A 72089-nucleotide genomic window follows, 5' to 3' on the forward strand; every position below is an offset into this window, starting at 1 on the left:
ATTGAATATTAGAAAATAACCCTCATTGGAAGTCAATCAATAAATGTTCACCTCTATTTTTTACCTGTATACAAAAGAGGGACAAAAGATACCAAAGGGACAGTCAAGCTATAATAACCATGTAACTTCAAGTTTCATAAATATTCGATACATCCACTACATGAAAAATTAATGGTACTTTGAAAACCCAAAGATATATTTCTTTGAACCAGATTTGTTTTACCTGCAATGAAATGTAGGATTAATTTCATACAACTGTCTCTATTTTCAATCAAATTTCGTATGCAACCGGATGCGACGTACTATGATTTGGTGGTATTACACCTAAATTGTTGTTGCTGTTGTCTTAACTATGGCTTTTTGTTTCCATGGTGATGACGGATTGGGCTGCTGCCAATGTGAACTGACTCGTTGGTTAGCATGGCTATGTTGTGTAGGTTGTTGATGGTTCCATGGTGCTTAGTCCAATTTTTGGTCTTTCGAATCCAATCTGGCATGGATTTGATTGATCAAATCTTTGATTTCTTGTAGCCTTTCATCCTAATGTTGAGTTGTAATAACGTTTTTATCTGTGTCTTGGTATCTGATGTCTCTGGTTCACTTTTGTTGCAATTGTCACTATCTATCTGCCTAAAAGCTACCCGTAGTCAATCAAAATATCCAATAGTATCATACATAATGTCCTGATAAGACCTTCAGATCTGGTTTCAATCCTGTCCAGGTCATTTCATGAAGCACGTTATCCACTGATAATATCCGAGACAAAATCAAAATTTATCAGACACGCAATCCTAAAAAGCTAAATATGCGCGTAAATCCGAGTTTAGCAACAATGACCAATATGTATATCACCAAAATATGATGATACTGGATCCCAGTCTAGTCTAATTTGTCCACTCAATACCAATGCTCTGTCGGTGATAGAATAACTAAAATATCAAAGATCAAATAGAAGCAAAGTTAACTCCAGCATACTAGCACTAACATGTTACTTAGTTGCTTATCATAAACAAGTAGGAAAATATCATAGAGTACTATACTGTAACCCAACTTATTTTCGCGGATACTTTATTTCGCGTTTTACCCTTTTTAGACCACTTCGCGGTAATTTAATTTTGCGATTTTCTGAAGTTCAATAAGGAACGATCCATGTATAACATATTCGCGAAGATTAATATTGGCGTTATTTTTTCTATTCGCGAAAGTCGCGAAAATAAATCGCTCGCGAAAATAAGTTGGTTTACAGTAATTGAAAATTTAAAACATTAATTTATACAGCTGTTTTAATTGTGTGTTTAGGCATGACATATCAGTCATCTGTTGTATACATTCACTTGAGTATGCAATCAAGAAGGCCAAACAAATTAACAAATAAATAAATAAATAAAACAGAAATAAAACAGAGGGGATATAAAGTAAGCAATGCATGATGTTTCGGTCACACTACCACTTCGGTCATGGTTGTTCTGGCTAGTCCTCATCATCATTCGTAAACTTCTACAATTATCTGTTCATCTGAAACTACTGGGACATTGACCAAACTTGGCCACCAACATCATTGGGGTTTATATCTTTTTTTCAAAGTCTGATTATCCCACCTACCAACCAACGAGATGCGAATGACTAAACTTCAGCAATATTGTGCAATTTCATTGCAGTCAAATTTTGTTGTGGATGAAGCCTGAGTGCCTGGAAAGAACAGACGCCTTTCGGTAGTAAAACTGACTATCCTATTCAATTAAGATTGGAGTCGAGGGCACATGTCATGTATAGGTTTCGAATTCACAACTTCAGTGTTGACAGGATAGTATTACATTAGTTCTACTACCTCGATCACTAAGCCACCAAGGTGGTCTTTAGAATGTTGAGATCTTCCTACTTCTGAATGAGAGTCAGAGTTCTGTAATTCTGTACTCAGCTAAATGTATTCATTTTTTAGGCAAACGAAATGTCAAGAGGGCTAAACAAAAGATCATTATATATGGCAATTATGAATAAATTGCTTCACTGAACACAGCTGGATACGACCGCAGAGGTCAAACACTGAACAGTCGAGGCAAAAATGGACACAATATTCTTGCTTGATACAGGTCTCAAGTTGGATTGTAATTAAATATTTCACAAAATAGGTTTCTGACACAGAATAAATGTAGCCAAAGACCTTAGAATTGATTATATGATTTGAATTTATATTTTCAATGTTTTTTCTTTTGTGCAATACACTATGCTGTTAACATATCATTGTACTAAAATAATTGTCCATTAACCAGGAAACTCTTGTGTTCCCCTTTGTTGCTTCTAATTCCTTAACAGTTTGAGCCATAACCCCCAAAAGCCAATCCTAACCAACCCTTTGTGGTATGGAAACTTATTGTTTAATTTCATAGAGATCCATAGTAAAGATTATAATGCAGGGTTAAAGAAAAGTATAATATAACTTAAATATAACAGGTTTTTAAAAAATATATATATTTACATCTTAAAATTGTGAATATATGAACAATATTTTTTACTATGGCAAGAGACATAAAATTGAATTATATATGTCTCTTCTTAGGTTAATGATGACTTTTCAATACTGTAACAGTTTATAATTTACTGAAGTATACAAATCAATTAACATGCTTTATAAAGTAAACCAAACTATCTTAACTTGTTAAATATTCATTAAATAAGAATAACAAAAAGGATCATTTATTGACCATAAACACAGTTCAAGATTTTTTTCCATTGTAATCAGAATGTAATCATAAAGTAATGAGGATTAGAGGGCATTTTAAAAAGTAATTGATTAAATTAAATTACATGTAATCAGATTTTTGGCTGATTAATGATTACAATGATTACTTGAAAAATTGTAATCAATTACAGCTGATTAACGATTACAATTACAATTACCCCAAGTCTGATCCATACAATGTTTTACAAGTTATTGTCTCAAAACTAGAAAAATGCTTATTTGGGGCCCCTTATTCCTTTTATGGTTAAATCCTTGTGTTTAAATTTCATAGATTTTTATTTACTTATACTAAAGTTATTGTCCGGAAACCAAATGTCTTCGGAGGACGACCACCACATGATACCAATATACGACGGCAAATTTGTTTGTGGTCGTATAAAAAAGTCCATTCATGGTATTTGGACACACTGCAAATAAATTTTTTAAGATTATCTAATCAGATGAAGATTTTACCCATTGCTGAAGTGCTTACAGTGACCTGTAGTTGTTTACATTCTTGTTCTTTGATAGTTGTCTCATCGACACTCATATCACATTTTTCTTATTTCTTATATTTTAGGACAAAATCTACCTTTCAATATGTTGTATTTGTCAATCTGTTAAAAAAAAATTTGAAATTTACTGAAGGATTAAGGACATGTAGGAGAGTTTATGATAAAATAAGCAGACAAACAGAACGAGGACGAGGTTTTTAAAACAACCTTGACTATCCTAAAGGGTCTTGCAAGGTCGTTGGGAACAAACAGAAGGGCAATAACATTCAAATATATACCCCTGCTATTGCTTACAGGGATATAATACAAAAGGAAATCATTAATGAAACAATTTTATCAAGATGATAAAAAAAATATTTCATATTACAGAATCTGTATAAATGTTAAAAACATCAATAATACAATAAATATCAACTGATTAACATTTCAAATAACATACAACTTTCATTTAAGCAAACAAATTTTTACTGGAAAATGAATTAACATTTTCAACTGTGTAATAAACAACAGGTGTTTAGAGTAACAAACTCAAAATTTGCCAACATTAAATTGTCTTGTATTTCCATATTTTTCTCTTTTTCAATTAAATGTCACAGTTAATAAATGTCAACAAACAATATGCTCTTCTTTGATTGTGCATCTTTTTATGGCGTTTCACCTTCCATAACTTCTTTATTCAATTAGACACATCTCTTTTGAAACTACAAAATGGGATTCAAATATTCAGTTTGACATTTGTTTGACACAAAACATACTTACTAATTTTGTAATTAGAATCTTTTATGTTGACAAAACTAAAAGTAAAATTACAAAAATACCAAACTCTGAGGAAAATTCTAAATACTATTTTTGCCAAAAGACAATTTGAAGTTTGACTTTTTAAAATATAATGTTTTCACATATGCAAAACTAACTTCCAGAATCATTAAATAATGTGACTAAAAGACAATGATATTTAACAAAATTGAGACTAGACAAACAGAATAAAAGTAATTGCACTTGACAAAAATTAGTAAACTTACTTATTTCAATACTACATGTACTTATCAGTAGACAAAGTATACAGTACAACTTTGGCCAAATTGATCTTAAATCCAAATGTATTTCATTCAATCTATCAACTATTTGCCAAGAACAGTTATTTCAAATTTTTAGAATCAGTTGAGAAGTATGAAAATAGCCAAAAAATAAGAGGATAGTAGTTCCAAGGAATTTAGTTATTTATTCTTACAAACTCCATGCCCAATTTGTTCCCCTATGGTGTGATTAACCTAATAAAACATTTTTTAAATACAGCTATGGCTGCATTCAGCCCACACAGGAATTTTTCTGTTTTTTGAAATTAGTGAAAAATCAGGAATTTGTCTTTGTCTGAAAGGGAATCTTGTTCTCATTAGATATCACTTTAAAAAGTTACATGTTTTTGATAAACATAAAGAAGGCTTTAATAATTTTATGAAAATGAATTTTCAGTAAGATAAATCCATCAAAAAGTAAAACAAAGTATTTTATTATTATTAAATGTCTAGTAAAATTCTAAAACAGTGAAATATTGTGGGTGTGAAAATATCATTTAAAATATTTCTGAGAAAGACATGAAAGAGACAGACAATATTTTAGTTCACCAACAACAAAGAGTAAAGTCATTCACATATGAGATACATCAGATTAAATGTCAAAATTTTCATTTGAAAGTGTATGATACATCAAATTATGGAAAATAAAGATATGTGTTAGCACATTTCATTTCTAGGTCCATAAATTATAACAGTAGAAATTATTTTACAGTCTGAGAATAAGTATTTGGGATGTATATTGAGAAATGTAGAGATTGCCTAGTAAATATTTTTAATGCATAGATTAAGAAAAATCAAGAGAGGTACCATAATATAAAGGGAAAGTTGAAACATAAACAGCAAATATTCTAATAGGCTTAAAATACAACAAAAAATAAACCTGTGTTTTTGGAAACATGCTGAATACATTTAATGTTGCTAGGTAGGAAATTAATAATATTCTTTTAATGAATTCACTGGTTTTAACATGGGGAAACAGTCTGACTAAAATAGTGGATGTAAAAAAAAATTATATTTAGAGCTTACACAAAACTTTCAGGTAAGTCAGCTGTATGGAAACACATGTATTTTTGTTCAGGCCTAAAATGAGCAGTAAATTTCAACAACCTACCTAAACAAATCAGCTACTCACATTCTATCATTTGAAACTGGCCAAATGTAATTGAAAATTTTTTAGAATCCAATCTATTACTCTTAACATTTAATTCCTCAAATAAGATAACAAAATTTGTAACACTTAAGTCCTCAAATCAATTAATTATAACATGAGATCTAAATATAAAATGATTTCAATCAACTCCTTTAAATAAACTATACTTTTATAGTTTTAAAGCACCATCTTTTCTACATCATAAATTTCTGTACGAAATGGAATCTGTATTTCAGACAAATCTTTGGTCATCTCACTACTACCAAGAACATTGTAGAATTTAGCAAGGGCCTCTTGTTTTTCTTCTGGAGATAAGCGGGATATCACACTGATTGAAGAAAAATGTCCAACAACAAAATCTTTATCACCCTGAAAATAAATAATGCTGTGTTATGTTTAAATCTTCAGTTGATTTTCAATTTATTTGATACAAATTTTTTCATGTTCAAAGTGAAAAATAAATATTGAATAATCTATTGTGGCATGATCATCAGCTTGCAAATGATTCCACACAAACCAGTCTTAGGGGTCATCTTAAACTTGCAGTAAGATGAGAATTTTTGCTCAGTGTTGAAGGCCACACTGTTTCTAGCTTGGAACAAGATTCCCTTTCAGATAAAGAAAAATTCCTGATTTTTCATTAATTTCAAAAACAGAAAAGTTCCTGTGTAGTCTGACTGCAGCAATAGCTGTTTTTTTTAAATGTTTTATAAGCTAAATCACACCATAGAGGAACAAATTGGGCATGGAGTTTGTTAGTCCAAATAATTATGACATCTTGAAAGGCTATTATATTTTTTTTCTTTGACGCCTTACATCGCAGGAAAGCGTCAAAGCAAAAAATTAAAATAGCCTTCAAACGTCATAATTATTTGGACTGGGAGTTTGTTAGGAAAAATAATGATATTCCTTGGAATAACTTTCATCTTATTTTTTCGCTATTTTCATATTTCCCAACTGATTCTGAAAATTTGAAATAATCACTACTTACTGTTCTATGGGAAATTTTTCCAATAGAATTATATTCAAGAATGTCACAATTAGGATAATTAAAATCATCGAAATTTAGCTTTGCATGCATATTGTTTAAAGGACAAAAAAATCAACTTTAAGAATACAAAAAAAATCTTCCTAAAGATGTTTTGTATCAAAATTGCAAAATGTTAGCTCCACAGAAATAAAATGCTTCACATATTTGTGCTGATAATGCCATGACAAAACAAAAAATTAGGAAAGAACAAACAAAAAACAAAATATTATGAAACTTAAGATTGACCAACAATTGCAAGAACCCCACAAAAAAGCGAGATGATCTAAGGTGCTTGGGAAGAGTAAGCTGGTCCAACTCCACATGTTGTGCTAACGTCACGGCACCCAATTGCACCGAGTACCCAAATTGCACCTATTGAATATAATCAGCTGAGAAATTCTTAAAAGTTTTCTTTGAGACTAAACAATTGATAATTGAATTATTTGACATTATAGACGTGTTACAAAATAGGTGAAAATATTCAAATATACACTAAACGTTCACAATTTATATCAAAAGATGAAGCTTTCACTGGGAAAAAAAAACGTGCGAAAACGCGGCCATGCGACATTCACAAAAAGTCCTCTTTTAAAAATGAACAAAAAAATTATGTTACAAACATCCATTTTTTTTAAAATGAATAGTGAGCTTGTACTAATGTCAAATTGTTCTAAATATTTGAAAAAATAAAACAAAACATCTGTTATTTTTTAATGATGTGAATTTAAGCATGGATGCAATTTGGGAACCCCTCATTACGGAATCATGGATTGTTTGGAGGTCGATTCAAACCAATTTTTCTATGACTCAGTATGGATTGAAAATCAAATTGGTAAACCTATATAATAAAGAAGGATACGGCTACGAAATAAACACAGAATGGAAATTTTTGTCTTGATCATAAAAAAAAAACGTAGGTGAAAAAAGTGTCAAAATAGTAAATTCGGGTACCATTACATAAGTCATGTTGCTCATGCAAGTACAAATAAAAAGTAAATGTTGAAAAGTTTGTATTCTAACTGGTTTAATAATTTACCATCATTTTTATCCCAGGCAATAACTGATGATTTTTCAATGAAAATCCAGAGAAATTTTCTATCACATGTTTCCATTTATAAGAAACAGCCCTGGGGGTGTCTTCGTCATAATACTGTGTTAAGATATCTTCTATAGACTTGACCCAGGGGATACTCCAATCTTTATTGTTCCATAACATCACTGTAGAAATGGACATGTTAATATAATTAAATGAACCAACTAAATATGGCATATGTTTCACGTCAATTCTTAAAAAAATTGCAATAATAAATGCACACAATAAATTCTGAATTTACATTAAAGGTGTAATACCACCAATGATTTTCATTATTAGTCTTTGTTAAATTTGCACTTTTCAAAAAATTGTCCAGAATTTATCTTTGTTTCAAATAAAGAAATACTTGGCATGAATAAAGTTTTATCCTGTCCAGTACTATAGAAAAAATTTCACATAACATTTCATTGCATATAAGAAAATAACCATCACTGGAAGTTAACCAATCAAATGTTCCCCCTCATTTAATCTGTGTACAAGATTTAGTAATTATGTAAGCTCAAGTTTCCAAAATATTCTAGCGAAACCCCAGATAAAAAAAATAATGGTGCTCTGAAATACCCAAGACATATATTTATGACACAGAAAATCTTTTACTGCCATAAAATGTAGGATTAATTACCTACAACTGTCAAATTCATGGGAATATTTTTGTTCAACCTATTTTTAAATACAACTGGATGTGATGTACCATGATTTGGTGGTACATGTATTACACATAAATGGTACAAATAAATTAAGTGCACTGTAGGGAGCTTGCATGATTTATTTGTTATCCTGTAACAATTTGTTTCCAATTCAGACATTATGACTTTATTGTTTGCTATTCAGTTTGAGCCAAGGCTCTGTGTTGAAGGCCATACTTTAACCCATGATTGTTTACTTTTACAAGTTGTGACTCGGATGAAGAGTTCTCTGATTAGCACTCATACCACATCTTCTTATTTCTATATAATAATAAGTATATAATCAAAATGAATGTATTGTAAACACATCATTGGTTGAATACATGATTAGTTTGCACAATAAGAGAAAATATAAATTGTGTTAACGGAAAACGATGTTTTTAATTTTTTTTTTATTATATTTGCATTTATATTGTTTTCCTTTGAGTTCCATGCATCAAATTACATTTAAACAGCCAATTCCAAGTGCAAACTAGAGTACAATAGTCTAAAACATCATGCATATGTTTTAACACCTTTAAACCTTCTATGGCATGTTATAGTTCTATATACTGTAAATTAGTTATTATTTGTTGGTTACCAATTTTCATGGATTTAGTGCCCCAAATTCAAATGTTCAACAAAGAACACATTTTGCTTGTATGCAGATGTTGTCAAAACCATGTGCTTTAATATTTAATGTAATTGTTTATACATAGATATTCTCTGTAATAATGCAATTTGTAGTTAATGAAAAATAAAATTCATTAATTCATTTAAAATCGAATATCCATGAAAATACAGTTTTTCCTCAATTAGAGTCAATCAGAGATAATTGATAACCATGAAAAATAAACGAATCCCAGAAGAAAACAACTGAGTTATTCCCCTTTGACTATAAGATTGAGTTATTCCCCTTTGACTATAAGATCATACCAAACCGTCCTCCAGGCACCAGCACTCTGTATAATTCTTGTAGATTTTCATGATTAGCAAACCAATGGAAACACTGTGCAGCAATAATTAACTGGAAATCAAATAACAATCTTTATCAAAACAGAAACTGTAATGTGTTAACTCATTTCCTGGAAGATTTTCGACTCTATTTCAATTATGAGCTATTGAAAACAGTTGTATCAGTCCAACAGCTGTTTTAAAGAAACTTAACTTTACTTTCAATTGCTATAAGATTTATTTTATAAACTGTTGAAATCAGTTGTACAATTAAACAGCTATATTCAGTTAACTTTACATAAGATTCACTATTTGCTTGTAATTGATTTAAGATTTTTTTATAAAAAAAACTTTTTACAATTTGCATAAAGTTGCAAGATAATTGGTCTGAAAATAAACAGCTTCAGTCATAAATAATTATTATTAACATTTATTGGCTGCATATTGTTCTCACAACTTAAAATGTGTTGTCAAAATAACAACAAATTGATGAAGAACAGCAATAAACATGATAAAAGTGTTATTCCTCTCCTTTTTGTTTTGATATGTAAAATTGAGAAGGGAAATGGGGAATGTGTCAAAGCGACAACAACCCGACCATAGAACAGACAACAGCAGAAGGTCACCAATAGGTCTTCAATGCAGCGAGAAATTCCCTCACCCGTGAGTTTTTGGTTATGAATTAATTTACCATAAATAATCTTTCTTATCCATTACATTTGATGAAAATAAATTAATAACACAACAGTGAGATAAGAGAGCTACAAAAATAGATGTATTTAAACCTATTGAAGCCATCACTGCTCAAAGCAATACCAAATTTAAGTCTTTTTCAGAATTTAAGTTTGGTACCTATTAAAACATTTAAACCCTCTGCATTTGTTTGCAACTGCCCTAAGTCAGTAATCTGATGTTCAGTAGTTGTCGTTTGTTAATGTAGTTCATAAATGTTTCTCATTTCTAATTTTTTTATATAGATTAGACCGTTGATTTTCTTGTTTGAATGGTTTTACACTAGTTTTTTGGGAGCCCTTTACAGCTTGCTGCTGAGAATGTGCAAAGGCTCCATGTTGAAGGCTGTACTTCGGCCTATTATGGTTTGCTTTAACAATTTGTGACTTAGGTGGAGAGTTGTCTCATTGGGACTCATACCACATCTTCTTATATCTATGATTATATTTTGTCATGTTTCAATTCCTATCTTGATTGACTAGGATCACAAGTTTTCCTGAAGAACTGAAGAAAGTCAGTGATTCTCACTATGAAATCCAACTTTTTCTATCAATTAAATCTGGCTATATACAAACCATGTGTATTAGATAGATAGATACTTTTTTCATTGCAAGTGGCATTATGTGCTTACAAACAATCAATCATTCAATCAATCAATCAAAATAAAATTATACATAAAATAAAAAATAATTGAGTTATTCCCCTTTGACTACCAGATCACATGTGATTATTTATTTAAGATCATATGAATATTTTCCTAAAAACAAACCTTGACAGAATTATTTGGTAAAGGTAAGGCATCAGCTGTACATGAAGCACAATCCACAAAACTTGGAACTTTATTCCTCAATACACCAAGGAAAGAATCAGATGGTTCTGAAGCTAAATATTTCACATCCTAGATAAAATAAATGTGAAAATATAATTTACGTCTTAACTATTTAATTTTTTAAATTCTACTTTAAGTTGTTTGCAGGTGACACAAGAGACTCATTTTTTTAAGTCATGGCAAGTCAGCATTCAGAAGATGAAAGTATATAATTTATTAGTGATATAAATATTAGTCTTCATGACAACAAAAGAGCATGTGAATAACATCAAATTAAGATAATTGTAACGATATATGTATGTGCTCCATTGATTCAACATCTTTCAATCTAAATGCAACTTTGGAATCACCACTTTTGAAATTGTTGAGTGCAGACAGATTTTTATATGTCAAGGAATCATCTCCGTGAGAACCCTTTAATTGTTTTGCACATGATATCACTTTCTAACATTTCATTATCTATTAGTGATTTCATAATAATGGTCCAATTTATTCAGTAGTTAATTCTGTATATTCTGGTATTGTATTTGTTCATGTCACATTTTCAAATTGATTTTCTGCACAATTAGGTTTTACCGTTTATCCCATAATTTGGACTTGCAATTTTCTGTTTATCGCATAATTTGGACTTGCAATTTTCCATTTATCCCATAATTTGGACTTGCAATTTTGCAACAAGACTGATGGCACATGTGAAGCAAGACCTGCTTATGCTTTCAAAGCATTTGCCCTCTATCAAGGAAATCACGATAGGAAATATATGCCCGGGAATATTGTAACAATTGGGAGATATATACCCCGTATGCAGGTGCTTCTGGAATGTTGCTACATAGAAATGGAAAGTTCACAATTGGGAAGCTGAAATCATCTCTTTTGCTATAAAGTTTTGTTTTCAACGGATCCTCATTGTCAATGTCAAGATTTAAGTCAAGATATGAGGCAGACTTAACTGTATCTGTTATATCCTTTATCTCTAGTTCAATGGGATAGATGTGTTTAACATAGTCACCAAATTTTGAATTATTTAGTGAGAGAACATCATCTATATAGCAGAAAGTAAAGTTTCTTATCATAGTTGACTCACATACTAAAATAAGCTCATAATGTGAAGTCAATTAGAAAGTAGTCTGTATAACTATTCATTGCATTAGTTCTGAATTTAAAGTATTATATCAAACAGGAAATAACATAGTTTAAACATGTCACTATGTAGCTTACTTGAGATATACATGAAGTTATTTTCTCTGTAAATTTCCCTGTTCCTGCACCAAGTTCTAACACATCATATTTGAGATCTGCAAACACATCAAAAAAATTTCTTCATGCTGCATAAAACATAGGAATCAACTCTCCACATATAAAAATTGGAAATCTACCCCATAAAACTAATCTCCCCTATTTGAAAAAAAATCTGCTTTTTATCTCCCTTTAATCAATATTTTATAAATAAGCTGTTTGTCTTATCAGAAAGTGACGAATCACAGTCCCATCATTAAGATACAATGTAACATATAAATAACTCAATCCTTTTAATTGTGTGTAATACTTACTATTCAAATCCTTGGCTACATGTATACATTTGCTGTTAATAAGGTGATATAATTATATAGAATATAGAATTTGCAGGTGAATGGTTGCATCAAAGGCATAAACCTTGCTACTTAAAAGAAGCAAAAACTTAAAAGTTCTTTTTTTTTCAATTTCACTAATGAAAAGATAATATCTAACCCTATGTGTTTAAAATTTTGGTAAAACTACAAAATCACAATTTGTGACAAAACTTCAAATTGTCTACTTTTAAAAAAGTGATTTAAAATCACTTATTTCAATAAGTCCCCTGACTGTTAATATTTTCTTCTCAATTTAATTTGTAAAACTATACCTTTTCTGTTAAGGGGAGATAATTCTGACAGTACATCTACTATATATCGTATAGCTTGGTCTGTATATGATGGTCTGTTTGAGTCATAATGATTGCCCTGCAGTTATAAATTTATTATTCTCCACATTATAATTATTCAGGCTGTTGCTTTTCTTGGAACATGTCTGTATGAATTATGAATACTGTACTATGGTCGGGTTGTTGTCGCTTTGACACATTTCCCATTTCCTTTCTCAATTTTAAAATGTATTCCTGGTGAAGTACCGCAAAATCTAGTTAAGTTTTAAATTTTCTAAAACATCAAAATTAAAATGCATTTTGATTTTATTTATCCAGAACATGACCTTCAAACTTTTCCAGATTATATAGGTTTGTCGGAACCAGGTGGTCAAAATACTGTATGGAAAATTTACTCTGAGGTCATTAAACTGCTTGGTATTTAAATCCTGGGGTCATTTTTTCTATTTATGGATTTTGAAAGGAGGGGGTGAAGTTTTTAAAGATCGCAGAGCGAAGTGAGGCGAAAAATTTTGGGGACCCTTTTGGGGCTAAAAACATAAAATAAGTGTGATATGCACTTTTTAAACGGTTCCTGGCATGAGGCATGAATATTTTGTAGTTGTCGTAAAGTGTACAAAAAATGGTGTGAAGGTTGGACATTTTCGATGCTGTATTTGTTCATTTATATATATATATAATTGTCTATCACAAGATGATAGTATGGATCCAAAGATTTGAACTGATAAATTTGATGTTGGACTTGTCAATAAAAAATAGACATGGAAAATTCTCGCCGTTTTGTTGTAAGTTAAGTTATCATAACCTCACAGATTTCTTGTTGTAAACAAGATATACGCCGGGGTATTCAATGAAATTTACAATACAGCCGACACCAGTTAAAAAAGACAAACAAACAATTTTTATCTAAATGTTTCGTTGAGATGTTTCACCCAACAAAATTAAGGGAAAGGCTACGAATGAGTCCGAAATGACAACTGATTTATGAATGACACTCGACAAATGGAAACATTAAGGCCACACTCAGCAGGCTGGTTGCAGTCTGGTCTTGAAAAAAGTATTTAATATATCAGTTCAGCGAAACAGACATTCCGGTCAGACATGCATGACATGCAAACCCCTGCCACATAAAAAAAAATATGCCCGTTTTTATTCATCATGTTCGTTTAATGCTAAATAATTCTGTTGGAAATTTTCTAATAGCAAAAACAGTGGATAAGATTATTGTTTTAATCCAGATACAGCCAGAATTTTTATGTTTAAGGCAAAAATCAGAATATTTTTTCGCTCTCAAATATCTCAGACTGTCTCCTCAAATCAAATGGTCCGTACCTTAGACGTTAAATATATCTAGAGCTTATACTGACTGGGGATCATAATGATCATTATTCAGCAATGTTATTTTAAAATAGGCTTAGGTGTTTGGCGTTAAACATGTTAAACATGTTTTCGTAGGTAAATAATATTGCTGTAGAACTTTTTTTCATGAGAGTGTAATAGTCTACATGTACATGTATACTCGGAGTGTTTGGTGGAATAGTAAAATAGAAGTTAATACATTCTCGCTCAATCCTGTGTCGCTTTGAAGGTGTCAGGATTGTTATCCTCAGCCTAAGCAATGTGTTACTGTAATTTGAATTTCAAAATGACTAAGCAACGTTTTTTTCGACCCACTCGTCAACTCTACATGACTTTCACAATCAGTAAATTCCAGCGAAAAATATCTTTATAAGTATAGAATTGTCGCATAAGATTAAATTCTACAGTACACGGGAAATGGCAAAGTTCACATAGTATAGTCTGATAAATCATTTTACAAAACAAAACAAAAAAAGCCCGAGCAAAGAGGGGCGAAGGCCTTCTACGCCCCCCTCTGGATCCGCCACTGCACCCCATTGTCAATTTTCCATGGGGTTTAAAATACCATATGACACCAGACATATATTAGTTTTAAAATGAGATTCTATCTATAAATTTGAAGGTCAGTTCCAATTTTTTTTCATTTGGTTAAGAGCATTTATTGTTCCATCATGTGATCCACTAGCCCTGTTGTAAGGTGAGTTCGTTTATAACTTGTTCATGTTATTTCAGATATTAATTTTTATTATGTGTAAGGGAAACATTTTACATTAAAATAAAACGTATTCTGTAATACCTGGTTAAACCCAGTAGCTGCAACATTATGTACAGTATTCATTTGGAGCCAAATTTGTTTGGTAAAACTTAATATAGGCTTCGACAAATTATGAAGTGATTTCCAATGCATTATCCATTTTGAACTGTCACATGATCAACGTAAAATTCCATTCGGAAATCTCGGAATTTTCCTTTCAATTAAAATCAATATTTCCCGCGGTTTTTTCAGCCTCACCTGAGTTTGGTTTACCTGTCAACAAATTTAAACACACGATTTTCAATTGAACCATAATAATACTTTTAAATGTAATATACCCTTAAGACGAACTGACGTCAGAGGAAACAACCAGAAATAGATTATAAGTAGATAAATAGAAATTATACAAAAGAGGAGCATGTTTTTGTGTCAGACATATTTTGGTAGGTAATAAATTCAAGAGTTCTTTTAGTGTATAAAAGAGATTGAAGTTATGACGCAAACCTTTTCCTCTCAATTCGTAGGAGTGAAAAGATTAGCTAACATGTGAAAGGTTAAATCAAGAGATGAGCTTAAAATTGCATGTATTGACTTAAGTTTTAGATAAATAGTTAGTTGCTGAACACTTTTTGTCATTATTTGTTTTAAGAATTTATAATATACATTGTGAATTCAATTCTTCAAGGTCATTTAGTGTTCAAAATACAATGTTTCAGAGGTTGATGACATTTAAACATGCTAATAATATATAACATGCAAAATATAAAACACTGGGCCCCCTTTTGGAAATATCTTAATGACATGTATGTTACATTTTAAAAGAAGAAAAAAAAAACAGATGTGGTCTGATGTCTTTCAACTATGTGATTTAAAGAAAAAAAAATATTTACTAGTATTCCAATAAATTTCTCATAGTATGATTAAACAAAATGTGAATAATGGGAGATTAAGCTAGGGAATGTATACATGTGTTCCCTTGACCCCCCCTTTTCTGTTGATGATTAAGCAAAGACCTACACAAATGGGGTTCTAAAGGATGTCTTGCCCAAATTATTATGACTTACAATTCCGCTCTGTACTGATAACCTATTTCTAACTTACAAACTCCTGCAATTTACATTTCGCGCATTTTGGTGGCTAAAAATTCATGTGTACTATTAGTGGCAGATCCAGAAATTTTCATAAGAGGAGGGGGGCATTGACTCACTTCAAGATGTTGTATGGGACATTTTTCCTATATTCATTGAAATTTAATTCCTTGTCAATTTTCACACTACATAAAACTCGCACAAGAAATCACTTTAAAAAAATGAAATCAAAGAAAATGTTATAAAAATATATTTTGCATTTAATTTTTTTAAATATGAATTTGAGTTTCAATTATAATTTTTATTTTCTCACTAAACATGTATTTTGGATAATATCTCTTCCTGAGGCTTTTGTCCTTCAGATTTTAAATATAAAAGAACAAATTGTTACACATTCAAACTTTAATTGTATAAATATATTGAAATCTTAAAGTTGTTATGTCTTTGGATATATATTTTGTGGGTAAATACATGTAAACCATAATGATGAATTTTCCAATAACGTTTTATTATTTTAAAATTAAGGGTATATTTGTAGGTAAAATCATTGAAGTGTGTCACAGGTAAAAAAGAATTTGATGAACTTGAAAGATTTAAATCTATTCACTGTGAAATTAAATAACAAGAGAATCGTCATATTTTTATACCTCTCAATTCTGCCATATTGCCACATAAACAGATTCAAGAAATTGGAAAATAAATATAAGGGAATAATTTGTAGCAGGGAAAAGGAATTCAGTTTGGTAAGTGTTTCATACAAGAAAAATGTGTTTTAATTTTGTAATTGGTTAAATTTCTTTAATGTACATGGTTTTTGATCTTTTAAATTGTAAATGGGGAAAGAATTCCTTTTTAACCCCTCTTTTTGACAGAACTTGTGGAAAATGCATACACATTGATGAAAGAGGACTTGCCATATTTGGTTGGCATAACCTTGATGCTAAACTAAAAACCTTGAGGAAATCAGAGACAAGAAATTTTAGGAAGGTTTCTTTCCTACTATAGTTTTTGAATTGTAGACCTTATGCCAAATTCCAAATGAAATTATGCTTTATGAAGGTTTACAATAAATGATTGATATTCAATTAGGTTATTACAAATTTTACAATGCAAATAAAAAGTGAAAATTTAAACAAGTTGATATATTTGTAGCTGTTAATATTCATATATTTGTTTGTGATAACTTCATAATCAAGTTATTAATTTCACTCTTAAAACATCTTAAATAAAAATCTTTAAGGTAGCATGATGTTTCAAGATTTTACAGAATTTTCATTCGTTGGTACAAGTTTTTGATCAAATATATGGTATCTTTAAACATGGTATCTTTAAACAAAATTTAAATAATAAATTTATTTAGTATCAAATAGATATAGGAAGATGTGGTATGAGTGCCAATAAGACAACTCTCTATCCAAGTACATGAAGTAGATAACAATTTATAAAACTAAACCATTATACATTGAGGTACGGACTTCAACATATTTGTTAATACTAAATCACTACCCCCATCCCACTCTAACAAAAGATAATGGCATGATGGTTGCATCGTAATATCTTATATATAGTTATTACAGGAATAGGGCATAACATGTAAAAAATGTGAGACTTCAAGATACTGAAATGTCCAGGTTTATATATATATACATTTTCTTTTTTTAAATTTATTCAACAATCCAGATTGCAACTGACTTTCATACTATTTTTTACTTATATCCATTATTTAGTTTCTAAAGTTAGGTAATTTTTTTCGTGAACACGAGAGATATTTAATGAAAAAGAAACTTCCTAAAGTAGTCATTACAATATCACATCCTCCCAAACATGTTTCATATTTTACTTTTTCATTAACATGGTAAGAAAAGTTTTGAGATCTTGTTGATCATGTTGATAGATACTATCTAAAGTTTTATGTCTTTTTTTACAAAATATAAATGTAACATATTTTTCAGAAACCTTTCTGCTGTTTAAGTGTCTTGTGTCAATTATCTATAAATATTTAAATTTTTAGTAGATGGATGTTACTTTGTAAATTAAACCTTATTTTATTATGAAATCAAGAAAAATACTATGTATTCAACATGTTCAATGTAAAAAATTGTATAATACAAACAAAAAAAAGAAAAAAATCCTTTCATTTTGTTTTTGATGCAACAAAAAAGCATATATATTTACTTCATTGTTAGAACACAACCAATGGAATAAGATAATCACAAGAACTTTTGATAAGGGCAACTTTAAAAATAAAGATAAAAGTTTTGATCAGGGAAACTTTTTCGTGAGGTTGCTAGCTATATAGGGATATGGATAACTTACTACATCAGTATAATTGCCTTAACTATTCTCCGACTTCCTTCTAAATAATTTTAACATGTATAAAATCAGGTACATGTAATTTTTGATTGTTTACTTTGTTGAAATTTATGTTAATTGGTCTCTTAGTCTCTTACTAAGTTTGGCATGTACCTTTGAGTGTTAATTTACCTAATTTAATTGAAATTAACAAATAACAAAATTTAACATGTCAATAATTAGGATACCTGTTACAACCATTACACAATAGAAAATTTAAACACATTGTTGATTTTTCAATTCATGTTTGTATAGCTTAGGACATTTAATCTGAAAATGAAGCCTGTGTATCCTTAAAATTTGAAAGAATATTCAGGTATGATATGGGATGTTGATTTAAAATTTTGTAAAACGCAAAAAAGCCATGAATAACTAGGGAATGGTACAACTCTCCACCAGACAGTAAATGACTAATGTGATAGCAAAGGATATTTAATCTGAAAATGATCATGATGATGTCTTATAGTTTGAAATAATATTTAGGTATGATATATATATATAAGATGTTCATTTAATATATTTGTACCATGCAAAAGGTGATTTTACAGGGGCGGATCCAGCCATTTTAAAAAGGGGGGGTTCCTAACCCAGGACAAAGGGGGTTTCCAATTACATGTCCCCATTCAGATGCATTGATCGTCCAAAAAAAAGGGGGGGTTCCAACCCCCGGAACCCCCCCCTCTGGATCCGCGCCTGATTTTAGATAGGAACAACTGCAGGGGAATGAAATGTATGCAGTTTTCATGGGTTAAATCTTTTATTCATGTCTATAAATTAATATATGAATATATCATGGAAATCTCTTAATCTGATAAATAAAGATAATAATAATTATAATTTATTTCACCATTTTAAGTTAAATGGTAACTAGTCTCGCATGTATTGCAATTGACCTTGGGGTCAGTACTAACTTTTTAATAATAAAAATGATATGATCTTACGGGCAGAATCGATTTGCGCCAATTGTAGTTTTGAAAAGGTATTAATTGCGCCACTCTCTTTTATTTTGATGGTATTAATTGCGCCATTAAATGAAATGAAATTGCGCCATATTTACCTGTTAATATTTTTTACCTATATCATACCTGTACATGTTTTACCTATATCAAGACAAGACAAATACTTTATTAAAGTCTCGCCACTGCACTTTTTACATATAAAACATACAGCTTTTCAAAACACAAGTTAACAACAAGAGCCACTCTATAAAGAGTTTTGAGAGACTATAAAACATTTTTTTCTTAAAATTATAATGCAAATACAAGTCAACTATCACAAGTATAAATACATTTTCGCTTTATTAAAATTTCATAGCAGATTTTGGCAGTATAAAATACCATATTTTCATTTGTAAAAAGAAATATAATTTTTATATTATAAGTGTCCAGAAATTAGAACGTCAAATTTTGAGAACTACGTGTAAAAGAAAAGCAACCAATGTGTTGTCAGAGCGCTCTTCAAAAATAATAAATTCAGAGATCTTCAAAATTGAAGAAGAGAATTTAGAAAAGAAAGATTTAAAAATATGTGTGTCAGTCTATGTATAGAGAGAGAAGAAAACTGCGTCCGGCTTAATCTAAAAATCGAGCAGAATTTCACAGAATATTGGATGATATTGGTGTTGTTACAAACAAAGATGGTGACTTTGTATTGTGTAACGATCCAGAAAGCGGTATAATTTTATTAGGATGCGATGCTAATTTTAAATTTCAATGTACAACAGAGGATTTGTTTGCTGTTGGTACCTAGTCAATCATTTAGTTGTTACATATGAATAAAAATATATAAAATTGGCGCAATTAGATGATTATTTTATTGGCGCAAATGATACCAATAGTTTTGAAAATTAGGTGGCGCAAAAGAGGTATTGGCGCAATTAAGTTGTGGCGCAAATGAGTTACTTTTTGGCGCAAAAAGATATCTTACATTCCAAATGAAGAAATTTTCAACTTTTAAATGTATTTAAAGTAAGAAGATGTGGCATGATTGTCTGTGTGACAACTGACACAAGCAGAGACAAAATGATGAAGAAGTTAGTCAATATAGGTCACCATACCAAGCTGGAAAGGGCTCCCAAATGACAATTAATAACAAAACTTAACCAGAAAACTGATCTGCCTGATTTATGAACAAAACAGTAAACCGAAAAAACAAATATAATATACAGTTCACTTCTACATACCAGCATACATGTACATGATGTAACACATGATTGAGAATTACATTTTAGCCAAAATTTTCATAATTTCAGGAACATAAAAATTCTTGATTTACCTATAACCACACAATCTGAAATGGTTGTGAATCCACAGTATTGTTTATTACTATTATTTATTATATACTTAGTAGTAAATACAGATAAATTGTATGTGTAAAACAATCATTGGCAAGCGTGCTGTATCAGCCACCCGTGATGATATCAATATCAGCATGTTGCAAAAGCTTTATCACACCTTTAATCTGTATGAGGTCACGTCATCGATTGCAGTCACTGTTGCAAAGGCTTTCAAATCCCTAATCTGTATGACATCATGTCAAACCTATAACCTGCATGACGTCATGTTACATAAAAAACATCTACTAGAGGTATATGTATATAATAAAGTGTATATGATATGGCTTTTTCAATATCACACACCATATCAACCCTAAACCAATATAATCCCTCGAGCAGAGCACTTGGGATTATATTGGTGTCTCGGGTTGATACGGATGCGATATTGAAAAAGCCATATGATATTCTCTATGTAATATCGATATTTTAAAATTACAAAAGCATATTGTACAACATTTACTTTTGTTTGTTTTCAGCATGCTGATTATGCGGAAGTTGATAGTGCTGTTTGCAGCATGTCTATGTTTATTACATGCCCACCCACTCAACGCTGAAGATGGACATTACGTAAACCAGTTCCTTGTTGAACTACACAAGAGATCCACATTAGACGATCTACTAGCAGATCATGGATTTGAAGTTGAAGAAGATGTAATAGAATTTTTATTAAATAATGATTTACATTAAAGATGTTACATTCGTTACAATGAAATAAATAACTTACATTTTTTTCCAAAATTACCTCTTGCCTCTTAGATATATGTATTAATATATATGGCAAATTGCATTGTTATGACGTATGGCTTGTATTTATGAAAAAGATTAAAAAAAAATGTGATTTTCAAAGAAAGAAAAAAAAAAAGTACTGGCTCTGAGAACATCCAACATACATCATCCTTAGAAGACTTGCACTTTAAAAAAGGTTAAAACTGTCAAATATAAAAATGTAAAAATGATTAATTAGATCATTGATTATATCATTGTTAATCAACTTTTTTCACTATTTGAAGAAATGCATAGATAAAGAAAATATGCTTGTGAATTTTAAAAGTTATACCATAATTCTTCATATGAAATATATCATGATATGATTTCCTGTTTTACAGTTGCCATCCCTGGGGTTTGTAGTTTTACGCCACAAAGAAGTCAGCCGTAGATCTAAAAGAAGTGCCGTTGATCATGTGAACAAACTCAGGACAGATTATAGGGTAAGATTACACACAAACATTGAACATGTATAAACAAAACAAAAAAAATATGTGTTTTCTAATGCCATAACAACTTCATGCTTGACTGTGAATACATAATTATTTCATTGTTAGCTAATTTTCATGAATGATGGGCATGATGGGGTTCAGCAAATTAGTATCTATTAAAATACATTTTTTCAAAAAAACAAAAAATTGTGGCCATGAAAAAAAATAATTTACAGTACATGAGTAAGGAGGAATTATTTTTATTTTCAACATTTTGTTCAAAATATTAATTTTCAAGGGCTTTTTAATGATTATTCAATATCAAAAAGTCAGAATGATACAATTTCTAGGGCCATATAAGGGCTTCTTTCAAATATTTTCTTTTTATAAAATTTGAAAATAAATAAGAGAAATTAAAAATAGTTCTTAATAACTATTATACAGTAAATTCAGATTGTTGCTAAGTTTTTATTCTTGTGATTACTGCAACTGGGTGAGTATCACAATAATAGGAACTCCCATTCTGATATCAGATACCAACTTCTGTATGCAGAATTGCAGATTTTCCTGAAATCACTATCAACCTTTCATTTTTGTCCTTTCTTCCAAAGTGGCTACAATAAATGCACACAATGATTTCTGAATTGACTAGAATTTAATTTACAGGTAAAATTAGCAGAGCAACAAAAAGAACTAATAAGAGTTAAAAGGGAGATAATCCATGACAAACAAGTAGAACTGCCATTCAAACATATCACAGATAACTCTATCTACTACCGATCGGAACCTTCAAGGCTCATTCGTAAAGATGGAATTCCTAATCCAGAGATCGAATTTAATGATCCTTTTTACAAAGATCAATGGTATTGTGTAAGTATTGATACATGTTTTAACAGTTTGTTTTTTTTTATTTTGATAAAAATAAAATTAAAAAAATTAGCCCCGCTTCGGAACGGAGTTTCCCTATATCTTAGGACTGACTGACCCATGTTCAACTGCTGTTCACATGGAACCCTTCTCCCCTTCAGTCTTTAAAGTTCTCGTTTGAATATTTGCTACTACCACCAAGATCTGCACCCGCGGTGGTAGGAATTTTAAAGAAAATTTACATTATTTCATCTAAAATTTTCTTCAGCCATCAAAGTAGTCATTACAAGCAAGCATCATGTGAGCATGTAGTTAAACACTGGAAACATAGATAAATGCATTTTCTAATTGGGTTCGATATCTGATTTGGCTTCTGCCAGGTTTGCTGTTTAAATAAACAAAATGAAGAAATTATGCAAACCTACCAACCTTCCTTTGTATGCCCTCAGTATAATACATGTTATTTATTTTTTCAGCACAATGATGGGCAGACAGGTGGAGAAGTAGACGTAGATTTAAACGTTGTACTGTCATGGAAGAATGGCTATACTGGTGTAAATATTACTATCTGTATCCTTGATGATGGGATCGATCATACACATCCAGATATCAAAGATAATTATGTAAGTCTGCAGATGTTTAAGGGTAAAAATAGCATTCATGCTATCAAAACCTTTACTGTGGAAGGTTTGTTATTTGTTTTTGTTCCAGACTTGATCACTACTTATGAGATAAACATGAAGCATCATGCATTGAACACAGCATTCTGCACATCCTTTCTAAAGACAAAAAAAACATGTCCATGAAATATATACAGAGACATTGGATCATGTTAAGAAATGATGTGTATGTATATAATCATACTTTTCAAGAAAATTATATAATTTGTGCATGATTCATGAATCAAGTACTGTAAATTAAGAAATTATTGTGTGCATTCATTATTCGATTTCGTCATTCGACGGGTGCCACATGTGGAGCAGATCTGCTTACTCTTCCGTAGCATCTGAGATCACCCCTAGTTTTTGGTGGGGTTTGTGTTGCTTATTCTTTAGTTTTCTATGTTGTGGCATGTGTACTATTGTTTGTCTGTTTGTCTTCTTCATTTTTAGCCATGGCGTTGTCAGTTTATTTTTCAATTTATGAGTTTGACTGTCCGTCTGGTATCTTTCGTCCCTCTTTTAAGACTAAAATGTAGTGAGAATGAGAAAAATCCTGTTTATTTCATACTAAAAATTTCAAAATGCAAGTTTAAATTATTGTAATTATTACCCCTCCCATTTTTCGCTATAATAAAAACATGGCAATAATTTCTGAATTTACAGTAACTGTTTTAGGAGAACAATGATGTCATTTGAAATGGGAGTTGTCCCTCTTTGTTAATATAATGTAATTGAATCTTCCATAACATTGTTTACCTTCCAATGCTTAATACAATGCAGTGTTTGATATTTAGTTTCTACTGTAAAATGAATGCAATTTTTTCCCTTTAGGGTTCACAAGCAATTTGATTGTTTGGTAATAAATGTCTGCTTGCCAACCAAGATGGTGTGCACTACTTTAAATAGAATTTGTAAAAAATAAAATTATGGGGCAAACGAAAAAAAACAAATTAGTTTATGCTCATAATTCAAATAACACATTTCTTACACATAAATTATCCTTGTTTAGATGTAATCATCCTATTATTGCAAGAAGATTTGCATAACATTCTGAATTCTTGTATTTATCATTTTATATCTACAGAGGCCTGATCTGAGTGCTGATATGAATGATAAAAGTGACAATGACCCAATGCCTGATGTCTCCAACAGTGATAATAGGTATACAGTTTTATATTGTCTTTACTGCAAGGGGTTGATCAACACTAAAAGATTTTATGATATCGCTATTTTACAAAAATTTTCCTTTGATCTTGCTGACTGATAATTTCCTTTCTAGGCGGAGTCAAGTGATATAAATATTATTGCTAGAAACTAAGGGGGGACGTGGCATTGTCAATGAAATTGACATAAAGTTGACAATGTCATCATTTGTAAAATAGCGGTAAACATTGGTTATCTCAACTCAATTGCTTTTCTCGCTTTCGTCCTACCTGCACAAGAGAGAAAATCAATCTTTTTGAGATGATCAACAATAATCTATAAGTATTACCTTAATAGATAAATGTATATAGATAGAAATAAAGAGATGTGGTATGAATGCCAATGAGACAAAATCCATCAAATGCCAACAAGGAGAAAAACCCATACCGTTTAGTCTGCTATAAAAGGCCCTGGTGACATGAAAAATATGAGGCATTTCAATTGAGAAAACTAACTGTCTAATTAATAACAAAACAATTTAAAAAAACAAATATAACAGACATGATCGAACAACTAGGTATATAGTTCAACATTTCTTAATGAAATAGAATTTTTGATAAATTTTACTGGAAAAATGATATTGAGAAAATATGGAAGTCATGATACCATTTTAAAAAAGATCATCTTACAGTCCTGAATTTTATGATGTTTGATTTTTTTTTTATTAACTGAAATGTAGGTTAAACTAATTTTCATAAGTTGAAAATTAAATGTTTTCATATGATAAAATTGATGATTTAATAACCTTTCTTCTAATTTTTAACATGTTTATCAAATATGATGCATTGTTTCATTTTATTAATGCTACACAGGAAACCTGAGGTAATATTATTGAGTCTAAGCTCATAGAAATAACATTTGTTGCATGTAAATTGGCATGTTATATATGTCTTGATATTGTGTTTTCTTTTATTTGATCATATGGATATTATTTTGTTTTAACTTATTAATTGTTTGTTTGTTTGTCTGTGGTTTGTCTATAAATTTTGTTTGCTTCCTTGAATGATCTAGCTGATGAATTTTTTCGTGTTTAATTGTTGTCTTGAATTTGTTTTTTGTCATACTTTTTTTGTTTTTTAATTCCTTTAACTTGGAATTTACTTGCGTGATACTTTTTTCAAAAGAATTATTATAAATTCTTTCCTTTTCAATTTTATTGTTTTAAGACCAATTACCAGCAAAAATAAGAAACTTTTATTTAAGAATTGAGGTATATTAATTGCTGTTGGTTTAGAAATTCAAAGCCATACAGGTTATTTCATTTCTTAACCATCTGGTGAATTTTCACATCAGATCAAACATTGCTCAAACTAAGTTTGTAATATATCATCTAACATGGCTATTTTAAAATGTTAAATCCAGTCATTATTTGGCCATACTGACCAGTTATTAATACCTTTGTCTATGTACTGGTTTATATTGGGATAAAAATCACATGAGCGATTTTGTTAACAAATGCTCGCATCAATCTGTACAGAAACAGGCTCCAAATGTCCTCCTTTATACGCCATAACTCATGGTGGTGCTCCTTATAAAGGAGGCTCATACAGAGACAAGATGTTAACTTTTGCTCAATTTCAACTTTTGTACTTTAGCCATGGAACAAGATGTGCTGGAGAAATAGTGGGTGCTGCAAATAACAATAACTGTGGTGTTGGTATAGCATATGGTGCAGGCATTGGAGGTAAGGATATTTATCATTTGGCAACTTATTATATTTTGTGTAATGTTGCTAGATAAAAGGAAGACATATAAACTGAGGCAAAACAAATTTCTTGTCAGAAATTGTATATATGGCAAATTTTGAAGTATTTGGGAAATATGCTTAGGTGTGAAAAATCAAAACAAGATCCAAGGAATTTCCTCTTTTACAGTATTCCAGATCTTCAAAAGTTTATTTGAAATTTTAGGTATCCTAGATCATATATCAGTATATTTGATATTGTAGATAACCAAGATCACTATTTGTATATTTGATATTTTAGATATCCTAGATTACCATCTGTATATTTGATATTTTAGATAACCTAGATTACCATCTGTATATTTGATATTTTAGATAACCTAGATTACCATCTGTATATTTGATATTTTAGATATCCTAGATTACCATCTGTATATTTGATATTTTAGATATCCTAGATTACTATTGGTATCAGGGCTTCCAAAAAATATTTGAGCCAGCCGGACATTTCATATCTGATCCCGATTTTAATCCCTTAAGACTTAGTCACAAAAGGCAATTATGGTAATCAGATGGCCATTCCAATGATTGACATTACATTAAAAAAAAACGATTTTAAACTTTACTTTGATATGATATAAATTTGATGTTAGGATGTTACTGTTAAATTGGCAGTGCATCATTCAAAGTGTGCACATCAGCGTGCTCATATCTGCCATAGACTTTTTATTTGTGCAAAATGACATTGTCAAAAACTACTTTCGTTTTCAACCGGATGTTGACTTGACAATGGTAAAACATGGACCATAAACGGATACGTAAAATCCGTGTATTTTTACAAAGCACGACTGAGAGAAGAAGCTCTTTCCATGTTATTTCTTCAACAAAATACTTGAATTGAACGTTAGATACAGGTATCATTGATAATTTTAGCATTTTTGAAGAAATGTAGGATGCATTATTAAATTTCCCACCTGTGCACATGCGCACATGTGTTCTAGTTCATACGACATAGTTCTGACGATTTTTTATTTAAAACCTTAAAATTTTTCATCAAATCATTTTGATAAACTTATTTCTAATAATTTTAATCTTTAGAACGAAATCAATTAGATACAAACCGCTGAAATGTAAGAAAATATTTGTGATTAAACCGATCAATTTATACGATGTCCGGTACTGATCATAGTTCACCTGTCACCTGAACAGGTAGATTTCAGCTGTCCAACTACTAATTAGCCTTGATTAAAATTAGAAAGTATTGAAGTAGGTGTTGTTTTGATAGTAATTAATCATCATGTCACATTTATGATCGGAAACGTGTTGATGTTAAAGGCAAAAGGTTGGGTCAAAAAGATCGTGAATTATGTAAAAATGACCGAAAAAGCCTTGAAAAATAAAAAGTATATGACCGTTTCATGCTTTGCCCAGCCGGACTTTTACCGGACATTATACAAATGACCGGAATATATGACCGTTTTGGAAGCCCTGATTGGTATATTTCATATTTTAGGTATCGTAGATTACTATTGATATATTTCATATTTTAGGTATTAGGATATTGGATGGACCTATCACAGATGTTTTAGAAGGGAAAGCCTTAGAGTTTAAAAGACAAGATATTGATATATACAGTGCTTCATGGGGTCCAAGGGATAATGGGGCTACAACAGAGGCACCAGGAGCTGCATCAATAAGAGCAATAGAAAAGGGTGTAAGGGAGGTAAGTCAAATAGACAAAAGTGTAAGGGAGGTAAGTCAATGTAAAAAGATTTCAGGGGAGGAAAGTCATTAGAAAAAAACTGAGTAAGGGGTGGCAAAAAGGAGAGAGTGCACTATATAGGCCATACACATAATAATTCAAATTTCAGACAAAGAAAAGCTTCTGGTAAAACTTTTTTCAGTTGTATATATGCCATATTAATAATCAGACAACTCCTAAATTAATGGGTCTGTTCAAAATATTACTGAATCCAACAGAATTTTTGCTTTTGACAAAACCCACTGCTGTTCTTTGTCTGACAGTCACAGTGAAGTCTTCAACATCAAACAAACCCTCACATCATACCAAGTTTAAGATGATCCATAAATTTTTCATCAGAATTATATGATGATTGTCTTCAAGGTATACTAAATTATATTTGGAATTCACAGACATTAAGAGGCTAAAAAACATAACAAAGTCCAATTAGACTCCATCAAAAGGCATGAAAAAAAAATTGATAATGTTTTCAAATTTCCATTTGGATAAATAATGATTTTTCATATGATGTTGTAGGGTCGTGGAGGAAAAGGTAACATATTTGTATGGGCATCTGGTAATGGAGGTGGAAATGATGACGACTGTAACTGTGATGGGTACGTAGGGATGCCAGAAACTATATCTATAGGGAGTATTACTGATAGAGGTGGAACTCCATACTTTATGGAGAAATGTCCTTCAACTTTTGCTGTTGTACCTAGTGGAGGAGAGGAACACATTGGAGAAGACGGTAGCAGAACTAAAATTAGAGTTGTGAGTTTATAGGCTAATTTTTTTGATTATTTTTAGAATATCCAGTAGTCTACCAAATTTTTGGCTTTCAATCAAAGAAATACATTTAATGGCTTGTCTCAAAGTTATATGTATTATTTCATAGCAGCTTTTCCATAAATCTTGTGCAAATTAGATAAAACATTGGCATCAATCCTCAGCAAGTCTGTCACTTTGTTATGATCCATTGAAGCAGTAAGGGGTAAATACAAAAAAAGTGGGTTTTGTGAAATTAGTACCCCTGAGAATCCTCATTTAGAATCTGGAATTGAATTAAATTCAAATCTGTTTAGGTAACAACAGACATTGGAGGAGGATGTATAGAAAACTTTGAAGGAACGTCAGCTGCTGCACCACTTGCTGCAGGAGCATTAGCCCTGGTACTGGAAGCCAAGTAAGTCAATATATATATACTTATTTCCTCTGTACTAATCTGCAGGATCTATTAATTTTTGTTAAGGTGGTACCTAACACTACAGGGAGATAACTCTGTAATATCAGCTGAATGTTTTAATTACGTTGCGTTGTTAAAGGAATATTAAGCTTCTCAATGATCAAAATTAGTGTTTGTCAAACTGCTATGTAACCAGTGTAATTTTTCTGATAAAATGGTTGGTTCAAATTTTTTGAAATTTTTATATTTTTGTCAAAGGGTCCAAGTAAATACTTTGTCAAAATTTTATGAAAATTAAACCAGCCAATTTCATTTTAGTGAAGGTGTTGGGTACCACCATAAGGTAAGTAAAATCAGTATGTTCCAAGTCTAATACGGATGCTGCACTTGCATCAGTTTGGTCAGTACAATACTGTGGATTCATTATTGTACATAGGATACCAACTTTTGTAAACCTTCAATTCAAATGTTCATTGAAGCATATATTGTCTTGTAAACGCTGGTAAAACCATGAATACAAATATCTACAAAAGTACTAGTTTTATCAACTCTCAAAAATTGGTACCCACTAAAAATAATCAAAAGTATACACAAAAAGAAATTGTATTAAAACCTTGATATAAACTTGTTGCATGATATTTGTAAAGCTTACTTAACAACAAAACACATGCATAGTAATACTATTTAATTTTAGTAATGATTTGACATGGAGGGATGTTCAACACATTATTGCCAAGGGAAGTAGAATTCCTTCAGTAACAGACGACTGGGAGGTCAATGGTGCTGGCTATCATCGTAGTCATAGCTTTGGCTTTGGTGTGATGGACGTATCTTTGATGGTTCAGATGGCTATTGGATGGAAGAATGTACCAGAAGCTGGGAAATGCAATTCATCAGACCATGTGGTCAACAAGTAGGTGTTGTATATTTGGATTGTTTTACATTGTCATTGTGGGACCTTTTATAGCTGACTATGCGGTACGGGCTTTTCTCATTGTTGAAGGCTGTACGATGACCTATAGTTGTTAATTTCTGTGTCATTTTGGTCTCTTGTGGAGAGTTGTCTCATTGGCAATCATACCACATCTTCCATTTTTATGCTGTATTTTTGGCAATCTTTTTTGTCCCCTAGACCCCTATTTATTAATTCAAAGGGAACTTAAGGTTTGCTTTCCATCAGTCTATCTGTCGATCCATCCATCCATCAGTTCACGCTTGAAGATATTGTTTTGATATAAGGTAGATATCATGACAAGTTGGAGCTGAAGATTGAATTTTATTCTGGTCTGATGATTTTGTTTATAGTCATGGTCTTTGGATATAGAAAATTCACTGATGTAATCTGTTTTCGGCACTTTCTTTTTGTCATGCTTAACGATCATGATTTGAAATTTGTTCTATAGTTTAGACTTTGACAATTCATAGATCAAGTAAGAATTTTGTTTCTGTTGAATAAATTATTCACCAGACTATGTATTGCCATGTTATACTTCCAGAATGTTTTACCTTTTGTTTTAAAGACCTTATGGGATCTTTAGGTGTTGTCGTAGTTATATGACCTGCATAAGTTTGAAGATCAGATGTTTTATGAAATGTCATCAAACATACCATGCTTATTATTCAATGCACAAACTATTATGTTTCTAGAGATGTGCCTGCAGATGGATGTATCACAGAGCATGTAGATATGTCATTTTGTCAGGACAACCACAACACCCATATTGAACATTTAGAACACACCATGTTATGGGTTGACATCGAATCGGGGAGACGGGGAGATGTCAGCATCACCTTGACCTCACCGTTTGGTACCGTATCACAGATGTTGTCAACCAGGAAGGAAGATAACAGCGCTGATGGACTCAATTTCCAATTGATGTCGCTGAATAATTGGGGAGAGAATATTGTTGGAGAAAAAACATGGAAAATAGAAGTCTGTGACAATGGGAAAGAAAGTGCTAACAATAATATGAAGTTAAATAGGTAAGTAATGAAAATATTTAATTTTATAATTGCACCAGATTGATATTGGAATATTATACTGCAAGTCATTACAGTTTGTAGATAGATATGAAAGAATTGGTATGAGCGCCAATGGGACAACTCTCCATCCAAGTCACAATTTGTAATTTAAGTAAACCAATATAGGTCAAAATACGGCCTTCAACATAGAGCCTTAGCTATAAACTCCCCCCAAAATGACTAGTGTAAAACAATACAATGTGGAAAACCAATGGTTTTATCTATACATCTATAAAAAACGAGAAACATTTTTTGAACAACATACGACAACCACTGAACATCAGGTTCCTTAGGCCGAGAAAAAAAAGATCCGTGTTTCCGGTAACCCGACCGACCCTGTTTTTTAGCCCCGACCCTAACTTTTTTATTGGATCTTCCAAAAAAAAATTAAAAAAATTTATCAACCGACCCTGTTTTTGACACAGGCTTCTGATAGATGACATAATATTTTTTCTCTCTTGCTTCCTCTTGCATAGAAAGCCAGTAAAACATTTTATTAATGTCAAAAGGTATTCCAAATAGGTTAAAATCCAAGAAATTTGCACAGCAGGTGCTTCAAAAACATTGCAAATGGCACACTTCCGGTTTTTGAAACTAATTACGGATCCGGAATTGGAAAAAACATGATAATTTTCCGGATTTCATTTACGATGTCAAAAAAAAAAAAAAAAAAAAAAAAAGAATTCCGACCTACCGACCCTATTTTTCAAAATGATGTTACCGGAAACACATATCCTTTTTTTTTTAGGCCTTATACACTTTTATTTTTTTTATTTTTTGCATGATTTTTATGTTGACAAACTTTTTTGGGGGGGTAATAAAAGTATCTCTATTTCTTAGTCATGTTTGATGCATAAATTTAGCTAATTCACTCGGAAATTTAATTATACTGTGAATTTATTATTATAGTGAGATAATATTTTTCATGTATTTCCTGGGTACAGGCGACACACCAATTTAAAAAAGTTCTTAAGCCTTGTATGCAAACTTTGGCAAAACCACAGAATATTCTATCCATTAATGTTGGTAACCAAGAAAATGAATGAATGCATCATATTGTCGAGCCTGCAACATTTGTTGCAGAAAGCTCGACATAGGGATAGTGATCCGGCGGCAGCGGCGGCGGCGGCGGTGTTAGCTAACTTCTTAAAAGCTTTATATTTTAGAAGGTGGAAGACCTGGATGCTTCATACTTTGTATATAGATGCCTCATGTTACGAAGTTTCCGTCAGTCACATGTCCAATGTCCTTGACCTCATTTTCATGGTTTAGCAGTCAGAGCTCAGACATAAACAAGTCTATTTCTGTTTTTGACTTAAAGAAGTCAAAACATGTATTCTTTATAAAAATGTGTTTTCAGTTTTAGACTTATCTAAGTCACAAAATGACAGACTTGTTTAGGTCTATTTATGTTGATGAAAAAACTTAACTTGACTTGGTGGCCAAACTACACCACCTTTGACAGTAAAAACCTGTCTGAGAGTTCACAAGGACTTGATCTATCTATATTTAATTATCTAATTGAACATCCTTACTAAACACAGATGTTTTACCTCATTAAGTGTGGATCCAGGTGGTTGCATTGTAAGGTTAATTAACATGATCCCCGATTTTTCAGACTCTCATTCATATTTTTCTTTAGAAGACAAGGCATTGGCTTTCAATGTTGTCATTATTTGATTTAGATGCATGACCTTTTTATAAGTATGCGTGGGTCTTGAAGTTGACCAATTTTGGTAACTTATCGACTTGTAGGAGTTGATATTTGCAACTTTTTGATTCTGGTCAATCATTTCTTGCTTAACAATATTTGACTTATTTAAGTCGTATTTTGTCTTGCATTAAAGGGAGACAAATCCTAAAACTTACAAATTTAGACATCTATAAGTCAAAAGCAGATTCAGACTTATTTATGTCTGAGCTCTGACTGTTTAGTGACCACTTGAAAAAAAAGTTGAGATTTTTTGTAATGTTGAATTCTCTCTTATTATAAGTAATAGGATAACTATATTTGATATGTACGTACCTTGAAAGGTCCTCATGTCTGTCAGACAGTTTTCACTTGACCTCGACCTAATTTCATGGATCAGTGAACAAGGTTAAGTTTTGGTGGTCATGTCCATATCTCAGATACTACAAGCAATAGGGCTAGTATATTCGGTGTATGGAAGGACTGTAAGGTGTACATGTCCAACTGGCAGGTGTCATCTGACCTTGACCTCATTTTCATGGTTCAGTGGTTATAGTTAAATTTTTGTGTTTCGGTCTGTTTTTCTCATACTATATGCAATAGGTCTACTATATTTGTTGTATGGAATGATTGTAAGGTGTACCTATCTAGCGGTCAGATGTCATGTGACCTTGACCTCATTTTCATGGTTCAGTGGTTAAAGTTAAATTTTTGTGTTTTGGTCTGTTTTTCTCATACTATATGCAATAGGTCTACTATATTTGTTGTATGGAATGATTGTAAGGTGTACCTATCTAGCGGGCAGATGTCATGTGACTTTGACCTCATTTTCATGGTTCAGTGGTCAAAGTTAAGTTTTTGAGTTTTGGTCTTTTTATCTAATACTATATGCCATAGGTCATCTATATTTGGTGTATGGAAATATTTTATGATCTTTATGTCAGTCGCGCATATTTTATTTGACCGTGACCTCATTTTCATGGTTCATTGCACAGTGTTAAGTTTTTGTGTTTTGGTCTATTTTTCTTAAACTATAAGTAATAGGTCAACTATATATGTTGTATAGATTAAGCATTGTTAGCTGTACATGTCTGCCTGGCATGGTTCATCTGACCTTGACCTCATTTTCAAGGTTCATTGGTCTTTGTTTAGTTATCTTGGTTAATGTTAAGTTTATGTGACAGTTGTATTAAAGCTTAGCTTTATACTTAGGACTATCAACATAATATCAATGATTAGTATAGAAGGCGAGACATTTCAGCGTGTGCACTCTTGTATTGAATTAGCTGTAGATAAAAACAAAATAGTAAATAAGATTAAAAATTTCCCTTTAAACAATCTATTTATAGCTATTCTTTGATTGCTTTGGGGACATCAGACAGTCCTAACAAACGTAGCACAGATTCATTCGAACCAAGCAAAGCAGCAGTAGCAGAAATGAAAGAATTAGAACTCAAAAGAGGAAAACGTTTAGATATGAAAAGACACACAGAAGGATTCCAGAAGAAGACTGACAAAAACACTGCAAAGAAAGATGTAAAGAATGAAAAAAAGGAAGAAGAACAGAAATATCTAAAGGACGTTATTCATGACATGTCTTCTTATCTCCAGGAGAAAGGCTTTGATGAAAACCATGTCATTGATATATTGAATCATGGGATGTCATACAGTTCAAAGGTCAGAAAAGATCAACAGAATGGCAGACGAGGACTAAGTCGGAGAACATTTGGGGAAGAAGACATTGATCATGATAAATTTATTGATGGAATGTCCAAAGCTGTTAACAATATCTTTGATAAAAGAGAAAAAGAAAGAAGAGAGCAGGCTGTGAGGGAAAAACTAGCTGTGAAAGCAAAAGAAAGGAGAGAGAAAGCTGAGGAGAAAAGGAAGGAACAAGCTGAACAGGAGAAAGAGAAGAGAGAGGAACAAGCTGAACAAGAGAAAAAGAAGAGAGAGGAAATAGCTGAAAAAGAAAGAGAAATACAGGAACAAGAAAAACGAGAGAAAGAAACACGAGAAGAATTTGCTGAGAGATACTTGGATGAGTTCTTGGAGAAGCCTGGAGATGCAACAGTTGATGATATCGAAGAGGTTATCCGTGATCTTAGAAAAATTCTTCAAAACAGGAAATAGATACACCAATGAATACTTTAATACTCACTTTCAACAAAAATAAGGGTAAAGGGTTTTATTATCACTTTAAATGATGATTAATGTGTCTTATATCTAAATGGAAGTAATATTGAAATTAAGTGACTCTTTCTTTACTGTTGTGACAATTTAAATATTATTACTAATACTCTCAAATTCTATACATGAAGACTCTAAATGCTGCGTCTTTGTTCTGTTTCAGATCTTTTAAAAGATTTTACTCATATTTTGTTCCTATTTCTTTTCATTTTGACATTTGATCATTTTTAAACTACAGCAAAACAGGGGAGATAATTCATGATTGTTTTTCATCAAACTCTATTCAATATTGAGAAAAGAATAATATCATTCATTTCCTGCTCCATTATAATTATCTTTTGAATATATAAGAAAATCTCAGAATTTCAAAATATTTAAGTGAAAAGGATATATATATGTCATGTTGTGGCAATAAAACTTCTATGGTTGTGAAAAAAGTCAGATTTTTTCTTTGAATGAAGAACTGTTGCACTCATTTATTTAAAGGTTGTACAATTTTTGATCTATCACAACAAAGTGTCAAAGTATAAGTTCATTCAAACATTATTGAAATATTAAAAAAAAACACATTGCCATTGTATTGTATGTCTTTAACCTTCATATAGAATTGTACAGGTTCTAATCACTCATAAGAACTTTTAAGTCTTGTTAAAAGGATGTACTATTTTTGAACTTTCACAAGCCTGCAATTGTTTTAATAATCAAGTCATAACAGCCCCTTTATTGGGGAAATGTTGTATGATATTTAAACATTCATAAGTCTTAAGTTGTTATGCAAATTTACATCCATTATGAAGCCAAACTTCTTTTTTGCTGGTTGAAGACTCAAAAAGTCTTAATCAAGACAAATTTTAATTATCATATCAGATATTATCTTCAACTTTCCTACATATTTATGATTTTTTGGAGATGCAATCATAAAATGTTTAAATGAAATTTCTGTGTCAATCCTGAAAAAGAAATTAGACATTTGCATGATTAGGAGAATTCTGTTATGGAAAAAATCAAAACTATCTTTTGTTTGTAAAATTCTAAAAATATATATAAAACCAGCAGGCAAATAGTATTGTTAAAGTTAGTTATGAAATGTAACATTTTGAACTTAAATTGAATTAAGTCTTGCTTGAATATATTTTCTATGTTTTTTTTTATTTTGCTAGAAATATACAAAACCATTGTTGTGAAACATTATCTTTGCTATTTATTGTGCAATTTGTTATTTGGACCATAAAAAATGATTGTCCATTCCACTGACAGTCACTACTGTGCCATTATGACTGTTCACAACTAAACTAATACCAAACATTTGTGACAAATGTTAGACTTTGGCTTTTCTCAGCTATCTCAGTCTTTCTCAACATTTATCTGGTCTGTCACAGACCTTATTTAATGAGCATTGATTCACATACCAGAGTTTGTGACACCAAAACACCTTTGATAAATTAGTCATTGATAGTCTAGGTAAAACTTTCTAAAGACCTTTGATGTCATTAACAGTTGTGAACAGTCGTTTTGCGACTTAAAAGGACTGCCACTTGAATGAACAGTCATTTTCTAGTTCAAAGTATCTTATATTATGAAATCCCTCTTTGAAGTTATTTGTTGTTAAAGTTTAGATCTGCAATATTTTATTACTGTTTTTGTAATATTTTATATTTTTGATTTATATATGAAATCCACCTGAGTTATAACTATAAAACTTTTTTTTATATATTTGATTAACAGATTTACATTTGAAATCCATCTGAGTTACCATAGAATTATTTTATATGTTTGTTACGATATTTAAGTAATTACTAGCCAATCAAATCATAGAACAGGAGTCTGAAAAGGATCTTTTAACAAGTTTATGTACAAATCTCTTTTTGTATGAAAATAAAAACTATTTCTTGAATTTAAATTTGTAATGTTTATTTGAAGAGCTTGTTCCTTTGCTTAACCACAAGCAGAAGCTTCTATTATACATCCTGGATTGTCCTTGCTAATCACTAAATCTGCAATTCAATGAGAAAATAGTTCCCAGAATACAACCAAACATGCTCCTACAAAACATTTAGTTGGGCATCTGCTATTTCAACTTTTGATCTGGGTGATTGTTGTTGTTCTCTGCACCTAAATCATAGGCAGATCCAGGGGGGCCCTGGGGGCTCAGGTTCCCCCTTTTGTGGGAAAAATTTGGTTGATTATATAGGGAATCATTGAAGCATGACTGGAGCCCCCCCCCCCCCCTTTTTAGGTCAGTCAGTGGGCCTCCCTTAGGAAAATTTCTGGATCCACCACTGTAAATTATTATAGTCTATGCCACTTTTTAAGGTAAGTAACACACACACATATCTTCCTTCGAAGACTTACACATGTTTAAAAGTACTAAATAATTACAAGATACCAATGCAAATCTGATGCACCATGTTTGCCCTTCAAAACAAAGGTTTGCCCTTCAAAACAAATACTTAACTAACACATATTAAATTCATCAATGTCAAAAGTTTGATTAACAAAAACACAGTTATGGTATTAAAATGTCTTGTCCATCCTTCACAATTAATTTTAGGTATGGATACTCAAACCTTTGCTGAAAAGTTCAATGATGATACAGCTTATGATCACTAGAGAACCTGACCAAAGTGTTTCAAGAAAATCTTCTTTCAAGATCAAGTTCACATTCAAATGTTTAATTCTTAGACTATATATTTTCTATGGTTTCTTTTTTTTTTTTAAATGACAATATTGTGAAAGTTCACAGCAAAATGGTGTTATTAAATATTGATAATAATTAGATTGCTGGAAATTTGGAAGTCAAATAGATGAAGAGGGTGTGTTAGATAAGATGAACATTTTGCCATGAAAACCTACGGACCTGTTACTATACAGGTATATAGATATACATAAGAACCAATACATAGGTCACCAACCTCGATCATGAAATTATACCTAAACTGAAGTCATATTAGAAATAGTAGTCCAAAACTGAAAGTGCTGAAACAAAACACAAAAAAATGTGATAAGGCTTAAGAGATATATACCACCAGTAACATTCAGCTGAAGTAACCATTAAATGAAGACACATTTGTCTTAATGGACTTAAATTTATTTGTAGAGAAGAAAGAAATCTTGCATAGTATTATATGATGTCTGTATCAAAAGGCACTATGTCTTCTATTCTATATATTATCCCTAATTTTATTAAAAAAATTTGATGAGCCTGCGACTTTTGTTGCAAATTATAAAGCTTGACATAAAGAAGGTGATCCGACAGCAGTGTGTGACCTAACTTCTAAAGCTTTATATTTAGAAGGTAGAAGACCTGGATGCTTTATACTTTCTATATCTATATAGATGCCTTATGTTATGGATTTTCTGTGATATGTCCAATGTCCTTGACCTTGTTTTCATGTTTCAGTAACTACTTGAAAAAAATAAGTTTTATTGTTATGTTTTTTTTTCTTCATATTGTGAGTAATATGATAACTATATTTAGAATGTGCGTACCTTGCATGGTCCTCATGCCCATCAGAAAGTTTTCATTTGACATAGACCTCATTTCATGGATCAGTGAACAAGTTTATGTTTGCTTGATCAAGTCCATATTTCAGAAACTATATTTGGTGTATGGATTTATTGTAAGGAGTAAATGTCCAACTGGCAGATGACATCTGATCTTGACCTCATTTTCATGGTTCATTGGTCAATGTTAAGTTTTTGTGTTTGGTCTTTTTTTCTTATACTATATGCAATAAGTCAATTATATTTGGTGTATGGACAAATTTTATGATGTGCATGTCAGTTTTGAAGGTTTTATTACCATTTTAACGGTTCATTGCTCAGTGTTTTTGTGTTTTTGCCTGTTTTACTTAGAATATAAGCAATATGTCAACTATACTGGTTGTCAGTTTTACTTGGAATACAAGCAATATGTCAACTATATTGGTTGTCAGTTTTACTTAGATTATAAGCAATATGTCAACTATATTGGTGGTATGGAAGTATTGTAAAGTGTATATTGATATAAGAAGCTTTGGTATGAGTGCCAAAGAGACAACTATTCATCCAAGTCACAATTTGTAAAGGAAAACCATTATAGAGCAAAGTACGCCTTCAACACAGAGCATTGGCTAACAACGAACAGCAAGCTATAAAGGGCCCCAAAAACTTTAAAGACTAGTGTAAAACCATTCAAACAGGAAAACCACCTGTCTAATCTGTATAAATAATGTCTGTCTGGCAGGTATCATATGACCTTGACCTCATTTTCATGGCTCATTGGTCATGTTGAGTTTTCGTGGGTACGTTTGTTTCTCGGATACTATAAGCAATATGTCAACTATTTAATTCATAAATTGATTGTAAGGTGTACATGTCTGTCTGGCATGGTTCATCTGACCATGGCCTCATTTTCATAGTCTATTGGTCATTCAATGCTTAGTTTTTTTGGTTAGTCTGTTTCTTAGAAACTATAAGCAAAAGGTCAACTTCATTTTGTGTATAATGATTATAAGGTGTACATATATTTCTCATTTAGTTTATCTGGCCTTGACCTCGTTTTCTTGGATCACGTTAAGTTTGTTTAATACTTGTAGTAAAGCTTTTTTATTTAGAACTATCAACATAAAATTTATGGTTAGTGAAGATCGAGGAGAGACAATTCAGCGTGACAGTGTGCGCTCTTGTTTACAGTTTTTAGCTCACCTGGCCTAAAAGGCCATGTGAGCTTTTCTCATCACTTGGCGTCCGTCGTCGTCGTCGTCGTCGTCGTCTTCGTCGTCGTTAACAATTTTTCAAACATCTTCTCCTCTGAAACTACTGAATGGATTTGAATGAAACTTAGCATGATAGTTCCTTAGATTATCCTGCACAAAGTGTGTGCTTCGATTTTTGATCCGTCAAAAAACATGGCCGCCCTTACTTTAAATAGAACATAGGGGTCAAATGCAGTTTTTGGCTTATATCTCAAAAACGAAAGCATTTAGAGCAAATCTGACAGGGGTAAAAATGTTCATTAGGTCAGGATCTATCAGCCCTGAAATTTTCAGACGAATCAAACAAACCATTGTTGGGTTGCTGCCACTTAATTGGTAATTTTAAGGAAATTTTGCAGTTTTTGGTCATTATCTTGAATATCATTATAGATAAAGATAAACTGTAAACAGCAAAAATGATCAGCAAAGTAAGATCTACAAATAGGTTAATATGACCAAAATTGTCAATTGACCCTTTAAGGGGTAAATGTCCTTTAATGACAATTTTTCACAATTTGTTCATCATATTTGCTAACTTTAAAAAATCTTCTCCTCTGAAACTACTGAATGGATTTGGATGAAACTTAGCATGATAGTTCCTTAGATTATCCTGCACAAAGTGTGTGCTTCGATTTTTGATCCGTCAAAAAACATGGTCGCCCTTACTTTAAATAGAACATAGGGGTCAAATGCAGTTTTTTGCTTATATCTCAAAAACGAAAGCATTTAGAGCAAATCTGACAGGGGTAAAAATGTTCATTAGGTCAGGATCTATCAGCCCTGAAATTTTCAGACGAATCAAACAAACCATTGTTGGGTTGCTGCCACTTAATTGGTAATTTTAAGGAAATTTTGCAGTTTTTGGTCATTATCTTGAATATCATTATAGATAAAGATAAACTGTAAACAGCAAAAATGATCAGCAAAGTAAGATCTACAAATAGGTTAATATGACCAAAATAGTCAATTGACCCCTTAAGGGGTAAATGTCCTTTAATGACAATTTTTCACAATTTGTTCATCATATTTGCTAACTTTAAAAAATCTTCTCCTCTGAAACTACTGAATGGATTTGGAAGTGTTTGTGTTTTGGTCTCATTTTCTTTATTTATAAACAGTAAGTCATATATATTTGTAATATTGAAGAATTGTTAGCTGTACATGTTTGCCTGGCATGGTTCAATATGTTCAATAAGGCATTGTTTACCAGGTGAGCGATTCAGGCTCTTGAGAGCCTCTTGTTTACTTTGTGTTATTACACAACTGTCCAAGATTGGATGCAGTTTATGCACCCAAGAACTCCGCGAATCCTTTATGTGCTTGTCTCAAGTCAGGAGTTTGTAATTCAGTGTTTTTCGCTGGTTTATGTATGTATGGTTTACATAGTATTGCTATACTTTTGACGTTAGTTTTCTCATTTGAATTGTTTCACTCTAATTATTCATATCGGCGCATTTTATATAATAACTATACATATGAATTTTTCTCATTGTTGAAGACTATACAGTGACCAATAATTAGGGTAATTTATATCGCTGTTATCGCAATCAAAATTTTAATTTAAAGAATTGTTCACCTGTATAATGAACCCTTTAAGTCTCTTGGTCCCTCTTTAAACATTTTTTATACCGCCATATCGACCTGGCCAATTTAAAGACGACTTTACGGTATGGGTTTTTCTCGTGATTGGTACTCGTGCAGTTCCCTAACCTCCACTTCATTTTGGTGGATACTGAGTTGTCTTACTGGCAATCATACCACAATTCTTTATTTTACATATCTTAATACAGTTCGTTTGAAGTCACTATAGCCTTGGGTCCTGGCTCACTGATCGACAAAAAGTATTAGATTTGGGCCAGGATGCCAGGCTAGGAAGTCATAAACTTAATACCCCACTTGATGCTTTGTTTCCCGCTGACTACTGATCGATATATAAACTACATGTACTTTTTTTAATAATGACAATAGAAATAGAACTTCAGTGATAAAAAAATTGTATAAAATGGTGAATCGAAATTGGGAATATGTCAAAGAGACAACAACCTGACTAAAAAAGCAGACACCAGACGAATGCCACCAAGGCAGATATAGAGAATGTGTTGTCGGTGCCGGAAACATAGAAAAAGTTATTTTGTCGGCATTAGGTAAATGGAAGCCAGTTAAAATCTATTTTTTTTTTACACATATGCAATTCAAATAACTTATTTCAAAACACAAGTTTAATTTAAAGATTTTTTTAAGCTATATGTGATCAGGAACACTGTTCCCAGATGTGATTGACTTTTTATAATACATGTACATGTAAGGTAAGACTGGCACTGCCTGATCATAGAAATAATTTCAACTACATGTTCAGATATGACTTCATTGAAACAACGGATGATAAAAAAAAATCTTGTTATAAATTCTTCATAATTATGTCATGTCTCATGTCTGTATACTTTAACTGATAAATGTTTTAATTAAACGATTATATATATATATGTGTCTCAAATATTGTTAACTGTTTTCTTATTTAACTACTGGTATATCAGTTATTATTAGATTCGTGTATGTTGACAGTGCACATTTTCATAGTACTTTTTAAAAGTAAATATCAAATTTCAATCTTTACAACAACAAAATAGCTCAGTAAAAAAACGAATTCGCTATATTAATTTTGTTGCTGGTGCAGGTAAAATAGCCATTTCTAGAAGAGGAAAAAGTATGCCTTTTTTTTTTTATTAAAGTTTTTTCTTTGTTTAATTTTTTGTTCAACTATTGCACAAAAAGAAGAAATTAGCCTCTAGACGTTTCTATATTTCTTGCCGGTAGTTACATCAGTTTGAAATAGAAAAATCGCTGACGGCTGGGGTAATCCTGTGGTCTAAAAATAAAATCGCGGATGAATATAAGAGACGACCAAATTATTCTTTCAATTTATAACAGAAAATATAAATCATTTACTTAATAATATATTAAAATAAGGTATATTCACAACTTTAAAAGTTTTTTTTTTAGAAAAATAGAGAGTTTTATACTTGACAAAATGATATTTAATTGACTTTATCTTGCGGAAAGGTTTACCGGAAATGTACTACGGTTATGTTTACATCGTTGTCAACTTGTTGTGCAATGCTGCTTAGTTAGCAGCTTGGCTTAGAATATAAATTCGGTTACAAAAATTTTAAGTTACAGGTAAGAAAGTGATTGAAAGCAAAGGACACCTAGCACACAACTAGGCCACTAAAACAGAAACAATGCCACGAGGAAGAGGCAGAGGTCGTGGAAGGGGGCGTGGTGGACGACCCAGTGGTCGAGGAAGAAGCGGCGGCAGGCGACCTCAGCAGCCAAAGGACGACAACGAAGTTAAAATAACAGAAGAGTTGGACATCAGTAAAGACGTTAAGAAGTATTTTATAGGAAACGGATCTGTTGAACAACATTATAATGCTCAAAATGAAAACAAACACAAATATGCAGCAGGGATGGTAGCTTTGATGAAAGATGGTGTGACCATTACTCAAAGTAAGGGTATCTGGATGATTCGTTCCAACTCCGATTCGTCCCAACAAATTTGTCCCAAGTTTCTTGGTCAATTGGTTCCAACAAAGAAAGGTAAAAAAAAACCCAAAAGTATGGGCTTGGAAGTGTGGAATTATAATACATATTTTTGATAGGTCAACTTCTTTCAAACCAATGAAAAAACAATTGAAACAGATGTTCTAAAAGATTCCTAATTCCATAAATTATTTTTATATTCCATCATGGAATCTTCGTGTGTTTTGGTGTCATCGTTTTGTTTATAAATACTAAAAGGATACAAACCTTAAACTTATTTTTTATTGCATAAGACATTTAGATTATCCCGAACTAGTAGTCCTCAGTTCCGAAATATGATACAAGTTGACTGGAAAAAAGAAAAAAACCAAGAGACAACCCGGCCAAAAAATGTATGACTAAATAAACAAATATTGTACACATAAATCTGCGTTTTTCAACACAATATTTTGTTAAAAGCGAACCATAAAAGGTTTTCAAAGTTATTAATGAAAAACGATCTTTTATATGACATATATATATATATATATGAAAAAAATTGACAAGGAATTGCCGATTTTTGCCATGCACTGTACATTTGTAGGTTGATTTACACAAATACAGTAATATACGAACATATAGTCTACATTATAAAACAAATTGGAACAAATTGGTAAGTCTGATTAATAATGATATAAATCAGTTAGAACAAATTGCCAAGTCTGATTAATAATAAACTAAATCAGTTGGAACGAATTGACTTGGACAATTGACTTGGTACGAATTGTCCAAATCTGGAACGAACTGGCTTGGAACGAATCCGACTTGGAACGAATTGACTAGCATTCAAAGTAAGTCATATAAAAAAGCAAAGAAAAAAAGAAATTAAAGAATGTTCTAAAAAAAAAGAATGTTAGATCGATTAAAGATAGAGAAAATTTGGATGGAAAGTTTAAAAAAAAAACCAGTACTGTATAAAACAAAATTTCTACATCACACAGTCAAAGTTACATTTACAACAAAATGTATGTCGAATTGTGTACCACATAATATGTGTGGATATGATAGAATAAATCTCATGTTTCTGGGGTACATGTACCATGATTTCCAGAGTACTAAAAAATAATATTGACAGAAGAAAAGTTACAAATGTACAAAATGTAGATCATACCAAAAAACACTTTAATTTAAATGGTGTATTATCCCTATTAAAGAACCAAAAATATTTGAGGTCAACTGTTCCGTTGAAGCATACATGTAGTTTTGTTGGAAAATCATGTACATTTGTACATTGTTTTATGAACTGCGCATGAAAATTCATAAAAATATATATATTTGAATAATCCCAAAACTGAAGTAACTGACTAGAAGTACATTTGTACTAGTGGCAAGTGGCCGCACATTACTACTCAGAGCAGAGGATATCACCAATAAATGACATTAACATGTTTCCTTTTTTTTTGTAATAGATGCCAGAGTAAGAGGTTTAACTGCTGCATGGGCTAGACACGATTTTGATATGGCTAATGCCTTGTTATCAAATAGGGAAAATTTTGGACTGCCAGAAATTTTGAAGGCATTAGAGTTACTAGACGCTGGAAGACAAGTCAGAATTCTTGAGAAGAGAATGAAAATGCTTCAGGTCTCAAAGAACAAGGTGAAACCAAAGACCATTGGCAAGTTGAAGTCTGACATTGACAACCTAAATGCCAAGAAGTCACCAGTAAGTGTTTTCATATTTTTACGGCCCATTTATGGGCATTTTGTTTTCTGGTCTGTGCATCTGTTCGCTCCTTTGTCCGTCTGCCTGTCCCACTTCTAATTAAAGTTTTTGGTTGAGGTAATTTTTGACAAAGTTGAATTCTAATCAACTTGAAACTTAGTACACATATATACATGTATGTTCCCTATAATATGATTTTTCTAATTTTAATGCCAAATTACAGTTTTTACCCCAATTTCACAGTCCACTGAAGATAGAAAAGGATAGTGCAAAGGGGGCATCCATGTACTATTGACACATTCTTGTTTTTATTATGAAAATAAATATATGAGAGGGGATAGGAGGGGTCCTGATCCCGAAATCCCGGGCTTAAAAACACGAGATCCCGAAATCCTGGACTTAAAAACACGAAATCCCGAAGTCCCGAAAGTCGAAAAAAAATTTCCCCGATCCTGAAAGGGTCAATCCCGAAATCCCGAGCTTAAAAACACATGATCCCCGAGTCCCAATAAAGTTTCTATTCCTCCCTCATATATTACACTAAAGATAGATTTAATCATATGGTTTTGATTGTTTGAATTAACGTTTTGAAGTAAATTTTACAGTTGCTAAGATTGTAAAGAACAAAAAGAAACTTAAATTAGTACATGTATATAAATACTAAATATTTACAGATGAAAATATTGGTATTTTAAAAACCCAGTTTTTTTCTCTAAAAGTTTACTTTACACTTGTGATTAAAAAATACAAATGGTTTAAGATAAAATAGTAGAATTGTACAAATGCCAATGAGACAACATTCCACCAAAGAAAAGTTCCAAGCTAAGGATGTGAACCGCCACAGGTCACTCAGTACAGCCTTTAACTATAAGTAAAACTAAACCATATAATTCACCATGAAATGGACTGGAAGAACAAAATATGATACAATACAAAAGTCTGATTTATACTAAAACAAGTATGGCAGACAGCAACCAATATTGACAACTATGGGCACGTCAATTACACACTTCTGGCTTGAGAAATGCACATAGAAAATGTGAATGGGTTTATAATACATGTAGAGTACATTACAATGTATATTATTCAAATATAGCCTTTGTATGAGGTCGAGGGGTACAAGGATATATTGACCTGAAAGAAGTATATGGACTGAGGACGAAGTCCGAGGTCGATATACTTCTTTGGGTCGATATATATCCTGTATTGACCTCATACAAAGGCTATATTTGTTATATTATTAATTTCCCACCATGTTTGTATCAAAATCTTCATTTAGGTTTGTTGGAACTTTATAGATATTACATTGTCTCCTTGACAATAACAACATATTAGTTGTTATTTCATTTACTTTTTTTTGGACATCTTATGTATTTGAAGATTTTTTTTCGTCAAATAATCGATCACAGATATCATTTGTTTCAAAACGTTAAACAATATCCTGAAATTCATTACATGACGTCACAAAGTATATCGGTTTTTAGATATTCTAAAAATAACCGTGCAATATGCTTTTTGCCGGTCAATATGCTTTTTGCTTTCCGCCGTTTTCTCTCTACCTTCGAAAATATAGTTTAACATGTGACTATCCCTAAACGAATCAAATTTGTTAAAATATACGAATTAATATTATATTATAAATATTATTTTTATAGAAGATAGTACATATACATGCATGTATATGTAGTTTTTGATTCTGTATCAATCCTTCTAGACTATATACTCTGAAATTTGATAATCTGGAGTAAATATTTTTTAGATGTGAATTTTTATTATAAAAATATTCATAATATTAAATGTAAATAATTTCAGTATGGATCAGCTAGTGGGGCAGTATGTAAACACATTAGGCAGTGGACCAGAACATTTACAAAAGAGGAGCTAGAATTTTTCACTGTTTTCCTTCCCAAAGAACCATGGAAGAAATTAGCTGACATTTGTCATTTCCACCCCGAAAAGGTAAGATTATATAACTAAAGAAACTGTTCAGAATTAAAAGTGTTTAGAAATTAGATAGCTTATGATATTCACAGTCATTACAGAATTTACAACAAAAAATATTTTTTGAAAATGTGAGATAATTTTTGATTTATAGTAAGGGAAGTAACTTTTGCTTTATGACAACTTGAATAGTTAATGAATTCAAAAGTCATTCCAACCGTTTAAAACTATATTCCTATAAAAGTCATGAAAATTTGAAAATTAGTTATTATTAAATAATTTCTGGTTACATACAAAAATGTACACATGTCAAGGAATTGATTTTTAAATTAAAGAAGGGGGATAACTCATGGATTTAAAAAAAAGTTACATCTTGGAAAATTGGATTAGGCCAGTACTGAGTAATCAAATTGGGCATTCTATATTGTTTATGGCATGAATATAAGTGAGGAGTTCAGTAATATACTTGGTCAGAATATTTTTTTGAGACAATACAAAATTAGAATTTATTTTATTGTTTATATTATGATAAGATCATATTTATTGTAAGCAAAAAGTGGCATATGGTAGGGATATATTAGTTATTATTAGATTCAACGCTTCCCTCTTTTAACCTCAATCCCTGGAGTGAAAAAAAATATTTATAAAGAAAGTACAATATAAATAACTATGGCAAAATAAGTTCTTTTTAAGTTATAAGTTAAAAAGAAGCAACTACATGTATTCTTAAATTAAAAAAACTGTTTTGCTTATTTCAGGATTTCCCTAACCTTCCTTGGTTCCTGAGATTCTGTTATGGCGATGAACCTCCATCAGACACCATGGCTTTCCAGTGTAAAGCTCTATCAGCAGATAATATCAATGAAATTGTAAAGGAATATCCTGTACCCTTTAGTCAAGTCAAACAATTTAAAGACAAGCTGACCAGTGAAACCAAGGGTAGAATTGCAGAGTATGAAACTAAAATAGATACAGTTTTATGGTAAGTTATCACTGTGTACAATTTCAGTCATTGAAGTTGAAGTCAGATTGATAGATAAAACAAGAAAACCTGACAGCATGTTGATATCCTCCTTCAAAGTCAGTAAAGTTGATAATGGATTTTATTATTTGTTTGTATTGATTTTTTTTTGTTATTTTAAGCATTTGATGTTGTTCAGTGTTGTCATCATGGTCATTAAAAGTTGGCTCTGGAAGGGTTCATATTATAATAGAGAATAATGTGCAAAGAATTAGAATAATTGAGACAAAAACAACTAAAGAATAGAGAACACTCATTAAGACATATGTATGCAAACATATTCATGCCATGTCAAAAAGTGTTCAAAAGAATATCATTTTGGTGGCAAAAAAAATCTACATTTAAAAGTATATATGCTCTAGTCATTCCTGCTATCACATTGTATTCTATTTATGTGCTTTAAATTTATTGTTTTAAAAGTCATGTATTGTTTTTTATAACAGGTGGTATGAAGATTTACAGTGTGCAGAAGTAGATAAATTACTAGATGAAAGAATATCTAAAGGAGAAAAAATAAATCTGCCAGATGGAAAGTTTATAGAGAGAATGTTGACCATTCAGGGCATCAGAGAGAGGGACCAATCAAAAGCTCCCTTTTATAGATACCTGCTACCAATTGGTCAGGAGAGATTAGATGCTATGAGGTAAATACTGATAGTTATCATTTCAAAATTGCAGAAGGTTAACAAAGTACATATATACAATTACTAATAAGTTGAATTTACTTAAAGTAATGACAATTTGATATAAAGTTACTATAGGTTTGTAACGGTTTGTCTCATACAACTACAATTTATAGATGATAAAAGAAAATATAGTTAATACCAATCAAATACAGGGAACAAGAGCATCTGCAACCACCATTGGCGGTCAGGATGAGACACAAAGTTTTGTGCTTGGGAGAGTGTGAAATTAAATATGAGAACAACAATATATGAAATTATTTGACAACTCATGAGTAATAATGTATTTAACAGCAATCAGTGGCTTTAAGCACACAAAAACATGAAATAAAAATGACAAACTGATTTCACTGAAAAATAACGAGATCACAACATTTTTTTGTAGTGGCTTGTTCCAAAATGCAGCATTGCATTGATGATTCATTAGTGGTATATCATGTATATACATATTTTTATATCTTTACTTATATTTTATTTTTCAGTTTACCATTGGATTCACCCATCGCAGTAATTGGTGATGCCTCAGCCTCTATGCAGGTGGCAATTAAAACAAGTTCAATCATAGCTGGACTTCTAAGTGCAATAACACAAGCTAAATTGTCATTTTTCAACACAAAAGTCATCACACCAGATAAAAACCCAGAAAGTATAGATGAAGTAAGTTTATTGGGTAATGTAGTTAGCTCCCCTTATACCTGGGTGAAGTATATATGTGAAACTGTAGCTCTTCTGGTCCTTATAATATTTTTTGACAATTTTGGGACCTAGTGTACCCATGATGGCAAGTTCTGAATTTAGAAGCCATATAAGAATAAGAAGATGTGGTATGATGCCAATGAGACAACTCTCGACAAGAGACCAAATAACATAGAAATGAACGAACCATAGATCACTGTCCTTCAACAATCAGCAAAGCCCATAACTCATAGTCAGCTTTAAAAGGCTACAAAATGACAAATGTAAAACAGTTCAAACAAGAAAACTTGCAGCATAATTCATGTACAATAATATATTCTGTAAATTTAGTAATTTTTACCAGCATTTATTAAAGTGACTTCAATAAAAAAATAAACAGTAATGCCTGTACCAAGTCAGGAATATGACAGTTTTTGTCCATTCGTTTTTGATGCGTTTTGTTATTTGATTTTGCCATGTGATTATGGACTTTCCCAATTGATCTTCCTCTAAGTTCAGTATTTTTGTGATTTAACTTTTTGTGATCATCATTTGACTGTATACAATATACCAAATTTTGAAGAAACAATCAAAACATGGATTAATTTAAAGTATCCAGTGAATATTAATGAATCCTACATAATCAAACTTATATGTATTTTCTTCAGGTTCTGAAGTTGGCAGTAGACATACAAGCAGGATCAGCTACTAACCCAGGTGTATGTCTAGACCCTTATTACAAGGCAAGAGAAATTGTGAAGACTATTATAATGGTAACTGATGAAGAAGAAAATACTTACGTTGAAAATCAGAGGTAAGTACACTTGATTGATTTGTTTGTTATTTTACTGACATGTTAAAGTGACAGCAACCTTACAACTGAAAACATAAAATAAATTGTATATGACTTAAAAAAATATGAATGAAAATCTTTTTTTTATTTAATAGTCCATTTGCCAATTACCGATTTGATTCTGTTATTACACACTTTTTAATAGAATAACTTCCCTTTGTGAATCGTAGACTGGTTCCATACCGGACAAAATTGGCGTTTGCCAATGCAAAGCATAACAAATTGAAAGTCAGGTGTATCGGCGGTTCAACTAATTTTTCACGAAAAACAATTTCTGATGACAAAAGTATTTAGCTTAACAACAAATGAATGTAATTAAAAGATTTGAAGACCTTAAAGATCACTCATGTTACGCACAGGTAAATTTGTTCTTTCTGCTAGCTCCCCATTGTAAATAAATCTTAATGTCCTTCATAAGGGAGACAACTAAAAAGGGATCTCTAATAATGGGGTCAATTGACGGGAATTGGCAAATAGCCTATTTTTAGAGATACAAATTCCATGCGAATAGAAGTGTTTCCACTTGATTTCATTTGTAATCATGGAATTTTGTGCTATTCAAATATGAATTATCATGAATTTCTAAGATAATAACTTTACTATCATTTTAGTGGTAGGTCCAGATGTAGATGATGAGTGACTAGTTATGAAAATTTATGTTAGTCCATTTTAGAGGGGGTTAGGAGGGGTCCTGATCCCGAAATCCCGGACTTAAAAAAACGAAATCCAGAGGTCCCGAACTTAAATAAAGTAAATCCCGACGTCCCGAAATCAGAAAAAAAGGATTCCCGGATCCCGAAAGTGTAAATCCAGAAATCCCGAGCTTAAAAACACCCGATCCCGGAGTCCCGATAAAGGTCCTATCCCCCCTCATTTTAATCACTTTTTTTATCCCCTGCCTACAAAATAATTGGCCTTTTGTTTTCTGGTCCATGAGTTCGTCTGTTCTTTGACAATTAAGTCTATCTTGTATAAGGATTAAGTTTTGATTTTAAGTGGTTTACCATGAAGGTGAGGTTTTATTTACTTGAAACTTTATAGTTCTTATGAGTACTTTTACAGAAAAATCGTTTTAGACCTAGATGTTGAAATGACCTGAACATTGAAATTTGGAAATTAAAGCAGGGGTATTACTTATTGACATGCTAACATCTAAAATTCCAACTATTATTTTTTTAATTTTCATTGTAGGTTTGCTGAACTATATGAGAAATACTACAAAGAAGTTTATCCAGCAAAGATTGTATTTGTTTCATTCTTACATCAACAACATTCAGATGGACAGATGGTCAGAGAATTGAAAAATAAAGGTTTCGAACCAATGCAGTTTAAATTCCACCGACAGCAGCCTGATTTGACAAAATTAGATAAATTATTTGGACTGATGTCCTCTGAAACGGCCACATTTGATGAGGAAGTTAATAAATTAGAAACCAAATTTAAACTTGAGGGTATTGGTAAATTATTTGAAGGTATTAAAGTGACTAGCACAGGACAATGATTTTTTTTATTGATTGCATAATCTTTTTCTTAAGACTTTCAACACTGTTTAAAAATATTTTTGAGTCAATACTTTATGACTATATATTTTTTTTTAAATGAAAATATTTTTTTTATTGTAGTTTATGTAGTAATTCTTTTGTGAATTTAGAACTTAACTCAGGGAATTATTTAACGTAACGATTTATGTTAATATAAACCACCTGCAAACTGTAAAAGCTTGGGACTTTTTTATTTTGACTTTTGCTTGTTATTTATTTACTGTGATACATTATTAAAAGTTTATGACTTTTTTGTTTGTTTTTTTGCTAATTATTTATTTTTTATACATTTATTGATTGATTTTAATATTTAATTTTATATAAGTTAATAATCTACTGTCATTTATTGTTATTTGTTATTATGGTTATGAATAAATAATTGAACCATGACATAATGGTGTTTTCTTAATAGAACTTAACGATTCATTAATTTTCAGTGCGTGATAAACTATATAAAGACAATCAGCTCTACATTCCCGACACGCTAATGGAGGATTGTAGAACAGAGCATACCGGCTCTTCATCAACAAACCATGACACGAGCCAAAAAGACTCTTATTCTAGTGATACACCTCCTAGCAAAAGACCGCGACTGGGACCGTCTCCTGGTCCACTACACGCAAACCCTCCGCCGAATTCTGGCAGATAGGGGAATGGTGCAAGAGGACAACCTCAAAAAAGTCAAACTGTGATAATAAGAAATATACATTCAACAATGGTTGTTAAAATATTTGTTTCTTAAATGTTTGTGGACTTAAGAAAAGACTATTGTCTCCTGATTTCGTTGACATTTTGATTAAACATGATATCTGTATTTTTGTAGAAACAATGTTAACTGATTTAGATAATTTAAACTTACCAGACGATTACATTTATGTCACAAAAAATAGAAAAAAATTTAAAAAGGCATCAGGTGGAATAGTTTTTATACGACCGCAACAATTTTAATTTTTCGTCGTATATTGCTATCACGTTGGCGTCGTCATCGTCCTGCGTCGTCTTGCGTCATCGTCGTCCGAATACTTTTAGTTTTCGCACTCTAACTTTAGTAAAAGTGAATAGAAATCTATGAAATTTTAACACAAGGTTTATAACCACAAAAGGAAGGTTGGGATTGATTTTGGGAGTTTTGGTCCCAAAATTTTAGGAATTAGGGGCCAAAAAGGGCCCAAATAAGCATTTTCTTGGTTTTTCGCACTATAACTTTAGTTTAAGTAAATAGAAATCAATGAAATTTTAACACAAGGTTTATGACCACAAAAGGAAGGTTGGGATTGATTTTGGGAGTTAAGGTCTGAACAGTTTAGGAATTAGGGGCCAAAAAGGGTAAATAGAAATCTTTGAAATTTAAACACAAGGTTTATGACCATAAAAGGAAGGTTGGGTTTGATTTTGGGAGTTTTGGTCCCAACAGGTTTTTAGGAATAAGGGGCCCAAAGGGTCCAAAATTGAACTTTGTTTGATTTCATCAAAAATTGAATAATTGGGGTTCTTTGATATGCCGGATCTAACTGTGTATGTAGATTCTTAATTTTTGGTCACGTTTTCCAATTGGTCTACATTAAGGTCCAAAGGGTCCAAAATTAAACTTAGTTTGATTTTAACAAAAATTGAATCCTTGGGGTTCTTTGATATGCTGAATCTAAAAGTGTACTTAGATTTTTTATTATTGGCCCAGTTTTCAAGTTGGTCCAAATCGGTGTCCAAAATTAAACTTTGTTTGATTTCATCAAAAATTGAATAATTGGGGTTCTTTGATATGCAAATCTAACTGTGTATGTAGATTCTTAATTTTTAGTCCCATTTTCAAATTGGTCTACATTAAATACCAAAGGGTCCAAAATTAAACTAAGTTTGATTTTAATAAAAATTGAATTCTTTGGCTTTTTTGATATGCTGAATTTAATCATTTACTTAGATTTTTATATGACCGCAAAAATTTTAATTTTTCGTCGTATTTTGCTATCACGTTGGCATCGTCGTCTTGCGTCGTTGTCCGAATACTTTTAGTTTTCGCACTCTAACTTTAGTAAAAGTGAATAGAAATCTATAAAATTTTAACACAAGGTTTATAACCACAAAAGGAAGGTTGGGATTGATTTTGGGAGGTTTGGTCCCAAAATTTTAGGAATTAGGGGCCAAAAAGGGCCCAAATAAGCATTTTCTTGGTTTTCGCACTATAACTTTAGTTTAAGTAAATAGAAATCTATGAAATTTTGACACAAGGTTTATGACCACAAAAGGAAGGTTGGGATTGATTTTGGGAGTTTTAGTTCAAACAGTTTAGGAATTAGGGGCCAAAAAAGGGCCCAAATAAGCATTATTCTTGGTTTTCGCACTATAACTTTAGTATAAGTAAATAGAAATCAATGAAATTTAAACACAAGCTTAGGTTAATGACCACAAAAGGAAGGTTGGGATTGATTTTGGGAGTTGAGGTCTGAACAGTTTAGGAATGAGGGGCCAAAAAGGGGCCCAAGTAAGCATTATTCTTGGTTTTCGTACCATAACTTTAGTATAAGTAAATAGAAATCTTTGAAATTTAAACACAAGGTTTATGACCATAAAAGGAAGGTTGGGTTTGATTTTGGGAGTTTTGGTCCCAACAGGTTTTTAGGAATAAGGGGCCCAAAGGGTCCAAAATTGAACTTTGTTTGATTTCATCAAAAATTGAATAATTGGGGTTCTTTGATATGCCGGATCTAACTGTGTATGTAGATTCTTAATTTTTGGTCACGTTTTCCAATTGGTCTACATTAAGGTCCAAAGGGTCCAAAATTAAACTTAGTTTGATTTTAACAAAAATTGAATCCTTGGGGTTCTTTGATATGCTGAATCTAAAAGTGTACTTAGATTTTTTATTATTGGCCCAGTTTTCAAGTTGGTCCAAATCGGTGTCCAAAATTAAACTTTGTTTGATTTCATCAAAAATTGAATAATTGGGGTTCTTTGATATGCAAATCTAACTGTGTATGTAGATTCTTAATTTTTAGTCCCATTTTCAAATTGGTCTACATTAAATACCAAAGGGTCCAAAATTAAACTAAGTTTGATTTTAATAAAAATTGAATTCTTTGGCTTTTTTGATATGCTGAATTTAATCATTTACTTAGATTTTTATATGACCGCAAAAATTTTAATTTTTCGTCGTATTTTGCTATCACGTTGGCATCGTCGTCTTGCGTCGTTGTCCGAATACTTTTAGTTTTCGCACTCTAACTTTAGTAAAAGTGAATAGAAATCTATAAAATTTTAACACAAGGTTTATAACCACAAAAGGAAGGTTGGGATTGATTTTGGGAGGTTTGGTCCCAAAATTTTAGGAATTAGGGGCCAAAAAGGGCCCAAATAAGCATTTTCTTGGTTTTCGCACTATAACTTTAGTTTAAGTAAATAGAAATCTATGAAATTTTGACACAAGGTTTATGACCACAAAAGGAAGGTTGGGATTGATTTTGGGAGTTTTAGTTCAAACAGTTTAGGAATTAGGGGCCAAAAAAGGGCCCAAATAAGCATTATTCTTGGTTTTCGCACTATAACTTTAGTATAAGTAAATAGAAATCAATGAAATTTAAACACAAGGTTAATGACCACAAAAGGAAGGTTGGGATTGATTTTGGGAGTTGAGGTCTGAACAGTTTAGGAATGAGGGGCCAAAAAGGGGCCCAAGTAAGCATTATTCTTGGTTTTCGTACCATAACTTTAGTATAAGTAAATAGAAATCTTTGAAATTTAAACACAAGGTTTATGACCATAAAAGGAAGGTTGGGTTTGATTTTGGGAGTTTTGGTCCCAACAGGTTTTTAGGAATAAGGGGCCCAAAGGGTCCAAAATTGAACTTTGTTTGATTTCATCAAAAATTGAATAATTGGGGTTCTTTGATATGCCGGATCTAACTGTGTATGTAGATTCTTAATTTTTGGTCACGTTTTCCAATTGGTCTACATTAAGGTCCAAAGGGTCCAAAATTAAACTTAGTTTGATTTTAACAAAAATTGAATCCTTGGGGTTCTTTGATATGCTGAATCTAAAAGTGTACTTAGATTTTTTATTATTGGCCCAGTTTTCAAGTTGGTCCAAATCGGTGTCCAAAATTAAACTTTGTTTGATTTCATCAAAAATTGAATAATTGGGGTTCTTTGATATGCAAATCTAACTGTGTATGTAGATTCTTAATTTTTAGTCCCATTTTCAAATTGGTCTACATTAAATACCAAAGGGTCCAAAATTAAACTAAGTTTGATTTTAATAAAAATTGAATTCTTTGGCTTTTTTGATATGCTGAATTTAATCATTTACTTAGATTTTTATATGACCGCAAAAATTTTAATTTTTCGTCGTATTTTGCTATCACTTTGGCATCGTCGTCTTGCGTCGTTGTCCGAATACTTTTAGTTTTCGCACTCTAACTTTAGTAAAAGTGAATAGAAATCTATAAAATTTTAACACAAGGTTTATAACCACAAAAGGAAGGTTGGGATTGATTTTGGGAGGTTTGGTCCCAAAATTTTAGGAATTAGGGGCCAAAAAGGGCCCAAATAAGCATTTTCTTGGTTTTCGCACTATAACTTTAGTTTAAGTAAATAGAAATCTATGAAATTTTGACACAAGGTTTATGACCACAAAAGGAAGGTTGGGATTGATTTTGGGAGTTTTAGTTCAAACAGTTTAGGAATTAGGGGCCAAAAAAGGGCCCAAATAAGCATTATTCTTGGTTTTCGCACTATAACTTTAGTATAAGTAAATAGAAATCAATGAAATTTAAACACAAGGTTTATGACCACAAAAGGAAGGTTGGGATTGATTTTGGGAGTTGAGGTCTGAACAGTTTAGGAATGAGGGGCCAAAAAGGGGCCCAAGTAAGCATTATTCTTGGTTTTCGTACCATAACTTTAGTATAAGTAAATAGAAATCTTTGAAATTTAAACACAAGGTTTATGACCATAAAAGGAAGGTTGGGTTTGATTTTGGGAGTTTTGGTCCCAACAGGTTTTTAGGAATAAGGGGCCCAAAGGGTCCAAAATTGAACTTTGTTTGATTTCATCAAAAATTGAATAATTGGGGTTCTTTGATATGCCGGATCTAACTGTGTATGTAGATTCTTAATTTTTGGTCACGTTTTCCAATTGGTCTACATTAAGGTCCAAAGGGTCCAAAATTAAACTTAGTTTGATTTTAACAAAAATTGAATCCTTGGGGTTCTTTGATATGCTGAATCTAAAAGTGTACTTAGATTTTTTATTATTGGCCCAGTTTTCAAGTTGGTCCAAATCGGTGTCCAAAATTAAACTTTGTTTGATTTCATCAAAAATTGAATAATTGGGGTTCTTTGATATGCAAATCTAACTGTGTATGTAGATTCTTAATTTTTAGTCCCATTTTCAAATTGGTCTACATTAAATACCAAAGGGTCCAAAATTAAACTAAGTTTGATTTTAATAAAAATTGAATTCTTTGGCTTTTTTGATATGCTGAATTTAATCATTTACTTAGATTTTTATATGACCGCAAAAATTTTAATTTTTCGTCGTATTTTGCTATCACGTTGGCATCGTCGTCTTGCGTCGTTGTCCGAATACTTTTAGTTTTCGCACTCTAACTTTAGTAAAAGTGAATAGAAATCTATAAAATTTTAACACAAGGTTTATAACCACAAAAGGAAGGTTGGGATTGATTTTGGGAGGTTTGGTCCCAAAATTTTAGGAATTAGGGGCCAAAAAGGGCCCAAATAAGCATTTTCTTGGTTTTCGCACTATAACTTTAGTTTAAGTAAATAGAAATCTATGAAATTTTGACACAAGGTTTATGACCACAAAAGGAAGGTTGGGATTGATTTTGGGAGTTTTAGTTCAAACAGTTTAGGAATTAGGGGCCAAAAAAGGGCCCAAATAAGCATTATTCTTGGTTTTCGCACTATAACTTTAGTATAAGTAAATAGAAATCAATGAAATTTAAACACAAGGTTTATGACCACAAAAGGAAGGTTGGGATTGATTTTGGGAGTTGAGGTCTGAACAGTTTAGGAATGAGGGGCCAAAAAGGGGCCCAAGTAAGCATTATTCTTGGTTTTCGTACCATAACTTTAGTATAAGTAAATAGAAATCTTTGAAATTTAAACACAAGGTTTATGACCATAAAAGGAAGGTTGGGTTTGATTTTGGGAGTTTTGGTCCCAACAGGTTTTTAGGAATAAGGGGCCCAAAGGGTCCAAAATTGAACTTTGTTTGATTTCATCAAAAATTGAATAATTGGGGTTCTTTGATATGCCGGATCTAACTGTGTATGTAGATTCTTAATTTTTGGTCACGTTTTCCAATTGGTCTACATTAAGGTCCAAAGGGTCCAAAATTAAACTTAGTATGATTTTAACAAAAATTGATTCCTTGGGGTTCTTTGATATGCTGAATCTAAAAGTGTACTTAGATTTTTTATTATTGGCCCAGTTTTCAAGTTGATCCAAATCAGGGTCCAAAATTAAACTTTGTTTGATTTCATCAAAAATTGAATAATTGGGGTTCTTTGATATGCCAAATCTAACTGTGTATGTAGATTCTTAATTTTTAGTCCCGTTTTCAAATTGGTCTACATTCAATACCAAAGGGTCCAAAATTAAACTGAGTTTGATTTTAATAAAAATTGAATTCTTTGGCTTTTTTGATATGCTGAATTTAATCATGTACTTAGATTTTTGATTATGGGCCTAGTTTTCAAGTTGGTTCAAATCAGGATCCAAAATTATTATATTAAGTATTGTGCAATAGCAAGAAATTTTCAATTGCACAGTATTCAGCAATAGCAAGAAATCTTCAATTGCACAGTATTGTGCAATAGCAAAAAATGTTCAATTGCACAGTATTGTGCAATAGCAAGAAATCTTCAATTGCACAGTATTGTGCAATAGCAAATATTTTCAATTACACAGTATTGTGCAATAGCAAGAAATATCTAATTGCACAATATTGTGCAATAGCAAGAAATTTTCAATTGATTGGAGTTATCTTTCTTTGTCCAGAATAGTAGTTGAATCAACTTAAATCATTGTTTTATACAATGCACAATGTATATTCACTTTTACTACCAACTGATAAATTAAAACACTCTATACCATTCAGTGATAACAAGCACTTTTTGTTACATTTTAATATTTTATGATGTATTTAAATGAGTAGTTATTGTTGCAAACTCCATTAGAAATTTGAATTGAGATTAGTTTTGAAAAAAGGGAAAGGGGGATGTGAAAAAAAAATGGTGGAGGGGGGGGGGGTTAATTTTTCTCATTTCAGATTTCATAAATAAAAAGAAAATTTTTTCAAACATTTTTTTGAGAGGATTAATATTCAACAGCATAGTGATTGCTCAAAGACAAACAAATTATTTTAAGTTCATTAGACCACATTCATTCTGTGTCCAAAACCTATGCTGTGTCAACTATTTAATCACAATCCAAATTTAGAGCTGAATCCAGCTTGAATGTTGTGTCCATACTTGCCCCAACCGTTCAGGGTTCAACCTATGCGGTCGTATAAAGCTGCGCCCTGCGGAGCATCTGGTTTATAGAAAGAGTTTAGAAAAAAAAGTTGAAATTCTATAATACTGAGAGTCAATTTGTTTTATGGTTTCAAATTTCGAAATCAATTCTGTCACTTAATTCAGATGTAATTTTTTGGCTGTGTGTATGTACCACCTGAAAATTCGAAGTATTCTACTATAGAAGCTTTTGAAGAATTGGAAAATGAATTGAATATCCTATCAAACAGTGAAAATTGTTCTGTTGCCCTAGTGGGCGATTTTAACTCATAAACTGGGTCTTTACCCGATTATATTATACCTGATGAGTCAGTTACTAGTATGTTTGATTTAGATTGTGATGCTGATATATTAGATTACTTATATGATTTTGAAAATCTGATTCAAAACAAAATCTCTTTGCAAAGAATGTCTCAGTGCACATGTAGACCTCATTAGTATGGCCATAGACTGTTAGAGTTGTGCAGAAAACATAATTTATATATTGCTAATTCAAGAGTTGGATCAGATAAAAATATTGGGGAGAAAACCTGTAACGATTCAAGAGTTGTTGATTATTTAATTATTTCATCAATGCTCTTCCCTGTGATTTTTTATTTTGAAAAAGATGATTTTATACCTTTATATTCTGAATGTCATTCATTTATGCATTTCAGACTTCAGGCCACATTTAGTAAATCAGATTCAATTGTAACCGATAATTCTAATGATAAAACTTTTGTCAGGTGGAAAAGTGAACAGAAATCTGAATATTTTGATCAAATTCACAACGATTCCGAAGGTATTTTGGCCACTGTTATGAATAAACTGGACGGATTGTCCATAAATTATAATGCAACTCAAAATAATATTAACAGTATAGTTTTAGATATCAGCAAAAATTTTAAAATGCGGCGGTAGAAACTTTTTGGAACATTTTGACAAACATGAAAATTCTAAACCTTGGTTTAATAGAAAATGCTTGATGAGTAGAAAATAATTTCAGAAAGCTCGAAAGAGATATAGTTTTTTGAAAAATGCTGAAAACAGACGTAAAATGAAACAAGCTAGTAAAGGACATACAATAACATTAAAAAAGCTTTTGCAAACTATCAACCGAAGGCTGCTGATGAGTTGCGTAATATTTCTAAAAAGGATACAAAAGCTCTATGGAAAATCCTTAACAATCTAAATGATAGTAAAAAAAAGGATGACCATTACGATATATCTCTAAAAGCATTGTATGATCATTTTACAATCCTAAATGAAAATATCGAGCCAGAAAATGGCTTCGAACAAGATTTTGACTTTGATACTTTATCAGATGATGTTGAGTTATTTTTAAATTGTCCAGTAACCAAAGATGAAATTAAAAAGGTTGTTTCAAATTTAAAAAATGGCAAAGCATCAGGCAGTGATGAAATTTTAAATGAATATATAAAGAATACAATTGGCGATTTAATGCCAATTTACCTTAAGCTATTCAATCTAATTTTAGATACTGGAATTGTTCCAGACAGTTGGTCTAATGGAATCATGATTACTATATTTAAAAATAAAGGATCAAGAAGTGATCCTGAAATGTACAGATGAATCACATTAAATTCATGCTTTAGTAAAACTTTTTCTGCTATGTTGAATTACAGGTTAAATAATTATGCAGATCACATAGACTTGATTTCAAAGTCACAAGCAGGTTTTCGTAGAGGGTTCTCTACTTTTGATAATATATTTGTATTGTACTCTTTAATAAATATATTTTTCATTTGGTAAAAAGCTATTTTGCACTTTTATAGACTTTAAAAGCGCTTTTGACACTGTATGGAGATCAGGATTGTGGCAAAAAATGCAAAAATCAAACAATTTAAAGGTAAAATATTTAATGTGATATATAATATGTATCATTAAATATCAAAACATGTGCCAGGAAAGAAAATGAATTTTCCGAATTTTTTATATCTCACATAGGAGTAAAACAATTTAAGATGAAAATTATCACCTTTTTATTTTCTTTGTTCCTAAATGATCTAGAAAGTTTTTTTGTTGAAAATAATATAAAAAGTCTAGGTAATATTTCAAATATGTCCTTAAAGTTAGAATCATTACAAATGTATGTTAAATTGTTTCTTATATTGTACGCAGATGATACTGTGCTATTGTCTGAAAGTGCAGAAGGATTACAAAAAACCCTTGTATGTTTTGAAGAATATTGTAAAAAATGGAAACTAAAGATAAACACAAGCAAAACTAAAGCAGTGATTTTTAGTAAAAAGAAAGTAAAAAAAAATCCGAATTTTATGATATATGGAGAAACATTGAATTAGAAAACATTGAGATAGTTGATTCCTACTGCTATCTTGGGGTACTTTTCAATTACAACGGTAGCTTTTGTACTGCACAAAAAAAATCCATGATCAGGCACAGAAGTCCTTGTATGCTTTTATACCGAAAAATAAAAAAATATATGTATTCCCGTCGATTTGCAGCTAAAACTTTTTTAACTCATTGGTTAGTCCTGTTTTATTATATGCTTCAGTCTGAGGTATGGGGATTTGAAATTTAAGATAGCATTGAGAAAATATATACCTTCAATTTTACAAAAAAAAATTGAAATTAAGAAGCAGTACACCAAATTATATGGTGTATGTGGAACTCGGAAGATTCCCTTTGGAAACTATTGTTAAACGTAAAATGGTGTTGTTTTGGAATAGTTTATTATTGGAGAATAACAAGTTATCTTCAATTATGTATAAGTTAATGCTCAAATTACATTTTCAATACCCCACAAAATTTAAATGGATTGCGTACGTTGAAGCCATATTTGACGAAAATGGAATTGGTTTTATTTAGCAAGATCAACTTCCATTGGATAATAAACAAATATATACCACAATATTATACTGCAAATCCAACAGAGTACTATACAAATATAGCCTTTGTATGAGGTCGATACAAGGATATATTGACCTGAAAGAAGTATATTGACTGAGGACGAAGTATATATATATATTATTAATTCCCGACCATGTTTGTATCAAAATCGTCATTTAGGTTTGTTGGAACTTTATAGATATTACATTGTCTCCTTGACAATAACAACAAATTAGTTGTTATTTCATTTACTTTTTTTAAGACATCTTATGTATTTGAAGATTTTTTTTCGTCAAATAATCGATCACAGATATCATTTGTTTCAAAACGTTAAACAATATCCTGAAATTCATTACATGACGTCACAAAGTATTTCGGTTTTTAGATATTCTAAAAATATTAAACCGTGCAATATGCTTTTTGCCGGTCAATATATGCGTTTTGCTATCCGCCGTTTTCTCTCTACCTTCGAAAATATAGTTTAACATGTGACTATCCCTAAACGAATCAAATTTGTTAAAATATACGAATTAATAATATAAACTAATACAGCTTTTAACATTCTGTCATGTAGAACTTTACAAAAACTTAGCAATATTTTTTAAAATACTTACATGATACTTATGATTTATGTTTGTCTTTTTAGCTCACCTGTCCCAAAGGGCCAAGTGAGCTTTTCTCATCACTTGGCGTCCGTCGTCCGTCGTCGTTAACTTTTACAAAAATCTTCTCCTCTGAAACTACTGGGCCAAATTAAACTAAACTTGGCCACAATCATCATTGGGGTATTTAATTTAAAAAATGTGTGGCGTGACCCGGCCAACCAACCAAGATGGCCGCCATAGCTAAAAATAGAACATAGGGGTAAAATGCAGTTTTTGGCTTATAACTCAAAAAACCAAATCATTTAGAGCAAATCTGACAGGGTAAAATTGTTTATCAGGTCAAGATCTCTCTGCCCTGAAATTTTCAGATGAATCAGACAACCCATTGTTGGGTTGCTGCCCCTGCATTGGTAATTTTAGAGAATTTTTGCTGTTTTTGGTTATTATCTTGAATATTATTATAGATAGAGATAAACTGTAAACAGCAATAATGTTCAGCAAAGTCAGATTTACAAATAAATTAACATGACCAAAATGGTCAGTTGACCCCTTTAAGAGTTATTGACCTTTATAGTCAATTTTTTAACCATTTTTCGTAAAGATAAGTAATCTTTTACAAAAATCTTCTCCTCTGAAACTACTGGGCCAAATTAATCCAAACTTGGCCACAATCATCTTTGGGGTATTTAGTTAAAAAAATGTGTGGCGTGACCTGGCCAACCAACCAAGATGGCCGCCATGGCTAAAAATAGAATATAGGGGTAAAATGCAGTTTTTGGCTTACAACTCAAAAAACAAAGCATTTAGAGCAAATCTGACAAAAGGGTAAAATTGTTTATCAGGTCAAGATCTATCTGCCCTGAAATTTTCAGATGAATCGGACGAACCGTTGTTGGGTTGCTGCCCCTGAATTGGTAATTTTAAGGAAATTGTACTGTTTTTGGTTATTATCTTGAATATTATTATACGACCGCAAAAATTTTAATTTTCCGTTGAATATTGCTATCACGTTGGCGTCGTCATCGTCGTCCTGCGTCGTCGTCGTCCGAATACTTTTAGTTTTCGCACTTTAACATTAGTAAAAGTGAATAGAAATCTATGAAATTTTAACACAAGGTTTATGACCACAAAAGGAAGGTTGGGATTGGTTTTGGGAGTTCTGACCCAAACATTTTAGGAATTAGGGGCCAAAAAGGGCCCAAATAAGCATTTTCTTGGTTTTCGCACTATAACTTTAGTTTCAGTAAATAGAAATTTATGAAATTTTGACACAAGGTTTATGACCACAAAAGGAATGTTGGGATTGATTTTGGAAGTTTTGGTTCTTACAGTTTAGGAATTAGGGGCCAAAAAAGGGTCCAAATAAGCATTATTCTTGGTTTTCGCACAATAACTTTAGAAAAAGTAAATAGAAATCAATGAAATTTAAACACAAGGTTTATGACCACAAAAGAAAGGTTGGAATTGATTTTGGGAGTTGAGGTCCGAACAGTTTAGGAATTAGGGGCCAAAAAAGGGCCCAAATAAGCATTTTTCTTGGTTTTTGCACCATAACTTTAGTATAAGTAAATAGAAATCTATGAAATTTAAACACAAGGTTTATGACCATAAAATTTTTGGTCCAGTTTTCAAATTGGTCTACATTAAGGTCCAAAGGGTCCAAAATTAAACTTTGTTTGATTTTGACAAAAATTGAATCCTTGGGGTCCTTTGATATGCTGAATCTAAAAATGTACTTAGATTTTTTATTATTGGCCCAGTTTTCAAGTTGGTCCAAATCGGGGTCCAAAATTAAACTTTGTTTGATTTCATCAAAAATTGAATAATTGGGGTTCTTTGATATGCCGATTCTAACTGTGTATGTAGATTCTTAATTTTTGGTCTCGTTTTCAAATTGGTCAACATAAAGGTCCAAAGGGTCCAAAATTAAACTTAGCTTGATTTTAACAAAAATTGAATTCTTTGGCTTCTTTCATATGCTGAATCTAAACATGTACTTAGATTTTTGATTATGGGCCCAGTTTTCAAGTTGGTCCAAATCAGGATCCAAAATTATTATATTAAGTATTGTACAATAGCAAGAAATTTTCAATTGCAGAGTATTCAGCAATAGCAAGAAATCTTCAATTGCACAGTATTGTGCAATACCAAGAAATTTTCAATTACACAGTATTGAGCAATAGCAAGAAATCTTCAATTGCACAGTATTGTGCAATAGCAAATATTTTCAATTGTGCAGTATTGTGCAATAGCAAGAAATATCTAATTGCACAATATTGTGCCATAGCAAGAAATTTTCAATTGATTGGAGTTATCTTTCTTTGTCCAGAATAGTAGTTGAATCAACTTAAATCATTGTTTTCTACAATATACAATGTATATTCACTTTTACTACCAACTGATAAATTAAAACAATCTTTACCATTCAGTGATAACAAGCACTTTTTTTACATTTTAATATTTTATGATGTATTTAAATGAGTAGTTATTGCTATTTCTTAATTTTGTTTGAGAGGATTAATATTCAACAGCATAGTGAATTGCTCAAAGGCAAAACAAATATTTTAAGTTCATTAGACCACATTCATTCTGTGTCAGAAACCTATGCTGTGTCAACTATTTAATCACAGTCCAAATTTAGAGCTGAATCCAGCTTGAAAGTTGTGTCCATACTTGCCCAAACCGTTCAGGGTTCAATCTCTGCGGTCGTATAAAGCTGCGCCCTGCGGAGCATCTGGTTATAGATAGAGATAAACTGTTTACAGCAATAATGTTCAGCGAAGTTAGATTTACAAATAAGTCAACATGACCGAAATGGTCAGTTGACCCCTTTAGGAGTTATTGCCCTTTATAGTCAATTTTTAACCATTTTTCGTAAATCTTAGTAATCTTTTACAAAAATCTTCTCCTCTGAAACTATTGGGCCAAACTTGACCACAATCATCCTTGGGGTATATTGTTTAAAAAATGTGTCCGGTGACCCGGCCATCCAACGAATATGGCGGCCATGGCTAAAAATAGAACATAGGGGTACAATGCAGTTTTTGGCTTATAACTCAAAAACCAAAGCATTTAGAGCAAATCTGACATGGTTAAAATTGTTAATCAGGTCAAAATCTTTCTGCCCTGAACTTTTCAGACGAATCGGACAACCCGTTGTTGGGTTGCTGCCCCTAAATTAGTAATTTTAAGGAAATTATACGGTTTTGGGTTATTATCTTGAATATTATTATAGATAGAGATAAACTTTAAACAGCAATAATGTACAGCAAAGTAAGATTTACAAATAAGTCAACATGACTGAAATGGTCAATTGACCCCCTAAGGAGTTATTGTCCTTTATAGTCAATTTTTTACAATTTTTATAAAATTTGTAAATTTTTACTAACATTTTTCACTGAAACTACTAGGCCAAGTTCATTATAGATAGAGATAACTGTAAGCAGCAAGAATGGTCAGTAAAGTAAGACGTACAAACACATCACCATCACCAAAACACAATTTTGTCATGAATCCATCTGCTTCCTTTGTTTAATATTCACATAGAGCAAGGTGAGCGACACAGGCTCTTTAAAGCCTCTAGATTAGTTGATTATTATGGTAATTTGTAAATTGACCTTTTATATGCAGTATTATGTTTAGTGTAAATGTGTTAAGCATAAAAATGTGCATACTTGAATATATGATGCCCTCTTGTACACCTATGTGACTGAGGTTTATTAATAAAGTATTGTCTTTTCTTGTTTGCAGTTTTCATGCTTGACATGATTTGTCATTGTTCATTGGTTTAATTTTAACCTAGTTAAGATGTAACCTTTGGTTATTTTTAGTTGTTTAGTGTGTGGTTAAATTTAACACTTGCTTAGATTTTTAATTATTCAGATTTAACCTTACTCACTGTGGATATGAATTTAAAAATTTAATCAAGATATATCCCTGTTCTAAGGAGGATTCTTTGTTTATTAAAAGTCCTTGCCTTATAGTAAAGGTGATTAACACGTTCATACATCCTTTTGTTTTGTTGGAACTATCTTTTAAAACCCTCTTAACTTCTATTCCCATACAAATATTTCTGCTGGTAGACTTATCCTGTTCAGATTGACGATGTACACATATTGATCTATAATCTAGTACAATTAAACTTTTCTTTTTTTTCATAGCAAAAAGTGTGTTAAATAACATTGTACTAAAATTTGAACGTTGTCAGTGACAAAGGCTATGTTCATTCAAATATATATCATATTTTGTACAAACAGTTTTCAGGGATTCAAGAAAAAGGGATTTATATATCTATCTAAAAAATGAACATTTGTCAAAATGTTAACCATACTGGTTAAGCAGTTTAAAAATAAGTTAAGAAACCGAATTTTAACCCATGGTGAAGTAAACATTGGTTAGAAGATTTAACCATGGGTATTTATAACCAGAAGATGAACAATTGGGTCTCACATGGCTATTCGTGACAATTGTTTAATGTAAAATGGTAGTAATCCACCGTTGAAGCGAGTTAAGCATTTTTATTCAATCTGCATTAACATTGCTTTTCAAATCTGAATTGTTTCCAATTTTTGTCATCAAAAGACTTCTATTTTGGTTAATCTGATTTCAACACCCTTCCACCATCTCCAGCACACGTGCATGTACGACCTTTAGAAGCTTATGTGTACCATGTGTACAATGGTGTCTATAAGAAGATAGAATAAAACAATATAAACATATATCAGAGCTGTTCCTTTTCATTTTGTACAAAGAATTACTGGTAATTCCCCACTTTTCATTCCTGATATAATGAAGTATAATGAATTGTAACACTTTCGTTTATAAAGCTTTAAACTTTATATGAGTTTATATCGATCATTTTAAGATTGCCCCTAATACATCACCTATGCAATAAATTGTTATACAAATATTTATATTAGTTATTGACATATAAAATTAAATATTCATTATAAAAAAATGTGATAAAACTGACAATTGAAATAAAAAAAATAGTATTTGCTATTGTAACAAGTTTTGTGAATGTACAATTTGTTTTGCTCATGAAATAATTTTTCATCAATCATATACATTATACAATAGAGGTTAGTTGAAACCTATATTTTGTTAGTTATTTTAACATTTTAATTTTGTTTGATGTATTTGAAGTCACCTGTCAATTTGTATTGTCCTATTTTGATAATAAATATTTATCTATTTTTGAAGTTTTATTCAAAAGAAATTGATGTGTCATGGATTAATTTTTATATCTTTATAGGTTGAGAATGATATACAGAAAGTACGTTTGTAGCATTTTCTAGGCTAATGAAATACAATAATTCAATTAATAAAGTGTTTTATTTCTGAACAAATCAGGATGATGAACATAACTTAATAAATACCCTACAAAATAAATACAATGATATAAAGTTTCTAACCATTTATCAAATACATAATCTAGTACACATGTTTCTTTGAATAAATGATTTACTACTATACAAATAATCTGTTCTGCATGTAACTTCACGCAATTTTAAAATTGTGATATCCATATGTTTATAAAACACTTTCAATTTAATATTCATAATTTTGTATACACTGTTAAAATGCATTTAATCATTTGCGTTAGAAAAAAGTTGTTTTAATATGTTTTTGAATAAAGGATTATTTACAACTTATAACACCGATTAAATTTCATTATTTAATCCATTACAGAACTTGCCATAACTTCTTATAACGCACTCAAAACATTTGTAATGCTTGCTGAAATCAGACGAGCTTTTCAGAGAGGTTAAACTAAGATCATAAAAAAACATAATTATGTGAACTATCAGAATTCGAATTTTATAAAGAAACAGTATGTGTATTCAAGACACGAGCAATAAATAAAGACTACAGTAGTTTATACCGCTGTTCCATCAATCATATTGTGAACGGATCGCGTCAGATACACGTTGATGTATATAAGCACTGATAGTCTATAATGATACTTAGTTATATTACGCGTTCCAATTTCTGCATTGCATACACCATGTACATCTGGGAGTATTAAACTATCTGGTATGAATACTCACTATAGTATTATAGACCCAGCATATACGATTTGTTTATTTTACGTTCCATTTACTGTATAATGATTAATGAAATATCACATAATATTCAAAAAGGGGTATATATATGTTACAGGCATTAATCTAAATTGAGGCATTTTGTAAAATGCCTGAAAATTGTAGGCAATCTATCAAATGCCTGCAAGATTCGGTCATTTTACATAATGACTAATTTTTCTGGGAATTTTACAAAATACCTGGAAAAGTTACAAGGCATTTTACAAAATGCCTGAAATTATTTCAAAGAAATAAATATCAAAAATAAAAACAAATGAAAGCTTTGAACACCAGAACAGTTTTATTTATGATAATTATTACTGAAGGAAAAAAGGAGAGTTTAAAAAATCAAGAACAAATTTTACTGAATTATTCCAAAAAACTCGACAATTATTTATCATTTCTCAAAATGTTGATGACAGAACTGTGACACAATATTTGTCCTGAACTTTTGTAAGTACATAATTGTTTGCTGTAAAATCTGGTTTAAGCACTTCAACCATATATATGGAGAAACTTGAATCCTCACACATTCCAGGGTTTCCACTGGCGGTCGCCATTTTCGCAATTTACGAAAAAATAATAATTGTGGCGATTAAAATTCGTCATTGGCGAAAGGATATGGCGAAAGAAATATATATATAACGATTTATTTACAGCCATCTTGTTTATTTACTTTTTCGGGTTTCTGGGACTTTACCTGATCAGACAATACTCGGAATTCACCTTGAATTAGTTAAGATTTTGACAGAAAATCAATAATTAGCTGATTGCATGTTAGCAATATCCTTTAACTCTACTTTCTGCTATACAGATGATGTTCTTTCACTAAATAATTCACAATTTGGTGACTATGTGGAACGCATCTATCCCCTCGAACTAGAGATAAAGGATACCACAGATACAGTTAACATGGTTAAGTCGATTCATATCTTGACTTACATCTAGAAATTGACAATGAGGGTCGGTTGAAAACAAAACTTTACGACAAAAGAGATGATTTTCGCTTTCCAATTGTGAACTTTCCATTTCTAAGTAGCAACATTCCAGCAGCACCTGCATACGGGTTATATATCTCCCAATTGATACGATATTCCCGTGCTTGCATTTCCTATCATGATTTTCTTGATAGAAGGTTGCTGCTCACAAGGAATCTATTAAACCAAGAGTTCCAAATTGTGAAGTTGAAATCATCCCTTCGTAAATTTTACGGACGCCATCACGTGTTGGTTGACCGTTATGGAATAACCGTTTCACAAATATCGGATATGTTCCTTACATCGTACCTACAATCCCCTTCCCTTTCATGAATGTGACCTACCGAATTAGACTATTTACCGGATTTGTTATCACATAAGCAACACAACGGGTGACACATGTGGAGCAGGATCTGCTTACCCTTCCGGAGCACCAGAGATCACCCCTAGTTTTTTTGGTGGGTTCGTGTTGTTTATTCTTTAGTTTTCTATGTTGTGTCATGTGTGCTGTTGTTTGTTTGTCTTTTTCATTTTTAGCCATGGCGTTGTCAGTTTGTTTTAGATTTACGAGTTTGACTGTCCCTTTGGTATCTTTCGTCCCTCTTTTACAGCTATCGACATCAAAGGACTAATTAATAAAGGTGTTGATCGTATTAATATATATCACAAAATAATAAGGTTAAATGGCGTCCGTCACATGTCAAATAAAGAGTTTATTAATCAATTAGCGACGCACGTGTAAGAAGCAAAATTTGGACGATTCCTCTTTGATTTAACTTTGATGTAGATAATTGATTTGAGTAGGTACTTAAAAGTCGTTTCAGTGACACATAAAGGCAACAGTAGTATACCGCTGTTCAAAACTCATAAATCCATGGACAAAAAAAAAACCGGGGCAACAAACTAAAACTGAGGGAAACTCATTAAATATAAGAGGAGAACAACGACACAACATTAAAATGGAATACACGCACACACAGAAACGGACTAAGCATTAGACAAGATCCTCTGAGAATAACAAATATAACATCAAAACCAGATACATGAATTTTGGGATAGATAAGTACCGTGACACGTCTTATAGTAATGTGATCACACTAGAAAATAAGAGAAAACAAAAAACACAACGGAAGCACAACGTTATAATGTAACACACACAGAAACGAACTATAATATAACAATGGTCATATTCCTGACTTGATACAGGACCTTTTTAACGGAAAAAATGGTGGGTTGAACCTGGTTTTGTGGCATGCCAAATCTCCCTCTTTTATGGCCATGTTTCAAGCATAGTTTTACTTATTTAAGATGGTATAATAAAGAAAACTGTCGTTTTGAAGAAATGTATTCAAAAGATTGGGAACAACCCATCGAATGAGAGTAACCTTTCAATGAAATGACTACACCATAAGGGATCAATTTCAAATGATAAAAACTTGTTTTGTTGTAAAAACCACTGCTTAGTACAAAAGGGCACATGTTTTTATTTTTAAGAAACTTTCCAACATTTTTTAGGTATCCACGTTTTTTTATATTCAAGGACTTATATCTTCCTTTTTTTTTTTAAAGTAAGTGGCCCCCTTCTTTTAAAGTTGTTCAAACTTTAATCAAAGACAACAATAGGGCAAACTTATCTTATTTAGGGGGGGGGGGGCTGGAAAAAAAAAAAAAAATATATTTGTGTTACTTGGCGAAAAAAATAATAAAGTGGCGAAAAATATATATTGTTTTGGCGAAAGAGGTGGCGAAAAATAATAATTCACCGAGGGGAAACCCTGCACATTCGCAATAAGCAATTTTCAATTGACCCCTTATTTATAGTAAATTTTCAACATTATTTGAAATTTTTGTAATCTTTTTCACAAATAAATGTAAACCTAGCCACAATTTCCAATAGGCTATTTTGATTGAAAACTGTATCCGACGACACTACCAACCATATCTTTGCATCCCATCAAAACACAGCCTTGTAACTCATATTGCAGAGGGAAATCTGTTTAGATGTGGGTGTATAACATAAAATTTTCATTATTTGGGAATATTAAATATTGTCGTATGTTAGTAAAATGCAATACTGTTTTCACGTTAAGAATTCTTCATTTTTTTATACGACCGCAAAAATTGGAAATTTGTTGGTCGTATATTGGTATCACGTTGGCGTCGTCGTCGTCGTCGTCGTCGTCGTCCGAATACTTTTGGTTTTCGCACTATAACTTTAATTTAAGTAAATAGAAATGTATGAAATTTAAACACAAGAATTATGACCATAAAATGAAGGTTGGGATTGATTTTGGAAGTTTTGGTCCCAACAGTTTAGGAATTAGGGGCCAAAAAGGGCCCAAATAAGCATTTTCTTGGTTTCC

General features: G+C 31.5%; 3 protein-coding genes across 7 annotated transcripts; 2 read left to right on the forward strand and 1 right to left on the reverse strand.

The window, feature by feature from the left end:
* Positions 1–3553: 3553 nt before the first annotated feature.
* LOC139491837 (uncharacterized) lies at positions 3554–14967 on the reverse strand. The gene is made up of 7 exons (XM_071279729.1): positions 14819–14967; positions 12646–12742; positions 11982–12058; positions 10704–10832; positions 9185–9275; positions 7527–7708; positions 3554–5829 (listed from the first exon to the last, which is right to left on the reverse strand). Exons 1-7 carry the CDS (start codon positions 14927–14929, stop codon positions 5638–5640), a joined length of 879 nt encoding a protein of 292 aa, XP_071135830.1. The 5' UTR covers positions 14930–14967; the 3' UTR covers positions 3554–5637.
* Positions 14968–15050: 83 nt separating this feature from the next.
* On the forward strand, positions 15051–36886 carry LOC139491841 (neuroendocrine convertase 2-like). Of its 5 annotated transcripts, none has more exons than XM_071279736.1 (13): positions 15051–15219; positions 21028–21202; positions 21658–21759; positions 22414–22617; positions 23091–23237; positions 24361–24437; positions 26075–26163; positions 27714–27886; positions 28442–28678; positions 28990–29090; positions 29785–30003; positions 30738–31073; positions 34152–36886. In XM_071279736.1, exons 2-13 carry the CDS (start codon positions 21029–21031, stop codon positions 34933–34935), a joined length of 2643 nt encoding a protein of 880 aa, XP_071135837.1. In that variant the 5' UTR covers positions 15051–15219; position 21028; the 3' UTR covers positions 34936–36886. The 5 variants fall into 5 exon arrangements, with proteins under 5 accessions (XP_071135837.1, XP_071135835.1, XP_071135836.1 ...); XM_071279734.1 differs by lacking the exon at positions 15051–15219 and adding an exon at positions 15235–15329; XM_071279735.1 differs by lacking the exon at positions 15051–15219 and adding an exon at positions 16403–16607.
* A 5906-nt stretch (positions 36887–42792) lies between these two features.
* On the forward strand, positions 42793–52542 carry LOC139491842 (uncharacterized). The gene is made up of 9 exons (XM_071279739.1): positions 42793–43235; positions 44717–44970; positions 46783–46929; positions 47670–47893; positions 48376–48576; positions 49098–49272; positions 49959–50104; positions 51335–51615; positions 52122–52542. Exons 1-9 carry the CDS (start codon positions 42968–42970, stop codon positions 52331–52333), a joined length of 1908 nt encoding a protein of 635 aa, XP_071135840.1. The 5' UTR covers positions 42793–42967; the 3' UTR covers positions 52334–52542.
* The last annotated feature ends 19547 nt before the right edge of the window (positions 52543–72089 follow it).

This window comes from Mytilus edulis, chromosome 10, assembly GCF_963676685.1.
Source record: "Mytilus edulis chromosome 10, xbMytEdul2.2, whole genome shotgun sequence".
Taxonomy (NCBI): domain Eukaryota; kingdom Metazoa; phylum Mollusca; class Bivalvia; order Mytilida; family Mytilidae; genus Mytilus; species Mytilus edulis.

Coding starts and splice junctions, on each gene's coding strand:
- LOC139491842 (XM_071279739.1), top strand. CDS start 42,968: ATGCCACGAGGAAGAGGCAGAGGTCGTGGAAGGGGGCGTGGTGGACGA. Junction 46,930..47,669: donor GTCATTTCCACCCCGAAAAG/GTAAGATTATAT, acceptor TGCTTATTTCAG/GATTTCCCTAACCTTCCTTG. Junction 47,894..48,375: donor AAAATAGATACAGTTTTATG/GTAAGTTATCAC, acceptor TTTTTATAACAG/GTGGTATGAAGATTTACAGT.
- LOC139491841 (XM_071279736.1), top strand. CDS start 21,029: ATGCTGATTATGCGGAAGTTGATAGTGCTGTTTGCAGCATGTCTATGT. Junction 26,164..27,713: donor ATATGGTGCAGGCATTGGAG/GTAAGGATATTT, acceptor TTCATATTTTAG/GTATTAGGATATTGGATGGA. Junction 31,074..34,151: donor AATAATATGAAGTTAAATAG/GTAAGTAATGAA, acceptor ATCTATTTATAG/CTATTCTTTGATTGCTTTGG.
- LOC139491837 (XM_071279729.1), bottom strand. CDS start 14,929: ATGCATTGGAAATCACTTCATAATTTGTCGAAGCCTATATTAAGTTTT. Junction 12,059..12,645: donor ATCTCCCCTTAACAGAAAAG/GTATAGTTTTAC, acceptor ATGTGTTTGCAG/ATCTCAAATATGATGTGTTA. Junction 9,276..10,703: donor TACCAAATAATTCTGTCAAG/GTTTGTTTTTAG, acceptor TTTGATTTCCAG/TTAATTATTGCTGCACAGTG.